This window comes from Octopus bimaculoides, chromosome 16 (assembly GCF_046866305.1).
Source record: "Octopus bimaculoides isolate indiv1 chromosome 16, ASM4686630v1, whole genome shotgun sequence".
Taxonomy (NCBI): domain Eukaryota; kingdom Metazoa; phylum Mollusca; class Cephalopoda; order Octopoda; family Octopodidae; genus Octopus; species Octopus bimaculoides.
In genome coordinates this window covers 21,551,402-21,606,401 of record NC_142943.1, presented here as the reverse complement: position 1 = coordinate 21,606,401, position 55,000 = coordinate 21,551,402, and the positions used below count along the sequence as shown (strand labels likewise).

The 55,000-nt window shown below is 37.4% G+C and overlaps 1 protein-coding gene across 1 annotated transcript; it reads left to right on the top strand.

Moving 5' to 3' along the window:
- The first annotated feature begins 2,294 nt into the window (after positions 1–2,294).
- LOC106870719 (hypoxia-inducible factor 1-alpha inhibitor) lies at positions 2,295–43,971 on the top strand. Its single transcript, XM_014916887.3, has 8 exons — positions 2,295–3,951; positions 26,182–26,426; positions 30,799–30,950; positions 34,494–34,639; positions 36,798–36,904; positions 39,224–39,293; positions 41,988–42,095; positions 43,446–43,971. Exons 1-8 carry the CDS (start codon positions 3,844–3,846, stop codon positions 43,488–43,490), a joined length of 981 nt encoding a protein of 326 aa, XP_014772373.1. The 5' UTR covers positions 2,295–3,843; the 3' UTR covers positions 43,491–43,971.
- The last annotated feature ends 11,029 nt before the right edge of the window (positions 43,972–55,000 follow it).

The window sequence follows — 55,000 nt, the reverse complement described above, 5'->3', positions numbered from 1 at the left end:
GTTATATTGTCAAAGGAGGGGAAAATGTCTTCAAAATTTTTTTCCATTATAGCTTTATTATTAGTCATCTGGAGTGGAGGCGCAATGGCCTAGTGGTTAGGGCAGTGGACTCATGGTCATAGGATCGCGGTTTCAATTCCCAGACCGGGCGTTGTGAGTGTTTATTGAGCGAAAACACTTAAAGCTCCACAAGGCTCCGGCAGGGGATGGTGGCAAACCCTGCTGTACTCTTCCACCACAACTTTCTCTCACTCTTACTTCCTGTTTCTGTTGTGCCTGTAATTCAAAGGGTCAGCCTTGTCACACTGTGTCACGCTGAATATCCCCGAGAACTACGTTAAGGGTACACGTGTCTGTGGAGTGCTCAGCCACTTACACGTTAATTTCACGAGCAGGCTGTTCCATTGATCGGATCAACTGGAACCCTCGACGTCATAAGCGACGGAGTGCCAACAACAACAATAGTCATCTGGAAATAGGCAGCACCATTTGCAAAGCTAAAAGGAATATGGCAAAACTACTGCAAATGCAGTGTAGTCTTACCTGATTCCAATAGAAGTATTTTATGATGTGCACCCTTTCAGTTGAAGGTAGAGAAAAAATTGCATGCAGAATAACTTAATGATTATACCATCAATATGTGGAAGTGTGTATCTAAATCATCGAACATAAACTTCTTTACCAATAAATTCTCAACTGAAAGAGTGAACATCACAAAATACTTCTGTTGGAATCAGGTGAGACTACACTGCATTTGTGGCAGTTTTGCCATCTCTTGGTAGTCGTACATGACTAACAAAATCTTATATGGGCATCTTCTGAAGATTTCAACTGTCATTAGAAAGTGTTGTCTACTTCTTGCTGGACATGTAAATGAAACACCGTGAAGCTGCTGCAAGAATTCTGTTATGGTCCCCCAATGTCACTCGTAGATGTGGCCACCTGAACCTGACCCCCAAGAAAATCATTGACGAAGATGTTGGACTACATGATGAATGTGGTGCAAGAATGCAATACATGGAGGAAACTCATAGCGTCACCAGTTGGTGTTGGATGATTTAAAAAGAAAAAAAATTATTAAGCCATCATTGTTTGCTTTGGTGGCAGTGGCATTAACTCAAATCTGAGTAGTTAATCTGTAGTGAGTGATTGAGCCTCTTCATCCTAATGGGTGCAAAGGGTACTGGTGTCTGAGCTGACTGTTTAGGTCAAGGGCAGCATAGAAGATCCAGGGAAACATTTATCACAGGTGTTGGTGGGAGATGAGGAAGTGTGAGTCACTCTTTCTGTCTTTGACGGCTGATCTCTGCTTCTTGACATCTATTATTTTCCATCTGCTGTGTTCTTTTGACATTGACATACCATCACTTTGGGTGGTCCTTGGCAATTGTCTCCCAGGTATTTGGGTCAATGGAGCAGCTGAGGAGAGTGGCCTTGAGCTGGTCTTGGAAACAGAATTTGGGGGCTACACATGGCCTAGTTGCATTAGCAACCAATGATTTAGGGTTTTGCTATAAGATCTGGTGAGCAATTGCTATATTCAGTAATGATATGAAAATTTTAATTAAGAATAGTACCACTGCATAGGTTTTAAAAAAACTCTAAAATTAACATAAGATTAATAACAGGAAATGCATGCATTTCAGTTCTGTATGAACAGTACAAGAATAATTTTAGCATTAAAATTAGCTAGTCCCATTTGTGTTAATAAAGCTAATTGTGGAGTAATGGAAAGTATGCTGTGTCTGGGCTTATAAAACTGAACTAGCAGAGTCAATGAGTGCAGTAAGAACATGATTGTTGATAATTACCTCCTTCTTAGCAAAAGATAAATTTTGGAGCACGTTTGGTACGATAATCTGGATAATCTGGATAATCTGGATAATCTGGATAATCTGGATTAATTTTAAGCCATGCCAAGTAAAGCAATTTCTCCATGATAAAAATATCAAAGAAAAAAAAGATGTAAATACCAATTGACAACATTTTAGCGATAGAGTAACTACAATTAATAATAAGAACGAAGTGCACAATACACGACAGATAACAATTACAAACACTTATGCATTATCTTGTTTGTCTAACGCCCCTCTGATTGTATTACCTGGTGTTGTCTGCAACTCCACATCTTACACTCCTTGTGACAACTGTGACCACGCCCCACAATCACTGATTTCATATCTTCAACCGTAACCTCCTCAAAAAGATTGACCTTCCCTTACAGACCCGGAAAATACTTTTACCAACCCCTCAACTACTTACACTATAAGTTTAATTGAGACCCACAAAGGAACGACGCGGCTGTTACACATAGAGACACTCTACTACATTGCATTTAAAAAAATTAAATACCTCCCCCACCCCATCTCCCCAAAGCACCAGGCGATTCGATTGGCATCAAGTCATTCACCAACACACTCCAGCCCGAGCCATGAATATGCTGTCTCCCAGCTGTCGTTTCTACTTTCCCTGTTCATCGGGCCTGGGATGGTTTCGCACCACCTCTACTTTGGCAAACTCATTAGTCTCCCCTCCTCTCATTATCTTTATTGTCCCATACTCATCGCTTTTCAGTCCTTACTTCGCAGAAGATGCCCATGTTTATCATGCTGCCGTTAACTTTTAACGTGTACACAATGAACATTAACCCCAATGTCATCGGACTCAGTGGGTCTATATCGCAAACATAGCCCTTCCACCACAACTAAATAATGAAATAAAAAATACAAAGCATACTTATAATTACATTATTTACATTTGACGGATATTTCTCCTCATCTTGTTTGTTGTTAACACAACGTTTCGGCTGATATACCCTCCAGCCTTCGTCAGGTGTCTTGGGGAAATTTCGAACCTGGGTTCTCATTCCTAACATTAGGAATGAGAACCCAGGTTCGAAATTTCCCCACGACACCTGACGAAGGCTGGAGGGTATATCAGCCGAAACGTTGTGTTAACAACAAACAAGATGAGGAGAAATATCCGTCAAATGTAAATAATGTAAATAATGTAAATAATTCCTCATCTCTTAAATATAGAACTGTAATACTTATAATTATATCTACACACATGCGCGCGCGTGCACACACACACACATTGCAGGATTTACTCTATTTTCCTTTAACTAGGAACAGCGCCTGAAATTTATAGTAGAATGAAAAATGGGATGTCGTTGTGACTGTGCCGCATCCATGAGTGTTAAAAAGCTGATTGCGAAGAAAAGGTACTTTATATCGGGTATCAAAACCTGATCTCGAAATCGAATCATTTGGGAGTTGACTTCTACAATGTACCCAGACTGTCACAATAATTCCTGGCTCTACCCCTGTCAAACGATACCTCATTGCATAGCAGAGGCATGATATACCTACAACTGATCTGTGGGTTGTGTCTAGCCGTACGGTCGACAACCAGCATGGCATATGTCTGTCTGCTCGATTTAGAGCGACCTAAGTTTACACAATATAGTAGAAACACGAGAGAAAAAGACCTTGTACCTTGATAGTACTAACTAAACAAGTGTAAGGATGAGAGGCTAATCGGGGGAGAGATACGTGAAGGGCACGTTCATTCATGAATCTGTGTAGAACCCCAGATTTTTTTTGTCATTTAGAAGTTGTGTTTACACTTAGAGTGCTGTGACGGAATAACAATGAAACCGAGGCTGGTTCTTTTCCCATCCGCTCCTGCTGCTACTTCAAGTCTGATTTACCCCCTCTTACTGCTTCTCCTTCTTTCTCTTGTTTTTGTTGTTGTTTTCAAGTGTCTTTCTATGTGGAAATCGTGCTGTGGTCGGCTGAGTGAGAAAGCAGTTACGGCTTTATTCTAATTATATTCGAAACGATGGCAGCCGAAGCAGGAGACCCACCGCATCGCTACAAGTTTCCTTTATCCAAAGTTCCACGACTTCCATACGATGATCCACAAGCGCAGAGACTGATATCCGCTGAGGTAAATATTAAAACAACGTAAAAAAATTGGCAGTTTAATTTATTTTCTCTTATTTCGTCATCTAGTTTGCAATTGCTGTAGAACAATATAGTTCCGGTTAGTAGGTTTAACATGCTGACTGTTCACTGCCACTAAAATGACTATTTCTAGAATCAGACAACGATTACAGAAAAGCTCGTGTGATGTTTTTTCTTTCACATATATACACACTGACGAGCGAGAAAGACCTGTCGCCGGTTTTAAACTCAGTTAATATTTAAACATTTCATAGACGCAACAACCAACACCTACTCGACTAAATTAGTTTCCTTAATAGAAGCTATATAATGTTGGCTGTGCATTGAATTATTTTTAAAACGCAAATTAAATTATCTTTTTCTCACTCATTCATTTGTTTTGGAGTATTTCCAGAAAAAACAACTAAATAACACAATTGTTTAGTCTTAAATGCTAGTGAGTGGCTGTTTGTTGTGATTTCACTTGACTATTTTTCTCTCTTTCTTCTGTGTATCAAATTAATCGGTATTCGTAATTCATCTTCTGTCAATTTCTTTAAATATTTGTGAATTAGAAATTCCATATTGATTCCATGTTATTCACCAATAATCCTTTCTGAATCTCGTGTCAATTCTTTTAGTACAATTTCTTCCTTGTTTTCTTACGCAATAGTAAACTTTATCGTTAAATTCGGTTTTTGTTTTCATTAAAAGATTCGGCGGCTAATTATGTTCGTGTATTTATTTATGAAATAGTTTTGAACTGTTTTGATGGCACATTTATATGAATGAAATGATGTCTTCATCGATTAAGATCAAACACCTTGTTTAGTAATTGACTCGATATATGCAGTAGTTGGATGCTAACTCTTGTGTCCAAACCACTTGACCACCCCCACTAGCTTAATTTCCCACGTTCTTAAGTCGTTTGTAAACATTTATGCACATAGCCTCTTTTTCCTGCAATGACAGCTCCGTTTTTGAATTTCACTGTTATTGTGTTGTTAATTTTTTTAGCACCCGCTTCAAACTCACACTGCATGTAACTCCCAAAATATTCGTTTCATAAAATACACATGAATTTGGCTCTCCCACTACTTTCTAAATTCTCCTTCAGTTTACTATTACAGACCACCAACATTGCAGTTAACTCCTACACACTAACTATATCTTTTAGAACATGAAAATGTCAAGATAATTTCGAACTGCGACATGTTTATTTATATATGTACGTTTACTTTAAACAGCAGCCCTCCTCTACGAATAACCTCAAAATAGGAGTCAAATGCGAGTAGTATATCACGCCTTAGATGACCATAAAGTCCGTGTTTAATTTGGGGAATATCGATTTTACAGGGTATTTTCTTTTACAAGGTATTTAGAGTGGTAGTGTTATGATGATGTTTTCGGCCATACCAGCATGATACAGCTGTTAGTGCTCGGCTGTAATAGTACACTTCCTTGACTTGCATCACATATTTATGTAAACAAGAGCAAAAGGATGCGACATGCTGCTGCTCTTCCTCTCCACGTATTCCAAGGTACTACAGCAGTCTCTGCTTTGTGGTCCCCACATAGCAACTCCCTCTCAAATTAGATCTTCGATCCGCCAACTTTTTCACCCTTCTCCCTGACATCCTTACTGTGTATCATCACTTACAGACCCACCATTAAACCCTCTGCCCACTCCACGTAGCTTGTCTCTGCCCACAAGCTCCTTACAAACATCGATCTACAATTCGAACTGTACATCAGCCCTGACGTCGATTATCTGGAATGGGCAATCTTTGAGTTTAGAATTCACTTTCACTTTTGTCAATTAGAATAGCGTAGATGTAACATAAAACTAACATAAAACTGAAAGATTAGATTTATCGGTAGGTTTATTTATTTATTTATTTATTTATTTTAGCAGAGTAGTACATGTTTATTAAACTTTTACAAGGAAAAGGTTGACAGTGACTTCGAAGTTTTGGCTTACTCGGCTTCGTCAGACCGTGTGTTTGTGTGCATGTGTATAAACATTTTTCTTTCCTCGGCTGGTGTTTTTTTGTTTGTTTGTTTATGCACTCTAGCACAGGGGTTTTCAAACTGTGGTCCGCAAGGACAAGACAAGGGGTCCGTGAACAGCAAATACTTTTTATGGGCAATTTGATTTTATATATGGTTTTTAATCGAAATCTTTTAATTGACAATAAACCTATTTGTTAAATACTGTTAAATGGATAAATGTAAAAATATGTTATTTTAAGCAAATATTTATGTATAAATTTCATAAGCGTTTAGCCTGAAATATAAAGGGGTCCGCAAGTCAAAAAGTTTGAAAACCCCTGCTCTAGCAATATCTATAGATTTTGCATATATTTCTTTCGTTCATTGTGATGTTGCTTTTGATTATATTCAGCTTTTATTTTATACCTTCGACATAAGTGGGAAATGTTTGTTTGTTTGTGTGTGTGTGTGTGTGTGTGTGATGTTACTGTGGAATTTTTTTCTCCTTCCAAAACATTACGGATGTTAGGACTGAGTTACATCTAACTTTGAATAATTTTAACTTGTTTGATTCGGGCCTTTATCTCTTGAGAGATTCATCTTGATTGACAGCAGTGAAAACTGGAACGTACAATAAAAAAAAAAACTATGGACACATTCTCTCATTTTCTTCGGATATTTGATTTTAAAAACTAAAATCAAAGTAGATCGAAATGTCTGTGTTTTTTATGAGTTTATAATTTTTCGAATTTCATTTTTAAAGAAAATTATTTTATACGTTTCGATCAGTTTGATCGCCAGTTGTCATCAGGAGTTTTATTCCTGGATGCATGCTGATCGTACAATAACTATCATACCAATGGAAACGGTATTTAAAGCTATGTACCTTGTAAAATAATTTCGGTAATATCCTATTTGACGTTCGAAAAATCGAATTTAGTTTAGTTTTTAGTAAATCGCACGAACAACCAGGAATGGAAACTGAGTCGCATGTACACATTACCGAAAAATTTCTAATTTTACATGGGTAGTGGTGATGGATCAACTTCCCGGTCGATAATATATAAGTATCATTCAAGTACTGTTGTCTACAATCCTTCCCAAAATTTGTGTGAAATTGAACTTATATCAGAGATCTATGTTATCGAAAAGTCTATATTTAATCATGGAATATTTCTTTTATTCAAACGAGAATTTTGATTAGGAAAAAGAAAAAGTCTAGTATCTAGAATAAGGTGTCATGTTGATAATTTTAAACATACTCATTCTTATACGGCCCTGAAAACTGTCCTTTCCGTTTTAATTAAGAAGTTAATGTTGGTTTAGACGTCAGTTTTTACCCCTGTCTTCACTAACTTCTATAGTATTTTTTAATGCGGTCCTCGGGCATTCATGTTTTGAAAACCAGATATCCAGAGTCGGTAACAACAGAACATAACTTATTCTAATTTGAGCACAAAACCAGCAGTTTTGAGGAGGGGATGTTAGTCGATTCTATCGGTTCTCAGCACTTGTACTTTATTTTATCAACTCCAGGCAGATCGAAAGGTAAACTTGACCTCTGCGCGATTTGAACTCAAAACGTTAAAGAGTCGGAAGAAATAACTGCCAGAACACTAAAGATTCTGTCAATCCGCCGTCACAACCAACATAACTAATAAAGGTTTGCGGTTTAGTCACGAGATTAGTGAGTTGAGGCTAAGCAATAGGTAGAATTACGTCGACTGCAGCACTTGACAGGTATTTTATTTGTATCGACCTCGAAGGGTTGAGAGACAAAATATACCTTGGTGCTATTTGAACTATAGACGTAAATTGCTGGAATAAATACAAGGTATTTTTTTCCGACGCTTTGACGATTCTGTTAGTTCACCACTATATCAATCGTAATAGTAATTCTACTATAAGCACAAGGGCTGAAATTAATTTTTTTTTTTGGTGTGGAGGTGGTGGGGGCTTGTCGATTGCATCGACCCCAGTACTCAACTGATACTTATTTTACCAACCGCGAAAGGATGAGAGGAAAAGTCGACTTCGGCGGAATTTGAACTTAGAACGTAAAGACAGAGTAGGTAGCGTTCAGCATTTTGTCCGGTGTGTTGACGATTCTGCCGTTTGTAACCTTTGTAGTCGAAATAGGGTTTCAAAATTTTGCACAAGGTCAGCTACTTTGGGGAAGGGGATAAGTCGATTACATCGATCCCAGTGCTCAACTGGTACTTATTTTATCGACCCGGAAAGGATGAAAGCCAAAGTCGACCTCGGCAGAATTTGAACCCAGAACGTGAAAACAGACGAAATGCTGCTAAACAGTTTGCCAGGTCGCTAAGCAGCAATATAAAATGTACTGTTAAAAAACAATAAGAATTCTCAGTCTAGTTGCTGTATAAATGTAATTATATCTTAATTATATGGATAAAAAAACACGAATATCATGTAATAAGCTCTATTGGCTTTCAAACTAATGAAAGCATTACTATTGCCCTGACGTACCCTTGAACATTTAAATACTACTGCAAACAAATGTGTTTATACGATTGAAGTGCACACTTTAAAAAAAAAATATTTATAAATGCAAACACACAGCTTTAACAGCGTTTCGACATTTTAATAATCCTATTATTGGAGTGTCATATATCTGACATTATAATTTCGTTTTAGGTAAAGGCATACAGATAAGCTTTGGTTATATCTTATTTTAAGATGCGAAAGAAATGACACTAAAATATTGATTTCAAATTTTGGCACAAGGCCAGCAATTCCCTCGATTCCAGTGTTCAACTGGTACTTGTTTTATTGACCCGAAAAGGATGAAAGGCAAAGTAGACCCCGACGGAATTTGAACTCGGGTGAAGACAGAAGAAATGCCGCTAAGCATTTTACCTTGCGTGCTAACGATCTTGCCAGCTCGCTGTCTTAAAATGGAACTTAAAATATTAACCTAAGCTCTTTTTCTTCTGTTATTGCTGAAGAATTTTTTTCAACTCCTTTGCTCCCTCTCACATCCTGCAGTTAATGGGAAGGTCACTGCTTCCGTAGCCGAACGGAAGAAAACCCTGAAGTACTGTGACATGACAGAATTCTCTCTTCCATTCTATGGTGTTTGTGACATTCGGAGGAACTGGGCCACTAACAGCAAAGTTCTTGTCAACGTTGGCAGCTTGCCTCACCGACGTGTCAGGTGATGCCCGTGGGGGTACTTGGCTTTTCCAACGCCTTAGGCTCGCCATCGTCCGTGGTAATGCTGCGATTATACTGGCTTCCTTCAGTAGGTTCCGTTAAACCTAGAGGTGTGCGACCAGTTGCTTTGATAAAAAAATCAAAAAATCCACTAATGGTTTCAATACAGTTTTAACGAAGATTTGGAAGAGTCAGATGAAAGTTCTCCGTTAATTTTCTTTCATGTAAATTAATGTTTATGTTAATTCAAAAATTTGCCAGTAAAATCTTATAAATGACAATGTTCTAAAAGATGTACATGTTTATGTTTTATATGAAAATAAAAACTTCATAAATTCACATTGGTCAGCCCAGGTCTAATAGGAGATACCCTTGGTGCCGACAGTGGGTTTGAACTCGCAGCCACGCGGTTGCAAAGCAAATTTCTTCACTCCACACCCATGCCTGCATCGCTTGACTTAAAAAAAAAACGGTTTTTGAATTTTTCATACTGAAAACATATAAAGCCGAAAAGTTGCTTTTTGTTTTTTTAACAGAAAAACATAGGGAGTTCGCAGTGGGTGGTTAAAAATTCTACGCTTAAATAAATTAGCACCAACGATTGAAACAAACACATAATTTAACAGCAGAGAACCAAAGCATATAAACGTATCGTTTACGCATTTCTAGTTTGCATGTGACTTAACATGTATGGCGTTAGCTCACAATATTAGCTAAATGACTATTAGTAACACTAATAGACATGTAGCAGTAAAAGATAATAAATGCCTATAGTATATAAGTTTGGCAATCCTTTTTAAAATTTGTCCAATTGACTTTAATTAACTTCTGGGATGCTATATAGAAATATGAATTTTTGAAACAAAGTGATTCAAACGACCATTATAATGATACAGTTTAATGAAATGATCTACATTGAATGTAGCCATGAACATTGTTTTCTTTTTTTTCTTTTTGTTAAGGAGACATTATCGTGTGTCGCCGTTCCCCTTTTTAAAAGAGGGTTGCAGTATGATTTGTGAAAGATTTAACTGCTATCTGTCGCGGCTCGAACGACACGTAGGGGTTCTTTCGATTGTTAATGTTTGGAGGCTGTAAACGAATTTTAAAAAAAATACGATTGATAGAATCACAAGATTGATTTATATATAATGTCTGATTGAATAATTCCATTTCCTTCCTCCACTCTAACTTGGTGAAATTCTTGGCGATCCTTCATTGCAGGGATTCACTTCTATTTTGTCAAGTTGCAACTCGTATCATTTCGGCTAGCAACAGCTTTCTTTTTCTTTTTGTCTAACTCGAAGATAAACAAATATCAAAATTTATGCACATACCCCTCCCCGCAAAAAAAAAAAAAAGAAATCTACAGCGATAAGAAAAACGAATTGTTTATGCGTACATTTTGTTCGAATTAGCAAATAAATAAATAAATGCCAGTGTGTGTAATTGAAATTCATAGAAAAACAAAAGACGAAGACAGGTGTTATAGTTTGACGCTCGGGAAAGTGAAAAAGTCTTTTACATTTCGAGCATATATATATATATATATATATATATATATATAATGACTTTTCAGATGATGTAAAACTTGCCACTGTTGTATACTAAGAAGATATTTTAACTATTTGGCTTTCCCAACGCCTTAGGCTCGCCATCGTCCGTGGTAATGCTGCGATCATACTAGCTTGCTTCAGTAGGTTCCGTTAAACCTGGTGGTGTGCGACCAGTTGCTTTGATAACAAAAAAAAAAAAAAATCCACCAATGGTTTCAATACAGTTTTAACGAAGATTTGGAAGAGTCAGATGAAAGGTCTCCGTGCTATGTAAGTGCAAATCCCAGCGCTTTATGGGCTAACCTTCTGCCTGTGCTGTGCATTTTTCTGGCATCACGGCAACACAAACTAAAACCATTGTGCTCATTACAATACCATATTGTTTCAGTTCGTTGTGACTCCTTATAGCAACAGCGTACTACCACCACACGATGTTTCATTGCAGACATTCTTATCCCCTTAAAAATGAATCTCTATGAATTTACTCGGCCTGAGTCAACAGCTTTTGGTTTGCGTGGTGTTGATAAGGATATATTCACCTGGATGTGATGCTAGCAAGGTAACTTTACTCGCTGAAAGAATTGAATTTAGCACTATATTGCCGCTGGTATTAATGGTGAAATTTACAGATCTGTTGATATCCAGGTTGATACGTATGTGTCGGCCACACAATGCAGTCTCACTGATAAAATACAAACTGATGTCCTTTGTCCTGTATGCCGATACCTTCATGGTCTTCACTGTTTTTACCATCTTGGTTGCACGACAGATCAGATTTTAAAAGCAAAAACTGCCGATGCATTTCGCATGGACGTTTATAAAATGTATTAAAACCAATGGTTTAGAAAACAAAGTGGAAAACTCTTTATCAGTAATATTTTTTGTGCATGGCAAAAATTTTGAAGAAAGCATTTTTTTCAACATGATCATGCATTATCTTTTCCTTTTAATTGTTTCGGTGATTGGTCTGGGGGCATTGCCGACCAAATTCACCGCAGTACTTGGTATTATCTGATTCTTTCACCCGTACGATTTTCACTAAGAAATAATCCCCCCCAAAACTCGGATTTCCAATGATTCCGGGATATGGGGGTCCCCTTTTTTTTCCGAACAAAAATAAGGAGTTTGCAGCAGGATACTTGATTCCACGCAAAAAATCCGAGTTTTTTTTTTTCTTTAGTGAAAATCGTGCGGGTGAATGGATCAAAATTTACCCTTATTTTTTTTAAAACTTTGGTACTTGTTCTATCGGTCTCTTTCGCCGAAACCTGTAAGTTACGAGGACGTAAACAACCAACACTGGTTGTCTAACAGTAGGCGTGAGGCAAAGACACACACACACACATATGTACATATATATGACGGCTTCCACACAGTTTCTGTGTACTTCATTCACCCACAAGGAATTGGTCAGGCCGGGGATACAATAGAAGACACTTGCCCAAGTTGCCGTGCAATGGGATTGAAACCGAAACCACCTGGATGTAAATCGAACTTCTTAACCGTTCAACCAGATAGAGTTCATTTCTTTAATGCAAATTATATTTTAAAAAATCGCGGCAAAACAAATACATGAATAGTTTTATAAATAAATTCTTATTTTCTCGTTGTCCAATTGTAGAAAAGTGTGGGAAATATAATTCGAACAAACTGGTTTGACTCCCATTTAATTGTGAATATAAATAATGTGGTTTTCACCGCTCGGTGCGAAGTGAAGTATTGTGTGTTGGCTGTCGAGAAATGTTGGCAATCCTATATCATCGTTGGTTCTCATATTACTCTGGATACAGGTAGAAGGAAAATAATGGTTTCAAATTTTGCCACAAGGGCAGCAATTTGGGGGAGGGGATGAGTCGATTACATCGACCACAGTGCGAAACTGGTACTTAATTTATCGACCCCGAAGGATGAAAGGCAAAGTCGATCTCGGCGGAATTTGAACTTGGAACATAAGAACGGACGAAATACCGTTAAGCATTTTGTCCGGTGTACTAACGATTCTGCCAGCTTGCCGCCTTAAGTAGCAGAAAAAACAAGTTTATAGCAAGGTTTACCATGACACAGGCACAAATGCAGTATGTAAAATCTAGTGTGTCGATAGCGGCCATTGGGAGCGGGTTTCAGCAGTGCCGTCTTCAAGGTTTGGGCACACACAATATTTGTCCGGATGTTTTACTGGCCTAGGGTCCCATTTCTGACTAATACATGCTGTGGTTTGCTGTTAGTAAAATAATATTTGTGTGTGTGTGTGTGTATATATATATATATATATATATATATATAAATTTAGTAAATGGAGTAAAACGCATATGTTAACTGAATACTTTTATTTCCAACATATGTTTCGAAGATTACAATTTATACTTTCCATAAGAATAGGTGATGTTGATAAGAATGTAATCTTTTCTTCAGGGAAATGCATGGGAACCAGCTTAATTATTAACTAAGACAAAAAAATACGTTTATTTATCTGCAGGCGTGGCCGTGTGGTAAGAAGTTTCCTTCCCAACCACACCTTTCCGGGTTCAGTCCCACTGCCTGGTACCTTGGGCAAGTGTCTTTTACTATAACTTCAGGCCGACCAAAGTCTTGTGAGTGGATTTGATAGAAGGAAACTGAAAAAGCCCGTTGTGTGTGTATGTCCCCGTAATTTAGCGGTTCAGCAAAAGAGACCACTAGAATAAGTCCTCAGGTTAATTAGTTCGACTAAAATTCTTCAAAGCGGTGCTCCAGCATGACCGAACAAGATAGTATAGTTTAAGGGTGTTACAGGGATTAGAAACAACTAAAGGACCGCTGCAATAAGTGTGAATCTGAGAGGGGAATATGTTGAACAAAATCATAATTAACTGATCCTCCTGTATTTTCTTTTGCCCAAAGCCAGGAACTTTACAGCACCCCCTCGTATATATATATATATATATATATATAAAATCTGTGTGTGTGCGTGTCAGATATCACGGGCTTAAATCGAGTTACCTGTAACTTCTATTACAGGAGGCGCTCAAAGCCATTAGATTCTAGATACTTATTAGTTCAGCGAACTCATGCTTGGGCAGCATTGGTCAAAGTGTCCAGTAAGATTACTGCACATGCAGCTTCAATTTCTTCCCGAAGGGTCCTCAGTGTAGCCAGTTACCTGCGATACATGACATCCTTTAGGGCGCCCCATAAGTGATAGTCTGTAAGTCAGGAGAATATGTGAGAAAATCAACTGCTTCATCTCTTCATCTTATCCACTGTATTTGCAAATGCTTATCCAGGTAAGCTCGCACGTCTCAACAGTAGTGTGGCGTTGCACCGTCATGTTGTAAAGAAAAAAGTTCTTCATTTCCACGAAGTGCATGTATGGCAGGTAAAATGGACGTGTGTAGCATGTCTCGGTATACTTGGCAAGTAAAAGTACTTTCAAAGAAAATCGATTCTATTAAATCTCTTGATGGCACTCCACACCAAACACTGATCTCCAGTAAATTTACTGGACTGCTTTGCCCACATATCAAAATAGAAAAAAAGGCAAAAAAATGTTAAAGGTAACTTGTAATCACATGATGTCTGAAGAAATTTAGTATTAAAATATTTCTACACGTTTTTCTTTCTCTGAAGTATGTATATATTCCTTTTTGTCGGCCTTCCCCCACACACGTATGCATGTATATACACGTGTGTGTGTGTGTTATTTAGTTTTATTTCAAGATCTCTTGCCAATAAAGAGCCGGATTCTAACATAGATCCAAAGCTCCTTCATTGAAATTTCAACATCAACAGGGTATTTTTAATTTGTCATGAATGATTTATCGCAAATGTGTGTGTGTGTGTACATGAATGCAATTGTATGTGAACAAACGAACAAAACTGAGATAATTGAATGGAAATTAAACTTTCACCCGACAGTTAAAACCCAGTTATAATTAATACTACAAATAATTTAGAAGACGAAGGGTATGGATTTGGATTGCAAGAATCGAAATGCGATTGAGAAAATGCCGACATTCTGAGTTCAAATCTCAACTGATACCAACTTTATATTCTTTCTTCCCGGGGGTCGATAAAATGAAGTGTCAATCAAGTACTGGGGGATGTTGAGTTAATCGATTTCCAATCTATATCAACATGCATTGGATTAATGTGGTTGGTACGGTAGAATCCCAACGCCCACGCCCAACCTGTTGGATTCTGACGACATTTGAAGTGACATCTATTGACGTACACTACCATCTGTTATATCAATATTATCTATTTTAACATTTTTATATTACTACCAACACGGTACCTTCGAACGACAGGTGGGCGACCTGAATCACCCTTTGGAATACACTGCCGTTTTACATTACAGTTATCCTCTCCCTCCATCCCTCTGTCCTTGAAAACTGACTTAGTAAAAGAGATGAGTCAATACGAAAAACAAAAATGTGTTCTGTATGGGATACTTTTCCTTATTTTAGCCTTTCGTTCCCTATGAGGTATAGGCCCCCAACGATTTTCCTCCACTGGGTTGATTTTTCTGCTTCTCTCCAGTTGGATCCCTGTTTTTTCAACTCTTCATCTGTGTCCCATCTCCCTGAAGTCAAACCTTTCCCTCTCAGGTCTTGTTCGTTTTGAATTATCATCTATGCCCTTTGACTTTGCTTTTTTCGTTTTCTATGTAGAGGCGTTCGCTTTACACAAATTCATTTTTACGTTTGAAAAGAGGTTGTCCATATTAGTTTAGCACCTATCTTTTGATCTGTTCAGTGTTGAATGCCCTACTAAGGGATCGGTTGCCCTCAAATGACATAAACTCTCGGGAGTCATTTAAGGCACAAAAGCTACCACACCGCAACAAGGACTGGACCTGGTGGTGAACTGTATGTTAGACTTTTATTTTTCCCCAAATCAATTTATTCCACCTTTGAACAAAAACCAATATACCACGTAAAAAAACCCATTGGTGTTGTTGCTTGTACCTGTAAAAAGCTCCCAGTACATTCTGTAAAGTGGTTGGCATTAACAAGGACAACCAAGCCAAAACAACTATGGCACCTGGCCTTGTCAGTTCCTGTTAGGTCGTCTAACCTATGCCAGCATGGAAAACGGACGTTAAATGTTGTTGATGATGATGAATTGTTTAAACTCAGTAATTACCATCTATACTCACTATAATCAGTATTTCTATATAGTCTGCTACCAACTAGTCATCAATTCCTAGTCTCCTTTGTTGTGTCCATTGGTGCTGAAAGGATTTGTGGGACCGCACTGTCACCATTCCTTTCTTGAGTCCATTTACATAGCCAGTTCCTTGAAGAAATCGGCTCCACTACTTTCGTATGTGAATAACAAAGTCGACCTCGATAGGATTTGAACTCAGGACGCAAGAAATAAGTCATATTGTTAACATTGTATTAATCACATTTAATTGGAAATATTCGTTGTTTAGCCATAGGCCAGCAGACAGACCTATGACTAAATGACATTTGAATGCTTTATGAGTTCCATCTTGTTACGTTCTGAACTCAAATTCTTTCAAGTGACGAAAGAAGCACTGTTGTTGTTGCTCTTTAGTCCTTGATTGGCCAGTACTCCAACCATGACAGTCCCATCTTTTATTTCAGAAACTCATTGGGTATCTAAATTATCCGAATGTATCCGTTCCTCATTTTTAAGATAGCAGTGTGTGATTTGAGGGAGAATTAGCTAATACTTCTAGCAGATGGAGTGGTTGATTGGCAGAATCGTTATTTAGTTACAGCACAGTTCAAATCTGATTATAATTAACTTTGATTTTCATTCTTTGTGGGGTGATGGAAGGGTCGATAAATACAGAACTAGTGACGATTTGAACTGTTACACCGTCCCTCTCACCTCACGAGTAGTAGCTATTTTCGACGACAGAGTCTCGCTTCTTCAAGAGACAGACGTCGCAGGGTAACGTCCGCTTCAACCCAGACAGCAGACTCGTTGTGACACCTGAGAGCGCTTGTGTACTTTTCCAGCTTTGGACAGCGGAGTCACATGCGCTCTCATCGCTGAGAACACAGGCTTTGTCATCGTTGGACACCGATGGACTACCGACACACCTTCCCTCTAAAATCTGTGGCCTTGAACAAATATTATATAAGATATCGCGACCGGAGAAAATAGAAGGTTGCGTTATGATGGTTAAGACGCATACTTTTATATATACAAACGGGCGAGAGTCTTTCGATGATCTCAGTTGGCAAAGACAAACATGTTAACAAAGTTACTATTAGATATGTGGCATAACGCGATGGGGTCGTGATATTCGATTCCTGACAGATGTGCACCTTTACCAGCAGTGTTTTCCCTTAACTGGTTGGGATAGTGGAGGGCTTCGACGGCAGAATTTAGCGCTTAAGTCTCCTTTGACAGAGACTGTAGAATTTTGAAATAGCTCAGGTACAGTTGGCGGTAATTGATTATGCGAGGGATAAATCGTCTGGTTTAGGAGGCCTGCTGTGCGACCTTGCCAAACTTGTTCTCTCTTATCTTGGCAGACGTCCATCACAACTTGCAGCAAACTTTGGAACATTCCTAGCTATGATTGCTGGAGAGTGATGACGCTGCTGATAACGGATGCGAACAAGCAGAGCATCATCGACAAATTTCGCGACAACCTGTTTCCAAGCACTGCAGTCAAATGTACTGAACGCAGATTTGTGTGAGGCGATCACGAACAGGGTGATGCTTATAGTCGGGTGTCTCCGTGTTTTTCTCCTTGTTTTCTCCGTATTCTTTCTGTTGAAGAGCGTAGTTCGAAACGTTAAAGACTTTCTGTATTCCCGAGCGTTAAACTAATACATCCATTTGTTGTTTACACCACATGTCCTCGTCTGTTGTTTATTTCGTAAATTCTCTCATATATGTAGACCTGCGCTATTCTTGGCAGATCTATCCACAACAACCAACACCTCGTGCTTAGAAAGGAAAAGGATGAGTTATAAATCTGATTTCGTTGGGGCTCCGATACACTGGGATTAATCCTAAGTTTTAGATTGGATCGGGCACAGGTACTGGGCGGCTGTTCTCAGTGCAGGCAGTTTAGATCCTATTTTCAGATGCTGGATCGCTTTGAAGTTTGCTGCAAGATATAACAGATGCCATCTGTTCGCTGGTCAGACTAAACTGTCATCTATTATAACCGTTTCAATCACGCATTCGGTCTGTCAAGGCTGTCCGGTGTTCTCGTCTCCCCCGCCCCCCCAACCATATCCCTGCTCTCCGTTATCAGGGCGGAGGTGGCTGTTCGCAAGTGCGAGCTCCGTGAGTCAGAGTAACTTCCAGCGCCCAGCGCATCTCCCTCCGGGGATGCACCTTTTCCATTTTGTCTGCTGGGATCATGAGGTGGTCTGATTTACACGAAATTGTACGTTTCGCTCCTTAATGTAAAGTTACTCCATATATACACATATGCCTGGGTAATTATAGCAGAACAAACATACCAAAGGATACTTGGTTTGGGCCACACCCTTATTTGGATAGAAACTAGAATGAGATTACGACCAGAGTGGCCAATCTAATCCATAATTGGTCTGAGAGGAACCAATCCATGAAAGGTCGAACAGAAATACCGAACCCATTCATTTTATTTATTTTGTATTCCATCACTGTTTATTGCTAGTTTTTTTTCTTGTAACATAACCCTCTCTTTCACACACTATCCCCTCCTTCCAAATATTTATTTTGATAAGACCTTGCAAGTGAAAAGATGTCAACTGCACGACATTAATACCGTATTATCTTCCCTCCATTTTGTACAAGCCAGGCATTTTAATTTCATAAAAACAAAACACCGTCTCGTCGTGTGTCGGAGGTCAGTGTGAGTCAATTTAATCTTTTCTCTTTCTGTGACTAGCCGGAATTTCAATGAGAAACATCTCTCTAACAACAGCAACAACAAACAATAACAATGATTTGCTTTCCTTGTCATACAGGATGACATGACAGGAACAAATTAAAAAAAAAAAAGAAAAGAAATCCGGGTGAGACTAGTTTAAAAAAAAATTGAGCATAAAAGAACAATAGTTAACAAAAAGAATTAAGAACCGCCATGAGATTGAATAATACCTTTACTATTTAAAGCATGGGTACATTGAGTTGCTACCCGAGTATCGCACGTGTCTAGAAATCCAATGCTATTTTGCGTTTGCTTTGGTTTACTGTCAATAAATACTGCAGGCAGGCTTCAGTATATTGCCTTGCCAGAAGGCCTTATAATGCATTCAAGACGGTGCTACTGCCAAGGACATTCTCTCTCCCATCTGTATTCTACGGTCTACATGTACATATGATTATAATTATAATTATTTACATAAAAGACCAGCAAAACTGGAGACGGGAGGTACAAGTCAATTTAGTCAACTCTAGTACTTGTTTGACTGGTATGTAGTTTACTTTATCGAAATTCCTCCCTTTCTGTCCTCCCCCCCGCTCACTCAATGTGCACGGGGTATCTCCTCTGTTTTCCGTCTTGTTCTATCGATAACACCTGAAAAAATGTGTCGGCTGCGTCGGCAGCGAAGAAAACGGCGGAGAATTGCCAAAGAAAATGACTTAAAGACGTTTGAATGAAAGAATGTTGTGGAGAAAAAGGCTTGGATTGGAAATGTAAAGAGCCGGAACAATATCTTAATATTGTGTCTGATTCTCGACTAATTTCTGGCATATATTCTTGCGTCTACACAAGGTCAGAAATTATGGGGTGGGGACTCGATAATATCGAATCACTCCAAGAGTAGTACCTGTTTTATCAACTAGCGCGGAATTTGAACTCAAGGCAAATGGTGTAGCTAAAATGTGTGGCAAAGGGGGTTGCCCCTCCCACCACTGAGCCCCAAACCTTTGCAGTATTTTACAGCAGACCCAAAAGTGCTGTCCTCTTAAAAGCGTCGCCCGGAGCAGCCTGCCTCTTCCCGCCCCGGCTACTGCTCAAAACCACATATTTTGGATGTTAGTATAGAGCAGTGTTTCTTAACCATTTTATCTTTTAATTCGTGAACCCCTTTCATTACTCTTTTATTCTGGTGGACTCCCACAACCATTTGATGCTTAAAAACTTGTTTCATACTGTGTGGTAAGTAACTTGCTTACTAACCACATGGTTCCGGGTTCAGTCCCACTGCGTGGCACTTTGGGCAAGTGTCTTCTACTATAGGCTCAGGTCGACCAAAGCCTTGTGAGTGGATTTGGTAGACGGAAACTGAAAGAAGCCCGTCGTATGTATGTATATATATATATATATATATATATATATATATATATATATATATGTTTGTGTGTCTGTGTTTGTCCCCCTAACATCGCTTGACAACCGATGCTGGTGTGTTTACGTCCCCGTAACATAGCGATTCGGCAAAAAAGACCGATAGAATAAGTACTAGGCTTACAAAGAATAAGTCCTGGGGTCGATTTGCTCGACTAAAGGCGGTGCTCCAGCATGGCCACAGTTAAATGATTGAAACAACTAAAAGAGATATGTCTTTCAAAATTCCTATTTTGTTTCACTAGTGTCGGTTGAACAATGTAAAACGTGAGAGAAAGAAACCTAACTGTTTCTTGCAATACATACATCTAAAGCAAAATTTGTTCATGGGCCCTTAAAAGATTACAGTGGTCCCAGTTTACTATTTTGCTTGCGTAGATCCTTCAAAATTTTATATGGACCCCAGTTGAGAATCACAGGTATAGGCGATTCGATCAAGTGATACTTACTTTTAACGTTCCCCGATGCATGAAAGGTAAAATCTTCCCTGCTGTAAATTTGAACTTGGTAACAGATGTAACTAAATTAAAGATTGAACCGCAAGTTATTTTGTCCGTTCGTTATTACCAATTCTATTAACCACTGCCCTTCCGTGCGGACCACTGGAGTTGGCTACTACGCGGTTGTTCGACTTACTGGAAAGATCGCCTTTAAATTACATCCTGCTATCTTTAAAATAGGTCATATTGGATAATTTAGTGGTAGATAGACACTGTCTGATGAAATAGACTGTGGGGTGAGGGAGAATCACGATAAGAGCAGATAAAAGCTAATCGATAACATCCCATTAATCAACGAGGGAGTCTCCATGTAGCCAGTACTCCTGCTAGATGTAGCAGTCAAATACCCTTCAGTTTTTACTTTTATTGTTAAAAAAAAAATAATAAAGGCAAATTTGATTTCAGCGGGGTTTTAACTCAGGAATTCAGTCCAATAATAATAACCCTTTCTGCTATAGGTACAAAGCCTGAAATTTTGGGAAGGGGCTTTGTCGATTACACCGACCCCAGTGCTCAAATGGTACTTATTTTATCGACTCTTAAGGGATGAAAGGCAGAGTTCGACCTCGGCGAAATTTGAACTCAGAACTTTAAAACGAACGAAATACCCCTAAGTACCGCGTGCTAACGACACTGCCAGTTCGCCACCTAATAATAATAATAATAATAATAATAATGATAATGATAATGATAATGATAATGATGATGATAATAATCGGCCATTTCAGTTAGGGAATAAGTCGACCCTGTACTCAACTGATGCTTGTTTTATCGACCCCCCGACTCGAAGAAAAATAAAAACAAAATGGGGCACGTAGAATAGCAATCAGATTGGAAATTAAAGTAGAATTACGATATATATATATATATATATAGCGGGAGGTAAAGAATATGCACACCACCCGTTTTTTGGCGAACCCTAACCCTAAATACCGGGTGTGCATATTCTTTACGGATTTGGTAGATGGCGACTGAAAGAATCCCGTTGTATGTATGTGTGTCTGTGTTTATCTCCGTCGCCGTCGCTTGACAACCGATGCTACTGTGCCTATATCCCCGTATCTTAGTGGTTCAGCACAGGGATCCAATACAAGTATTAGGTTTACAAAGAATAAGTTCTGGGGTCGATTTCTTCGACTAAAAAAACCCTTTAAGGCGATGCCGTAGCATGGCCTCAGTAAAATATATATATAAACGCACCCACATATATGTATGTTAACACACACACACACACACATACACATATATCCATACCGTTAATTTTGGGTATTATTTTACCGAATAACAATAGAATATTTATTGAATTCTAAAAGTAGATTCGAAATCATATACACACACACTTATTTATAAACGTGGTAGATATTGTGTCGTTTAAGCCAAGCAGAAATGTTAAACAAAAAGGGAAATCCTGTTTAGACGTTTTTTTTTACAAACAGCTGTAAATGAAATGTCTACGTGACTAAAGACACACATCTTGTTGGCAACGGTGAGCTGAACTTTTCTCTCGTAAAGCGCAGTTTCTTGGCTTTTATTTATTTATACTTTGCTTTCTCTCCCTTCCCTCGCTCCTTCTGTTTCTTCCCCCTCCACCAGACGACCCTCCCCTCTTTTTCTTTCTGTTTTCTTCTTTCTAGTCTCACTTTCTCTTATATTACCCATCCTCTCTTTCTCTGTACCTACTCCCCTCTCTCCCTCTCTTTCCCTAGCAGTGTTCGTGTTGTCTTCTCCCCCCTCTCTCCCTCTCTTTCCCTCGCAGTGTTCGTGTTGTCTTCTCCCCCCTCCCTCCCTTTATCTTGTACTGTGAAGAACACCTGAGATAGGTGTCGGCGAGGAAGAAGGTGTTGAAGTTAGTCACGTGCTGGTTTCAGTAAAGAATTGCCACAGATATATAAGCTTATGGAAGTTTGAGTAGGGAAAGAAAGTAATGGGCGGGGAGTGGGGTTGCGGGCAAAGAGGGTAGAATAGCAATATGATCTATAAATAAACAGAAAACGTTCCTTTAATCATGTTTTTCTTTCTATATTTTATCGTCTGTCAATATCATGTCATTCCTAATCTCACTTCAGAATTCTATATAAGTAACAGGCTTCCACCTCCTAAAACATTTCCAGTCGAAAACACAATTCATTTCTATAACCTGTCTCTCTTTCTTCGCCTCTGTGTGTGTGTGTGTGTGTGTGTGTGTATTATATGTATATTTTCTCTTTATTCTTTTTATTATTCTAATTTTTATATATTTCTTTTTATTTATTTATGTTTTTCAATGTGATTTCCTTCACACTTCATCAACAGTTGTAAATCAATTGTATGTATGTATATATATATATATTTATATATTTACTTGTTTCAGTCATTTGACTGCGGCTTTGCTGGGGCAATGCTTTGAAGGGCTTTAGTTGGACAAATCGACCACAGGACTTATTTTTTAAGCCTGGTACTTATTCTATTGGGCTCTTTTGCTGAACCGCTACGTTATGGGGATGTAAACACAGCAACATTGGTTGTCAAATGGTGGTGACACACACACACACACACATACACACACACACACACACACACACAGATATACATACATACATACATACAGACAGACAGACAGATACAATGGGCTTCAAATTCACTCAGAAGGCTTTGATCAGTTTGAGACTTTAGTAGAAGTCACTTGCCCAAAGTGTCATGCAGTAGGACTGAACCTGGAACCATGTGATTGGGAAGTATGCTATGTTAACTCTGTGTGTGTGTGTGTGTGTGTGTTCAGCCTGGTCGTTTGAAAATGTCAGAACCTTATTTATACACACAAACACATTGGCACTTCAGTTGTTTTATGAAAGTTCACTATTAAATTACAGACTCCTTGGTTCATTATAAATCTTTATCTCATTCATTATGAGTTGCCAACCTAATATTTTTGACCTACTTAGTTCCAGTTCTTCATTTTTCTCCACATTTATTTTAGTTATACAAACTCCAACCAAGGAAACACAAACCTTTTAATGCATATAGTTGTTTTGTTTTTTCCTTTTCTCTATACCGAACTTCTGTTTGGGGTAAACTCAGCAACTAATCTACTTTTCAGAACTATTTTTTTCTTATGTTCTATTTTGTTTATGCTGTTTCTTGAAGAATTTCACTGCCCACATGGGTGAGTAATGGAAGAGACTTGTAGAAATGACTTCATCTTGAAACTTGCTAACAACTTGTTTACAAGATCAGTCTTTGAAATTCTTCACTCATTTATCTAAATTACTCCCACCCTTTTGTTTTTGATCTTGTTCCTATTATTCCTATCAAACTTTTTTTTTGTCTTTGAGATTTAGATTATTATTAACCTCCATCCAGATGTTAGCACTCCGTCAGTATATATATAGCAGATCTTCATCAGCAGAAATCTGCAGTTGATTGACCTGCTAGAAAGAAAGAGGAGCCAAATCTCTCTCAAATTACATTCTTCTTTATTCTTCATTCCTAGCCAGTTCTGTTGTGTTACACATTGATCTAGCCATTGGTGAAATGGTTTTTGTAGCATATTAATTTTTCAATGTGAAGAGGTTGCTAGCTTTACACTCAAACCATCTCCATTTCTGGAGAAAAGAAACAATAGTCCTCTACTCCACAGTGCAACATTATCATTATTATCAACAGCATTGTTTTAACATTTATTTTTCCATGCTTGTATGGCCTGGGCATAGTTTATTGAAGCAACCTGTTGCCAGCTCTTACTTGTCTCTAAGTACAATAATACATCGCTGTGGTAGATATATTGTTGCAGGCTCCATTGTCCATTTTGGCATGGTTTCTATGGCTGGATGCCCTTCCTAACACCAACCACTCCACAGAGTGTACTGGGTGCTTTCTATGTGGCACCAGCATCAGTGCTGCTTTTTCTTACAGGTCTGCTGATAGCATAAGTGGCTCACTTGTTAGCTGGTTTATTACCACAATGGCTACCACCAAAAACGCCACCATCACCAAACACCAAGTGCTTGGCGATTACACCATCATCATAAGCACACTATCCATCACACCTGTCCCAGGTAAACTCCAAAATAGAACATACAAATAAGTATAACTGCAGCATCAAATACCTTAATAGGCCATCACACACTTGAATAGGATGTACACAATCCACTAGATTCAGAGGGAAGACTGATACAATGCAACTGAGTTCCATTTGCTCTAATCACTGTGGTCCCTATCAGAACATACTGATACACAATCAGAATAACTGTAAGGTTGCAAGTGCTGTTAGAAATAGCAGTAAAGTTTCCCTCAAGTCATACCCTATGGTTTTAGGAAAAAAGTATGTCAGAGAATTTGGCCATCATAAAAGGCACCCAGTACACTGAGAGTACAGCTGTGGAAACCAAACCAAAACAGACTGGAACCTGGTGCAGCTCTCTGGCTTACAAGCTCCAGTCAAGTCATCTAACCCATGCAGGTGTGGAAAACGGACGTTAAATGATGATGATGTAAAAAGGATAGAAGATAGTCATGGCTGGAACACATTCATAGGTCTGCTTGACTAGGACATATAAAAAAAAAAGTTCCAAAGTGGTTGAGTATTCCACAGATATGTGTACCTTTATCATAACCCTCAAGTAGAGTCAGCATAAAGAGTGTATGACAGTGGTTTTCCTTTGAATTCTTTTATCTTTTATTTGTTTCAGTCATTAGACTGTGGCCATGCTGGGGCACTACCTTGAAGAACTTTTAGTCGAATGAATCAACTCTAGTACTGACTATTTTTTCATAAAGCCTGGTACTTAATTCTATCAGTCTCTTTTTGCCAAACCAATAAGTTACAGGGACATAAACATACCGACACTGGTTGTCAAGTAGTGGTGGGGAGGACAAACGCATACACAAAGATACACACACACACACACAATGGCTTTCTTTCAGTTTTCGTCTACCAAATCCACTCACAAGGCTTTGACCAGCCCAAAGCTGTAGTAGATGACACTTGCCCAAGGTACCATGCAGTGGGACTGAACCCAGAACCATGTGGTTGGGAAGCAAACTTCTTACCACACAACCCATCCAACTGACTTCTGAACAGTTTCTATCTAATTTCAGTCATAAGGCTTTGTTTGATCTGAGGCTGCTGGTAGATAACACTTGGGCCAAGGCAATACACACTGGAATTGAACCTAGTTATGTTGTGATTGGCAAGTGAATTTCTTAAGCATTCCTTCAGCTGTGCAGTACTGAACACTGGTTGTAGGTTCTAGTGAGCTGACTAATGCAACTTAAATTGGTTAGATATTTATTGCACTTTGTATGTGTGTGTTTGACCTTAGGCAAGTTGTACTTGGAGAAAGAGAAAGAGTTAGGGGAAGAGAGAGAGAGAGCGAGATTGACTAACTTCCCCTTGACACACTTCCAATACAAGATTATGTTTTTGAAAATGTTTCAGGTAATCAGTGTGTCCTAATTTTGGAAGCACACACATCAATATTTATGAGCTGATTATTTTAGAGGCAAATGTTGCAAACCAAGAAGTCAGTCTCTTGAAAGTAAAACCCACAATGCAGGTTCAATTCTTTGTCAAAGCAATTTCGTCTCACTTACCCTATGATATCCATGTGAAAGGCATAAATGTCACAATTTCAAATTTCTTGTCTACTACAAAATTAAAGTTGTGCTCAGTCACAAAAAAATTAAAATTGTTTTAAATATTTAAAAAAAAACTGCGATAGACCAACTGAATTAATGTCTACTTTTGTCTTTTCTTTTTTTTTATTCAGCAACCAGTTGTCTTAACAGGATCTGATCTTGTAGACTCTGCTCTTCATTGGAACTTAGACTATTTGTCAGACAACATGGCTAATACACAATTCACAGTCTATCAATCAGACAATAATTATTTCAAATATTATGAATCTAGAAAAATTCCACAACAGAAAGATTTTGTCCCACCTACAATTCAGATGCAAATGTCATTCTCAGAGTTTGTAGAGAAATTAAAAGAGGCACAATGTTCAAAAAAACAGTAAGTATTTGACTTCATTGGTGACGTTCAAAATATTTTGTAAATGCTCTATATTTTCTTTAAAAAGCATTTTTCACTGTTTTACTCCAGTTTTCCATGCTTGATGCAGTGGGTTTGTTTGTTGTTTTTATATCTTTATGTCCTGAATTCTTTCTAATGTAAGTACAAGGTCAGCACTTTTGAAAGGAGAGGAGATTGCAGTACTGAACTAGTACTTATTTTTGACCCTGGAAAGATGAAAGGCAAAGAAAACCATGGTGGAATTTGAACTTAAAGATGTAAAGAGCTGGAAGAAATGCCACTAAGCATTTTGTCTGGCATGCTAATGATTCTACTAGTTGCTGCCCTTCTTAATTAAAAATAAATGGATCTCTGTTGGGTTTTACAATGAATATTCAGACCAACTGAACCACCTGTTCATTAAATTAGCTAGTAAGTGACTGAGAATTCACTCACAAAGCTTACCCAAGAATACCACACAGTGAGATTGAAACCACAACCTTGTGATTGCGAAACAAACTGCTTAACCCTTTGGCCATACTGCATGCCCCCCCCCCCCCTGCTAACCACTCAACCAGAAAATAAGATTGAAATCTGTTTTTGTTTGTATTAGTCAGGTAAATTGGAGCAGTCATAGTTGTGTGCCTTGTTCAGGGGTTACCATGTGATGAATATAAGATCTGAACCTGTGACCATATATAGTCAGGAGTGGAGCACATTAACTTCACAGAATTGTTCCTCTTGGGATGGGGTGATGGAATTTAGAAAAACTCTATTGCACTGAAGAAATGTTTCCTTTTATATGATGCATATCTAGATAGGATTGATGAGTTTCATAACCTGAAATGGTATAGTCCATGTCAGTGTATTATGGTAGAGTCCATTCTTTCCACGCTGTACATATGTCTTGTAGGATTTCAACTCAATACTGTAAAATATGTCAATGATAATATCTTTGTGCTGCTTCCAAAATTGTGCTGTACCATCAAATAGTACAAGGGAGTCTTAACATGGACCTTTGATTTATAACTAGAAACCAGCCAATCTACTTCCAAGAAGTTTTGCATCTACCAAAATTTCACTCTCAAGACTTGTCCATGATATATAGTGGGATCAAACACGAGACCTTGAACCTATTAGAAACAGCAGCCATCTCTCCCTGACATTCTTACAAAAAGAAGTAATGTTAAAAAGGAAATACTGTGATTCTAGATACACTATATAACTAAAACTAAGATGAAGTAGTCATTGCTGAATTGCACTTGATCATATATCTGCTCAGTTGGGGCTGACCTGGTGCTAAATAGCAACAATAGCACAAATAACAAACCTAAGTATCAAGGACATAATGCTTTAGCAGTGACACAAGCTATAGACATTTCCACAAGTCAAGAACCTCTTTACAAACTTTGGGCCAAGGATCAGCAACTTCTCCAGCAACATTGCACTGTAAAAGATTATTTGTTCCACACACGATATTGAGATTATATGGATTTTATCACATTTCTAGGTAATTTGACATCAGGAAGATGTCACTGATCCACAACACCACTCTCTTTTGAAAACACAAGGATTGCATATAGGGTTCAAGCTCGCTCACTTTCCATGAACATGGTAATGCTCGCAAACACATCTTTATGGAAAGCATGATACATGTGCAAAATGTTGACTCATTGGGTATGAAAAGCACCCAAATTTACCAGCCTGTCTGTCATTCGTTTCCTGAACACAGCAAGCATGCTAAGACTGACTCGAAATCAGAGGGAGCAAGCCATTGGACGTTTCCATGCTGGTCAACATCCATGGGTCATTGCTAATGACCAAAAACTGCAGTATTTGGACAATTGAGTGGCTGAGGAAATGACACAGTGCCACAAACAGCTCGGATGATCGTCCATGCAGTGGCTGACTGAGGGTTACAACAGCACTTCAAGATCACCACCTGCAGTGACAGCACTTATAGGACAAATTCTGGAGGGCAATGGAATCAGCTAGGCAGATCATAGGGACTCACCACAGACCCATTTGTGCAGAGACAGTTTGCCGCCGGCTGAGACCTTTCAATCTGTCTTGTTGACGTCTGGCTAGGGGCCCCATCCTCACAGATCATCATTGACAGGCACATCTGCAGTGGGCTCAGAAACGTCAGAACTGGCAATATCAGCCTTGGAGGACTGTAGTCTTCTCTGACGAAAGTTGATATAGCATTTATATGGCAGGTGGCAGAGCTAGGGCTTGGAGAAGAAGGGGTGAACGTCATGCCGATGGCTGTGTGATGAAGAGAAACTCATGGAGAGGACAGAGCATCATGGTATGGGGCAAAATTGCACTCAACCAGAAACTTGGGTGGGTGGTCTTCCAAAACATTGGCCAAGGCTAGGGCAATGGAGTAATTGCTGCTCGCTATATTGACCAAGTGTTGAGACCTCATATTGTGCCATACTTTGTCCGTCATTGGAATCACATGTTCCAACATGAGAACACACATGCCTATACTGCCAGGTTGACAACAGACTTCCTCCAATGGCACAACATCCAGACACTGTCACAGCCTTCCCTAAGTCCAGACTTGAACCCCTTAGGGCACTTGTGGAACGAAATCCAAAGACAGCTAAATGACATCCGTCCAAGACAAGACTGACAACTGTGGCACAACTCATTGCAAGTTTTAACAGAGTGTGGGCTGCTGTCCTCATGGCCTTCATCAATCATTTGGTGCATTCAATGTACAGAAGGTGCCTGGTGGTAATCAATGCTAATGGTGGTCACACAAGATATTGAGTTCATCCCTTTGGATCCAGGACACTCCATCATCGCGTGACACCATGTGACGTCAATCGTGTTTCAGGAAATGACATTTTATCATTAGGAAAGAACAGTTTCTTAATTAGCAATCTTCAATCAATACTATGACTGTCTGTTAATAAACTGGTTTCTATCTAGTATGTGTACGGCGTTTCTTTTGTGGCTCAGTATATACTATTCATGGTCTATGTGAATATTATATCTTACATATAAAAATAACCACCATCACCACCTACCACATATCCATCACTGGCAATGTTTGTGTAAGCAAAAATTACATCATGATATAATGGACTATCGCAAAAACCATCAATTTCTCAATGGCCTGCTAATGTTTCAAATTTAAAACATTTTTTAGAAAAGGCCAAAGATCACGGACAATAACCAAATAACATTTTAGGCCACTGGTTCTCAACTGTTTTTTTTTGCCTGTGGACCTGTTTGATTCTTATTTTACTATGCTGAACTCCTACAGACATTTGAAGTTTAAAAAGATCCCATTATATGTTTATTATTAAATATTATTAGCAATTGTATGAAAGAAATTATTAAAATATTTTGTATATTGTAGAAGTATAATTGATTTATTGCATATGAATTTTAACAACAAAATCTTATATGGACCCCAAAGGGCCATGTGGACCCTAGTTGAGAGCCCCTGATTTAGACACTTTTGCTGAGTGGCAACCTGCTTACAAACTGTTTTCAGCATTGATTTGGCCTGAGATACAGCTTTTTGGCAGTGACACACTTTATACAAGCACACATTGGTTACATGGCATCCTTGTAATTCAATCTGTTGTAATTCTTTATTTGATGTGTAATGTATAATGGAATTCTGAAGTATGGTGTGAGTTCAATGTATCTTTGCTCTGCAACTCACAACCAAGAATAGAAGATATGCTGATAGAATCATCATCACCATCATCATTTTAATGTCCACTTTTCCATGCTTGCGCGAATCAGACAGTTTATTGAGACAGATTTTCTATAGCCATTTACTCTTTCCATTGCCAGCCCTCACCTGTTTCTGAACCAGATAATATTTTCCCCATGACCATTACATGTTTATGCAAAATATTGGAAATGAATGACACTGGTTGTACGGCAATGACACACATTCATAATTATCATGTGATGTCAAAAAAGGAGACACACACACACACACACACACTAAATGTCTTTCAATTTCAATCTACGAAATTCACCCACAAGGCTTTGGATGAACCAGAGCTATAGTAGAAGACACTTGCAGCAGGGTTGGACCCCAAACCATGTAGCTGAGAAGTAGACACCATGCAACCATACTTGCACTATATGTTGAAAGAATGGATTAGGAAAACTGGATATAAGCTGAGATATTTTAGAGGTTGCTGCCAGAGAAGAAAGAGAAAGAGAAACGAGAAAAAAAATGGTGTTAAATAGTTTGTTTACCAAAGAAATAATCCAAGAGAAGCATGCCAGCTTTCAAAATATAATTTCTATTTTATTAATATTATATTTTTGTTAATGTAATTGTGTGGTTATTAATAGAAGATTGTTGTGTCTGTTTATTGAATTATTCCAGCTGGTTATATCTGCAGCAACCTCTAACAGAAGGGGTTGGAGATAAAATTGTTCAAGACTTTGTCTCTTTCAACTGGCGGTGGATTTCTATGCAACAGAAAGAAAATAACTGGGGCCCATTATCTTCAAATTTGCTTTTGGTTGGAATGGCAGGTAAGTTGATGTTGAGAGGTTGAGCCTTTAAGTAGCTTGTACTTGAGAATTTACTGTGGAAATATATCAATATTAACAGGGCAGGTATCTAAATGCTTTCGCAAATAAACGTACTTCATTTTAGAAGCTTCAGGAAAGCAATAAGGTGATGTGCAAGCACTCTGTTCTGACTGCACTGTGTCCAATAGCAGAAATAGCTGTAAGCAATAAAGTTCATTCATAATTCTTGTTCCCTTGTCATTTATTTAATTACAATAATAAGAAAGTTAGTTTATTAAGAAAACTATTTTTACAGTAGAATTGAACACTTCATAATCACAGACTGCAATCTAGTTTCAGTTTTTGGTTGCAGCTATTTCATTTACATGTTAGGTAATGGATGAAAGACACAAAATCACATTTCTCTTCCCCTCTAACTCTGAAGCATTGTGTCAGTATCTTTATCTTTCGTTTGCTTGCATCATTGGAATGTGGCCATGCTGGGGCAACACCTAGAAGTGTTCAGTCAAACAAATTGACACCAGTACTTATTTTTTAAAACCTGGTACTTGTCCTATCTGTACTTGGCCATACTGCCAAGTTACAGAGATGTAAACAAACCAACACCTGAAATAGCAACACACATGCAGTTATATATACATATATATATATATCAGACGGGACCTTGATGAATGCCATGAGGCAGGAAAGTATACTAGTCCTTATATATTTAATACTCTATATTTCATATATTCAATAGGACATTCAATACTTCATTTCATTTTACTATCTATATTATATATTCCATATTCTATATCCCACATTAATTTTATAAGAATATAAATAAAACATAAAAAACAGACAAAGTTGGAACTCTTTTAAATAATATATTCCTCTATACACGATCATACAGAACCCTTTTTTTATATTTTTTTATTTTTATTCACACACACACACACACACACACACACACACACACACACACACACACACACACACACACACACACACACACACACATATACACACACATACATACATTGGGCTTCCACACAGTTTCCACGTACCAAATTCACTCACAAAGCATTGGTTAGCCCAGGGCTGTAGTAAAAAACACTTGCCCAAGGTGTTATGCAGTGGGACTGAACCTAAAATCATGTAATTGTGAAGTGAGCTTCTTAACCACACAGCCATGCCTGTGCCTAGAAACAGTTAATAAAGGTTTCAAATTTTGGCACAAGGCCAGCAGTTTTGGGGGAGAGGGCAAGTTGATTACATCAGCCCAGTGCTCAACTGGTACTTATTTTATCAACCCTCAAAGAATGAAAGGCAAAATCAACCGTGTCAGAATTTGAACTCAGGGTGCAAAGATAGGTGAAATGCCACTGAGCATTTAGCCCTGCATGCTAACGGTTCTACCAGTTCACCGCCTGACTATAAACAATATTAAGGATAAGAATAAAGCAGCAAGCTCGCAGAATCATTAGCACGCCGAGTGAAATGCTTACTGGTATTTTGTCTGTCTCCACGTTTTGAGTTCAAATTCCACCAAAGTCAACTTCGCCTTTCATCCTTTTGGGTTCAATAAAATAAGTACCAGTTGAGCATTGGGGTTGATGTAGTCAATTTACCCCCCCCCCCCCCGGGAAATTTCTGGCCTTGTACCAAAATTTGAAATCGGTATTAAGGATAAGAATCCGTAGAGCATCAAATCTTTATATTGTTTAGTTTCATCCTTTTATTTTCTGAGTTCCATTTCTAATATTACCATCTTTGCATTTCGTCTCTTCAAAGTCCATAAAATAAATAAGTAGCAGTAAAATACTGGAATCAATTTAGTAAATTCTTTCGGCTGCTTAGAAGGCTCCTAGTAGTTCTGTAGTTTCTGTTACGTTGGTGACATAATAATCAGTGGAGTTGATTGTCCTAAAAGCATAGTAGCAAGTGCAAAGACAAGATGTAAAAACTTCAAGGAACTACTATTACCTTGGCTGACACACAAGAATTCTGTCTCAATGAAGAGCAGATTGCATGATGTTTGTAGATAAAGTGTGGTGGTGTTTGATCGCAAAACATAAGCCCTGAATGTGAAGAATGTGTGACTGAGTGCTGGCAGGAAAATAATGAGATTTGACTTATTTATGGATGTGTAATGGGTGGAATTCTGTTTTAAGCAAACCTCTCATAACTTTTTTATTTTTTGGAATTTTCAAAATTTTTTTTCGAATTTGTGTTCTAAACATGAGAATTCATACAATTATGCAAAAACCAAATTAAAATTTTTGATGTATGATTTAAGGGATATTTAGCTGTTATTTTTAGCACATCTCATGACCACCTCATACCTTCCTCATTTGTTTGTCAGTCTGACATACTCTTTTACTCTTTTACTTGTTTCAGTCATTTGACTGTAGCCATGCTGGAGCACCGCCTTTAGTCGAGCAAATCAACCCCAGGACTTATACTTTGTAAGCCTAGTACTTATTCTATCGGCCTCTTTTGCCAAACCGCTAAGTTACGGGGACGTAAACACCGGCATCGGTTGTCAAGCGATGTTGGGAGGGACAAACACAGACACGCAAACATATACACACACATACATACATATATATATATATATATATATACATATATACGACGGGCTTCTTTCAGTTTCCATCTACCAAATCCACTCACAAGGCTTTGGTTGGCCCGAGACTATAGTAGAGGACACTTGCCCAAGGTGCCACGCAGTGGGACTGAACTCGGAACCATGTGGTTGGTAAGCAAGCTACTTACCACACAGCCACTCCTATGCCTATATTGAAGTTTTACAATATCTTTCTCCCCATAAACACATTTAATGGTCTATTACTGGGATTTGAGCCAAAATTTGGACTGTCCATATTTTTAAACTGTGATTTAAAAAATTCTAAAAATTAAAAAATTTTTTTTTCATAATCATGTGTGTGTAAAACACAAATTTGCAAATATTTTCTGAAAATTCCAAAAATATGAAAAGAAGAGGGGATTATATGAGGTGCTTAAAGCAGAATTCTGCTCTGTAGTGTTAGTGTGCATGAATCATAGAGCACAAATGAACTGACTGAAAACTGGGTCAGCTGCTATGTACAAAAGAGAGAAAACTGTATTGGCAAGGGTATGGACATGTGATGCATATGGAGGATGACTGATGAAGAAGTACCAAGGAATCCAGTTGGAAGGAGTTTGCTGAAGGAGAATGATACCAAGGAAGACAAAGGAAGAAATAGTGATGACTGACCTTAAGATTCTGAACGTTACAAAGGAAATGAGACGGAACCACAACAAGGGGCAACATGCTGTGTTGGAGAAATCCATTCTAATCCATGCAAGCATGGAAAAATAGACGTAAAATGATGATTATGTTAAATTGTTCTTATCAACTGAAATCATGACCAGGAAGGATATCCAATCTGTAAAATGTCTCCTAAAAGAATCTGCAAATCATCAAATTTATGTAGCCTATATTTATGGATGTAAAAATATCGATAAATGTTAGAATGCAATCATATGAAATATTTTTGTGTTGTTTTACTTTGCCAGGTAACATAACACCAGTTCATTATGATGAACAACAAAATTTCTTCGCTCAACTCAGAGGTGTCAAACGATGTCTTCTCTTCGCTCCTGACCAGTTCAAAAGTTTGTACCCATTCCCAGTTTACCATCCACATGACCGACAGAGTCAGGTTAGTTGTCTCATTGTTTTGTTGTTACTAAGTTCTGATGGGAAATCAGTGAATCCTGTAATGTGGTGTTACTTTTTGGCAAACTACAATTAGAAATGAATGAAATATGTTTGATTTGTGTAATATTAGTTAATCTTACTCATAAACTTAGGGCAGTGAGCTGGCAGAATTGTTAACAAAATGCTTAGTGGCATTTTGTTCGTCTTCATGTGTTAAGTTCAAATTCTGCTGAGGTCAACTTTGCTTTCATCCTTTTGAAGTCAATAACATAAGTACCAGTTAGACTCTGGGGTCAATGTAATTGACTTCTCCCCTCCTTCAGAATTGCTGGCTTGTGCCAAAATTTGAAACCAATCTTACACATTTAATATCATATTGCTGATGTGAATTGAATGGTGTAACTTCAAAGTGTCACTTTTGAGAAAAGCACAATTTCAAGTTAGGTGTGGAAATTATTTTAACTAAGAAAAATTACCTGTACATCTGCTTTCACTCGACATCTTCAGGCATTTTTGAAGACATAATAAATGAATACTAAGATCTTTTCAAACCAGCTCCAAATGATAACCTTTCACAAGGCACAAGCACACAGTATGTTGTACAGCTGAAACATCTAGGCTGGTTTACTAACCACGTCCACCTACATGTTTGACTAAAGTTCTGCCCATTGGCCCTCTATTTGTGCTATGTCTTCACTCATTATATTCTACCACTTCTGCAATAAATCAGTTTTAGACCACTCCCTTTACCTCACTCCCCACTGTTGTATCTCCATATCTTTGTTCTTCAGACACAGACCTTGAGAATGCCAAGAGTTTGTGTGTTCCCTCCAGCTACTGACTGGCAACAATTTATATTCTTTTTTTCTTGCCAGGTTTGCATCACTATCATATTTCTGACATCCGTTTTCTTATGTTGCCATAGATAAGACAACCCTGTACTACCACCACTCCTCTCAATCCAATGTCATCTTGTCTCTGAGGCTAAACCTCCTGAGATACAATCTTCTTCAGTCGTTCTTCAAAGTTGGTAAATACATATGTACTTCCACTGTCTGCATTCAGTATGTTCCATCCAGTGAAAGTTATCCATTTTGTTATCCAGTATAGCCATATCTCTTGCATACATTAGTATCTCTTGCATACATTCGTATCTCTTGCATACATTAGTATCTCTTGCATACATTAGCTGATGTCCTTAAATCTGCTACACACTTCTTCACTTCATCTGTTTTCTGTCTTTCATTATCACCATTATCATGTAGCATCCAGTTTCCATGCTCATATGGGTAAGACATCTTGACAGGGGTTGGTAAGCTGGAAAATTGCACCATCATCATCATCATCATCATCGTTTAACGTCCGCTTTCCATGCTAGCATGGGTTGGGCGATTTGACTGAGGACTGGTGAAACCCGATGGCTACACCAGGCTCCAATCTGATTTGGCAGAGTTTCTACAGCTGGATGCCCTTCCTAACGCCAACCACCCCGAGAGTGTAGTGGGTGCTTTTACGTGCCACCAGCACGAAGGCCAGTCAGGCGGTACTGGCAACAGCCACACTCAAAATGGTGTATTTTACGTGCCACCCACACAAGAGCCAGTCCAGGAGCACTGGCAACGATCTTGCTAAATGTTATATATCTCACAACCCCTTTCTTTTCAGCTTTTATAGATCTGCATTAAATACAGAGGATCTACAAAACCCATTTCTCTTCAGCTTCTGTAGATATTTTACATTAAACACCAATATCTCTCTACCAACTAATATCCTACTTCTTCCATATTCTTCACACAATATGCCATTTCTACAAAAATTGAAACCTTAACGTTCTTAGTTTTGATATGTCATATACAAGCTAGATAATAGTAATGGTGGTGATGGGAAAATATTTTATGAAATAATCTACACTCTCAGAGTGGTTGGCGTTAGGAAGGGCATCCAGCTGTAGAAACTCTGCCAAATCAGATTGGAGCCTGGTGTAGCCATCTGGTTCACCAGTCCTCAGTCAAATCGTCCAACCCATGCTAGCATGGAAAGCGGACGTTAAACGATGATGATGATGATGATGATGAATTGAGTTTTCAGTCCTTGTTAATTTATTTCATCTTTAAATTTGAAGATAATTCTAATGTGATTATTTATTTATTTGTACATAGGTGAACTTGGAGAATCCAAATTTAGAAAAATTTCCCAAAGTTCTAGAATTAAAAGGATTTGAAGCTACACTACATCCTGGTGATGTGTTATATATTCCTATATATTGGTATGTGTTTCACTTCCCATTTTATTTTGCCATTTCCTTCATAATAAAACAATATTTATCACCATTGCAGAACTTTTACAACTTCACTGTTTCTTTTCTTTTTAATTTATTTTTATTAATTTTTTTTTACTATTGGATATATATCTTGCTAGAGTTAATAACATTGTGTAACAAAATTTTAATTCATTTGTTTTCACTTTGGTCAATAAGTGTTATTTCCTATTTGTTTCTATCTAGAAATGAAAGGAAATGACCACTATTCCCTTCAAACTTTGCTTTTGTGACTTGGACATCAATGTTTTGAAACTAACCTATTTCCTGAAAGTTATAAAGAAAGGTATATATATGATCGGAATGTTAAAAAGAAAAAAAATAGGGGTGATATTGCAAGTGAACATAAAATAAAATTGTAAAAAGCAGAAGTGATCCGAAACTGTTTTATGTGGCTGATGAGCTGAAAGTGTAATGGGCAGATTTGTTTTGGTGAAAAACAAAACAAACTCAAATACAAATTGTTTACATATTCATCAAAGCTGAACTTAAGTTACAAATCCCTATCTTTCCCTAGTTTTCAGAATTTAACCCTTTCATTACCAACCTGACTGAAACTGCTTCTGGCTCTGTAGTACAAATGTCTTGTTTTCATAAGTTTTGAATTAAAATCTTCCACCAAACCTTAGTCATAATTTATGTTCCTAACACTAGATTAATGATAACTAAGTTATTTTACTAAATTCTTTGTTATATTTAAAATAATTGAAAGAAACACAGAGCATCTCAAAATAAATAGAGTAACGAAAGGGTTAATGAAAAAAATAAACCCACAAACATTTTTAGCTTTTACTGTATACTTTGGTGAAAATGCATGGCATAGTGATTCGGATGTTGGGTTTATGATTGTGAGATAGTGGTTTTGGTTCTTGGATCAGGCTATGCATTGTGTTCTTGACTGAAACACTTAATTTCATGGTGCTCCACTCAGCTGGTAAATGAGTGATCCTGTGACAGGCCAGCATCCCACCCACAGTCTACATCAGAGAAACCAGGAAACCAACCTTATGCTCCTTATGAAGTAATGTGGGCTCGCCATAACTGTCCACTTTTGGCCCTCATACCTTACATTTGAATGTCATGTGGTGAATAAATCCAAACAATGTTAGCTGACATTATTTACATTATTTACATTTGATGGATATTTGTCCTCATCTTGTTTGTTGTTAACACAACGTTTCAGCTGATATACCCTCCAGCCTTCATCAGGTGTCTTGAGGAAATTTCGAGCCTGTGTTCTCATTCCTTAGGTATTTTTCGATGTTGTTGTTGTTGTTGCTGTTGCTGCTGCTGCTGCTGCTGTCGTTGTTGTTGTTGTTCAGGTCACTGCCTGGAATCGAACTCAAAATCTTGGGGTTAAGACTGCGGGTTACTAACCCCAAGATTCCAAGTTCGATTCCAGGCAGTGACCTGAATAATAATAATAATAATAATAATAACAACAACATCATTGAAAAATACCTTAGGAATGAGAACCCAGGTTTGAAATTTCCCCAAGACACCTGATGAAGGCTGGAGGGTAAATCAGCCGAAACAGTGTGTTAACAACAAACAAGATGAGGACAAATATCCGTCAAATGTAAATAATGTACATAATTCCTCATCTCTTAAATATAGAAATGTTAGCTGAGTTGTTACATACCACTTGTCATCGCTAGAAACAACAGCCAAATCTCTTAAATCACACCCTACCATCTTGGAAAAAGGGAAGGACACATTAGATGAGGTAATTCTAGATAAAACTATACCTGATGAAAAGATGGGATGCTTCAGACTGGAATGCCTTTGTTCTTGTGTATGCACTTGTTCAGGAACACACGCAAGAAGCTTAATGCAGCCAACTTCAACTGAATATTATATCCCCCCACACACATTCTGTGCTTTGTTTTTAACATGTTGTATTGTGCGAAATGAACATGAAAGGGAGCTGTATAAAAATGCAGTACTTTGCTGAAAAGAAAAATTATATAAAATAAAGTTAAGGCAATATTTTTGTTGTTTTGGCAATCATAAATTTAAGACCTATGAACTTTCTGTATATATTTCTGGTTTTGAGATCTCTGACCGTTAAACGCTGAGTGGTTTAAAATAAAATGATGAGATTGGTGCAAATACACATTTCTTGGACTTCTTCCTTCTCAAGATTGTACCCAAAATATAAAGGCTTTCTGTAAAGCTTTCTGCATTGTTAGAAGTTTCCTTTATTTTCCTTTTCTTTCATTTTCTCATTCTTTGTAATGTTTTTTTGTTTCCTTTATTTTGGCTCAGGTGGCACCAGATTGAATCATTACCCCAAAAGGGTGTAACCATATCAATCAATTTTTGGTATAAAGTAAGAGTAAGTATAGCGTTTTATATATTTATTATCACTTTTATATTAACTTTCTTTTATTCTTTTATTTGTTTCAGTCATTTGGCTGCGGCCATGCTGGAGCAATGCCTTGAAGGGTTTTTAGTCAAACAAGTATTAAATTTTTTTTTTATTACTGCTTTCACAGATTCCTGTGACTCACTGTCTCCATCCAATTCCATTATTCACTGTCTCCATCCAATTCCATTATTCACTGTCTCCATCCAATTCCATTATTCATTCTCTCCATCCAATTCCATTATTCACTGTCTCCATCCAGTTCCAGCGGCGAGCTGGCAAAAACGCTAGCACGCCGGGCGAAATGCTTAGCGGTATTTCGTCTGTCTTTATGTTCTGAGTTCAAATTCCACTAAGGTTAACTTTGCCTTTCATCTTTTCATGGTCAATAAATTAAGTACCAGTTGCGTACTGGGGTTGATCTAATCAACTGGCCCCCTCCCCAAAAATTACAGGCCTTGTGCCTAGAGTAGAAAAGATTATTATGAATTTGAATTGGGAGATTGAGTCATAGTGATTACACAACCATGGATGCCACCCTAATGAATGTGTTGCAGTTACTCTCTTGGTAGAGCTTGATGATCTCGACCATTGATCTTCGAGGATTCCTCTGCTTTGCACCAAAGTAAGAAGCACCTTTCGTTTAGTTGAGTTCTTCCACTATCTCTTCACAATCTGCCATGCTGCAGTCCCATGACCTCACTGTATTACTGGCAGGGTGGCTGAACAGATGTTGTGCCTTGCCAAAGGGCAGCCCATAATTGTGCAGGGCACAGTCGTCACTCCGTGTAGTATTTTCAAAATGTCCGTATAGGTGCAGGCATGGCTGTGTGGTAAGAAGCTTACTTCTCAATCACATGGTTCTGAGTTCAGTTCCACTGTGTGGCACTTTGGGCAAGTGTTTTCTACTATAACCTCAGGCCAACCAAAGCCTTGTGAGTGGATTTGGTAGACTGAAACTGAAAGAAGCCCGTCTTATATATATATATATATATATATATATATATACTATTGGACGGATTGGGGCTATAGTAGAAGACATTTGCCCAAGGGGTTACAAAGTGGGACTGAACCCAAAGCCATGTGGATGCAAAACGATCTTCTTAACTACACAGCGATGCCTTTCACCTATCTGTCCCTTCATAAATACTTTACAGTCAGTATTTTTGAGGACCTTTTACCTATGGACCTCTTTGATTACTTTTCTGTTTTGGTGGAATCCCATAACCATTTGATGTTTAAAATCTGATTTTATAAGTATTTCTTTCAAAATTCCTATTTTGCTTTTCACACATCAACTTCTGTAGGTTGAACTACGTAAAATGTTAGAGAAAGAAATCTCACTGTTTCTTACAATAAATACATCTAAAGCAAAATTTTTCCCTTTAGTATTTACCCCAGCCATATCCAGCCCAGATATTATTCTACCTGTTTTATGTTCAAACCAGCCAGATCCAGCCTCTCAAACCTATCCGATGATGTCATTCTAAAAATAAGCAATCGCATCATCAAAATCTCAAAGCTATAAGATAATGCATGATTAATTAAAAATAGTGTGATTAAATGAGCATTACATTTGATATAGTAATCTGAATACTAAATGGTTAAAATATTATTGTGGGTCCCCGACCTACTATTATGCTTGCATGGACCTCTAAAAATCTAATATGGACCCTGTTTAAAATGAGTCATTTAAGGAAAAAAGTAGTGTGGATCAGGTGTGCTGTTGGCAAATTTCAGGAAGCATGGATGTATTGAATGATGTAGTATCCCTACAGGTAGTTAATCCCATGCTTCAGCAAGTGTGAAAAAATGGGCATCAGCCAGCCCAAAGGTTGGGGTGGGCTGCACCTGCCTGCCTCAGTTGCTATGGCATTGAGGTAGATCTGGCCACCCCCTGTTAACAAGGACAAAACCCGGATTTAAAACACTGGATGATGATGATGATGATGATGGATGCTGTGCAGTCCTTATGAGAAGGGAAGACTGTTTTTGTTAGTTTAATAATTATCATTTACACAAGAAGGTAAAAATTAGTTAAGATGTTGTTCTGCTTTGATAAATTCTTTCTGTGGAAAAGTTACCATTTCTTGTTACCTGATTATTTCTTAAGACACAGTAATGATTAATACTTTCATTGACATAGTCTGTTTCTGGAACTTCACACTATATACACGGAAATATAATTTTTTTGCATTTTTACAATATTTTATAATTAAACTTTAATATTTAGCACTCATTAAGGTGGCGGACTGGCAAAATTGTTAGAACAATGGGCAAAATGCTTAGCAGCATTTTGTCTGTCTTCACGTTATGAGTTCAAATTCCACCAAGGTTATCCTTTCAGGGTTAATAAAATAAGTACCAGTTCGACACTGGTGGTCAGTGCAATCAATTTATCCCCCAGCTTCCTGAATTTGCTGGCCCTATGCCAAAATTTGAAATCAGTATTTAGCACTCATGTTATCTAAATATCCTCAAGACCATATTGAACAGACAGGATAAAAAATATTTCCTCAAATTTTGAAAATGTACCATCACCGGTGGTGCATATGGTGGTTGTGTGGAATTTGTGTAGAATCACCAGTGGTACATGTGGCAGTGAACGTGTTAAGTATATTTTTTTAAATGTATTTTTATAAAATTCTTTGAATTGTTTTGTAGAATTCATGTCAGCAAACAGTCACATATCCATTGGCAGCTTCTCAGAAGATTGCCATCATGAGAAACATAGAGAAAATGGTAACAGATGCTCTTGGAGATATAAATGAGGTAAGTTCTTCTTGATACACTATTATACAAATATTGTCAAAAGTAAAAATCATCATCATCATTATCACCATCGTCATTGCCACCACCACCACCACCACCACCACCACCATCAATATCATCAATGTTTTAATATTTATTTTCTCATGCAAAGCAGCTAGCTATCAGAATCATAGCATGCTGGGCAAAATGCTTTGTTCCGAGTTCTAATTCCACTGAGGTTGATTTTGTCTTTCATCATTTTAGAGTTGATAAAATAAGTACCAGTTGAGCATGGGGGTTGATGTAATTGACTAAACCCCAACTCCCAGAAATTGCTGGCCTTGTGCCAAAATTTGAAATCAGTATTTACTTTCTCATGCTGTCTTGTGTTAAAGGGGTCTCCATTTACCTTGATATTGTGTCATTCTGTTATGAAAAGTAGGTTATGGACAAAAATTCCCTTCCAAGGACATCTGGTCCTGAATTAGAACACTCTCAAGACACTGAACCTTTTTGAGGAGATGACAGTTCTCAGTCAAATCGTCCAACCCATGCTAGCATGGAAAGCGGACGTTAAACGACGATGATGATATATATATATATATATATATATATATATATATATATATTATTAATTTGCCTGTATGGCTGGTATGCACTTGCCGCTAGTGATGGTATTATATTTACTTATACATATATATTATATATATATATATATATATTATTCTGTTGTGTCTGGGGAGAGTCATTTTCTTTTTTGTGCCTTACGAAATATATATATATATATATAATATCAGGGATAAAAATCCAAATTTACAGGTAAAAACTCAATTAAATTCAATTTATCAAAGATTAAAATTAAATTAAGTTTCACAGTATATAATATATAAATATATAATTTAGAGAAAAGAACCAAAGTTCATGAACTCATCCATGAAAATCCACACTCACATATAGAAAAATTTAATAAGTAAATACACTAAAAAGAACTATAATAAAATGATTATTACTTTGTATTTTATTATAGTTCTTTTTAGTGTATTTACTTATTAAATTTTTCTATATGTGACTGGATTTTCATGGATGAATTCAGGAACTTTGGTTCTTTTCTCTAAATTATATATATATATATATGTGCGTGTGTGTACATATGTGTATGTGTAACCAACATATTAGTCTGGCCTCTATCCTTTGACCTGTCCAGCATGTGAAGCCTTACCAGGAACTTGATCTCCTCTGGCATAGCTCTCAGGGTCATTGAGACACACAATGCCACCAAATTGCAACACGGCTATCTTTAATATCTTTACCATGATACAACTGCAGTTTTGTCTCGCCAATGTAACTTGTGAAACATTATCTTTTTTGCAGGTTGCTCCATTTATGAGAACAATGGTCCTTGGAAGGTATACTTAGCCTGACTAACCAAGAAGAAATGAAACCCAAGAATCATTCAAAACAGGAGGACTGGAATTTTGAATGAATGCTATTTAATATGCAAATATCTTGTCTGACTGTTAACTTCAGAACTGGTTTGCACTCCAATATCAACATTTTGGATTCATCATACTGTATTGTTTAAAATATATATGTATATGAGTATAAATGTGTCATATATATGTGTATATAAGTATGTACATATGTTTTATATATATATATGTATGTGTGTGTGTGTATATACATATAAATATTTGTATTTATCTGTGTACATATATGTGTGTATGTAACCAATATTGGCTCTGACCTTGGTTAATGCAATAGCACAAACTGGTATATAATAATATACATGTTAAGATGTACATACACTCACACACACACACACAAAGATTTTATCTTATGCCTGAAATCAGAGACATATTTCTAACTTGTTCTTTCAGCAATAAAATCTGTATTTCAAGTTGTCTGTGTTTAATATCCTTCTTTACTGTACTTCTATATAAAACTGGCCAAAGAAAATAATAAAAAGAAAATATAAAGAAAAAACTTCTATTTTGCAAGTTAAACCTGTTCTTAGGGATATTCGGGATGGTGATTCCAAATATACTAGCAGCTGATTAATGAGTTCACTAACAATTACCTAAAACAATGTAGTAAGTTATAAATATATTTCTTAAACATTCAATCTGCATATTTGTTACAGAAGAAAATTACATGAGACTTTTGTGCACAATTGCAAGCATGACTCTGTGGTTAAGAAGCTTGCTTTCCAACTGCATGGTTCCAGGTTCAGTCTTACTGTGTGACACCTTGGGCAAGTGTCTTCTATTATAGCCCTGAGCTGACCAAAGCTTTGTGAGTAGATTTGGTCAGTGGAAACTGAAAGAAGCCTGTCATATGGAACAAAGTATTGATGGCTAATCTCAAAACAATGAGCCTTAGAAAGATGACAGAGATATGTGGCACATTGCTGTACCCAAGAAGACCCACTCACAACAGAATTGAGATCCTAAAATCAAGGTGTCACGTCAAAAGCATTGGCGTGGGTGCTGGTGCCATGTAGAAAAGCATCCAGCACACTCTGTAAAGTGGTAGGTGTTAGGAAGGGCATCTAGTTGTAGAAACCAAACCAAAACAGACTATGGAATCTGGTGTGGCCCCTGGCCTTGCCAGTTCCTGTCAATCTGTCCACTCCTTGCCAGCATGGAAAATGGATGTTGATGATGATATATTGCCTTAATTGGAAACAGGTAAAGGTTGGTAACAGGAAAGGTATCTGGTTGTAGAAAATCTTTCTCAATAAAATCTGATTCAGGCATGTATGGAAAACTAGATGTTAAAATGATGATTGACTTCTAAAATTTAGAGGCCACTTTGACCATTTCTTTAGTATCAGAATATATGGAAAAAAAGTGTGTTTAGTCAGGTTTATTACATTTACTCATATAAAATACATTGAGAAAATTAAAGTATCCTAAATCAGGGGTTTTCAAACTTTTTGACTTGCGGACCCCTTTATATTTTAGGCTTTATAAACGCTTATGAAATTTATACATAAATATTTGCTTAAAATAACATATTTTTACATTTATTTATTTAACTATTTAACAAATAGGTTTATTGTCAATTAAAAGATTTCGATTAAAAAACATATATAAAATCAAATTGCCCATAAAAAGTATTTGCTGTCCACTGTCTTGTCCTTGCGGACCCCCTGTGGTCCACGGACCACAGTTTGTAAACCCCTGTCCTAAATGAAACAAAGCAAATTTGACTGTGACTTGTGAATTTTACCAATGTCTAATCTTATTGAGTTATTAAATAACAAGCCAGTCAGTCAGTTCAATCCTCATTGGAAACTACCACAGAGGTCTTTGCGGTGGTCTTAATTTCACAGTAAAACTATATATGAATGTAAGTAAATGAGGGAACCGCTATCTACGTCAGTGTTTCTCAACCGTTTTTTGCCTATGAACCCCTTTGATTCCTATTTTACTTGAATGGACTCTCATAACCATTCCATGTTTTAAAAAGCCTCATTATATTTTATTAAATATTATTAAGAATTGTATCAAAAAATTGTTGAAATATTTTGTGTATTGAAGTATAACCAATTTATTGCACATAAATTTTAACAAAATCTTATAAGGACTCTTGTTGAGAACCTCTGCTCTACATCATCACTCAACCTAACAAAAATAGTGGCCAAATCTCACTCAAATCACACTGTGCCATCTTCAAAAAATAATACACATTACACAATGTAGATGCTGCAACAAAAAGGTGAGATGGTTGCAATGAGACTTGTTGATCATAGATCTGGTTGAGCAGGACTGTCCTGGGGTTAAGCAACACATGACTATGAGAATTCATTCTGATTCTGTTTACTCTGAGTCCTTTCTCAAAGAAAGGAGCCCATGCGGATTCTGTACATTCTTACCATGCAGTTATGAGTACAAATCATTGTATTTCTGCTCCTGAATCCAGCACACAGCTCTGTTTAATATTTGATAAAACAGATGCTACTTCTTTACAGTTGAGAATATTTGACTACAAAAGTATTCCAACAAAAAATTTTCTATGTAGACTAGCATAGAAAATGGGGGTAAAAACAAACAAGAATGAGAAAATTAATTCTTGTCACTGTTAAGTGTTGGTTTTAAGAAGGATATCTAACTTAAGAACCACGCCACAATGGAATGTGAGTGAAACGACCGTTTTTTTTTATTTGATTTGGAGGGGAATAACTCTGCTTAAGTGCTCACTTGAACTGCAATCACTTGTTCAAGCTATACCAGGAAGTAAATTGATGATGACTTTACTATTTTTGATTTTATTACCTTGAAATACATTTAAAATAAAGAGTGATAGTGTGTGTATATGTTTGTGTGTCTGTGTTTGTCCCCCAACATCACTTGACAACCGATGCTGGTACCTTGGCAAAAGAGACTGATAGAATAAGTACTAGGTTTACAAAGAATAAATCCTGCTCGACTAAAGGTGGTACCCCAGCATGGCCTGCAATCAAATGACTGAAACAAGTAAAAGAATATATATGTGTTTTTGTGCTTGCACCCTATGCCACCCCCAGTACCACCACTGCTTGACAACTGGTGTTGATGTGTATATGTCCCTAGCAAATGAAACCAATGAAATAAGTATTAGGCTTAAAAAAAAAGGTCCTGGGCTTGAATTGTTTGTCTAAACTCCTTTGAGTTGGTGCTGCAGCATGGCTCAAGTCAAATGGCTGAAACAAGTAAAAAAATAAAAGATAAAAAAATGGTCAGAAAAACTGGTACCATTTAGTTGTGTATAGTACCAAACCCTGAATTCTAAAGTTATAAATCTAAAATAAGAAACATGTATTATACACAAATAAATATAGTAACCTTTGTTAACTCAAATTAGTGTTGCTTTTCTTTTAAACAGTCAAGTTAGTTGCAAAGTCAGCAGATAACTGGAAATGCCATTACACAGTCTAGTTGTGTAACAACTCTTTGAAGAAAGTCAAATATTAGAGTATGTTGAATTCATCTCATGAACAATAAACAACTAATGAATATTACTAGCTAGGCAGTTGCTATGTAAGGAGTGGCTGTGTGGTAAGTAGCTTGCTTACCGACCACATGGTTCTGGGTTCATTCCCACTGCGTGGCACCTTGGGCAAGTGTCTTCTACTATAGCCTCGGGCCGACCAAAGCCTTGTGAGTGGATTTGGTAGACGGAAAACTGAAAGAAGCCCGTCGTATATATGTATATATATATATATATATATATGTGTGTGTGTGTGTGTATATGTTTGTGTGTCTGTGTTTGTCCCCACAACATCGCTTGACAACCGATGCTGGTGTGTTTACATCCCCGTAACTTAGCGGTTCAGCAAAAGAGTCTGATAGAATAAGTACTAGGCTTACAAAGAATAAGTCCTGGGGTCGATTTGCTCGACTAAAGGCGGTGCTCCAGCATGGCCGCAGTCAAATGACTGAAACAAGTAAAAGAGTAAATGAGTATTTCTTTCTTTCACTTGTTTCAATCATAGGACAATGGCCATGTTGGGGGCCACTGCCTTGAAGAGTTTTGTTGAACAAATCAACCCCAGTACTTATTTTTAAGTTTGGTACTTATTCTATCAGTCTTTTTGGCTGAACTACTAAGTTACAGGGATGTAACCAAACTAACACTGGGAAGGGGTACACAGAAACACGTATACACATGCTTATATATATATATATATATATACACTTTATTTAAAAGCAGCAGAAATAGAACAAAAAACTTTTACTCAGAGTTTCAGGTTCCCGTTCATCAGACAGTTTTGTTAACAAAACTGTCAGATGAACGGGAACGTGAAACTCTGAGTAACAGCTTTTGTTATATTTCTGCTGCTTTCAATAAAGCATATTACTCAACCTCTGGTATTTTGAGTACTCTTTTTTTTCCACCTTGTTTCACATTTATGTGCTTACTCCAATATATATATATATATATATATATATATATATATATATATATATATGATGGACTTCTACACAAGTAGAAGATTCTTATCTAAGGTGCCATGCAGTAGGACTGAACTCAAGACCACACGGTTGCAAAGTGAGCTTCTTAACCAAACAGTTGTGCCAGTGCTGATGTATGTGAAGCAAATGTATTTTGAAAAATAACAGTTCTTAATTTTAGCTCAAGGCAAGCAATTTTGAAAGGAGGGGAGCAAGACATCTACATTGACCCTAGTCCTTGACTGATACATTATTTTATTGACCTTGAAAGGATGAAAGGCAAAACTGACCTAGGTGGAATTTGGGCGCAGTGTGTAAGGAGAAAGAGCTGGAAGAAATGCCATTAAGCATTTTGTCTGCTGCACTAACAATCCTGCCAGCTCACTGCTTTTGTGTTTTAAAAATAACGCCTATGACAGCCCATCAATGGTGATGACAGTTTTGATTCAAGACATTCATCCTCCTCCTCCTCCTCCTCTAGTACATTGCTTCTCATGGGCGACAATGTGGCTGACAAACCAATATAAGATATACAGATCCTGAACAACTGCTGCAGTGGGTTTTTGATGAGGTCACCTCCTCTCTTCATGCAGTCTCCTGCATTTGGCTTCAAACCACTCTATTCCAGCATCACACCTCCTCCCAGTTGACAAAAAAAAATTTTTTTTAATGAATCACTGATATTAATTACTTAGATGACATCTGTAAAAAAAAATAACAATAATAAAAATACTTAATGTGGCGGCATTAAAAACAATAGCAATATTTAATACTGTGAGTATTAGAATGCTATTTAAAAATAATTATGCAGTGATGCATTTTTATATAATAGTTTTTTAGTGTTAACTACATTAAATTAACTTGAATATATAAAGTAGTTTATAGCTTGGTATTTGGGCAAAATCTTTTGTGGTTACCAAATATTGACCATAAATGGTTACAACACAATCTGTTAGCCTTACATCCTGGAAAAGTCCTCTGAAAATTAAAATAAATAAATGTTAGTTTTGGAAAACTGTGCTGCTAATAAGAGACATGTTTTTAATTTCAAAGTATTTATGTTATTATAGATATATATTGATTGAGAATGAAAGAAGTTCATACTCTCATGTGACCTTATCTGAAGGCCACGATTGGACGTAATGCACCCTTAGCAAGCAGAACATGGGGACAATTGCCGCGCAAATAAAAACCAATCAGGATGGTGGACAGAAAGGTCCAAGGCAGCCGAAGGCTAGATGTTAGCCGCTTCGTTATCATTTGTGATTGAATGCCCGAGAGAGAGGTTTCACTACATATCTCTTATGATATCTTGGTTTGTCTCTTCATAATTTGAATTAAAATCCAACTGAATTCAGTGAAATATGCATCAATTATTGTGAAGCTCCATGTCAGTTGTGATTGAGCTGAATCTTTCATCAAAGACATTCTAGCAATGCCCATCCAATCTTCAATTAAGATATTGTATAACTGTATTTTAGACATTGTGTCTTTACTTTATTTAAGATGGTAGTTTGAGTTGAGAATTTGGTTGCTATTTCTAGCAGGTCGAACGACCACAAAAAGGCTCATATATGTACCAGTAATATACTGTGGATGAATCAGATGGCTGCACATCTTCCCTGTGAAAATTAGTTTTGTCTCTAGCAAAAACAACAACATTATTATATGCAAATTACAAGAGTTACAATTTTCTGTCTTTAGAATGTATATTTACAACATTTACTTCTGTATTATGTTTCAAATGATTGGATTTGTGGTTTTCTTTCTGGATATGTATATGGTCCTGGATTGGAACTTGTTGAAATCCAGTCTGGAATCTTCTGTTTATTCATAAATAAAACACCTGAAGATAACCAAAGATGAAACTGATAGAAATGTAGAGTAAATTTAAATATTGCACGTATACATTCTCAAGATTATGGTAAAGCTAAAAAACATTAATTAATTTGAATATTAAGCTTACTTCAGATATTTTAACATTTAACATAGACAGGTAAAAGATTTAAAAGCTAAAAAGATAAGCCTAGAAAAAAACTTGGAAGTAAGATGTGGAGCAAAGAATGATATCAAGTAACTTGATAGACATGAAGTATACTGAGCAAAGATAGAAGCTAAAAGTCAAAGATTTGCACATGTTCTGTAATGTAAGGATCACGGGTATATGAAGCAAAACAACATTCCAAAGAAGAGAATCAAGATATTGTTGGTGTATTTATATGTGTATGGAATGATAGAGGTGCACTCGCTCCTCTCACTGATGCTAAAAGTAAAGATGCATATAAATACTACTATGAGAGGTTACTGACTGAGGAGAGTGCATTGGAGAGAGAGAGAGAAAGAGAGACAGACAGACAGAAAGAGAGAGAGGGATTATTTTATGTAGATTCAACAGAGGGACCAGCTGTTGAAGTTGACAACTTCCTTATCAAAATAGCTATCAAAGACATGAAAGCAAAGAAAGAATTGGACCAAAAATATTTGGGAAGAAGGACATATGCTAGTCATTCACTCACAAAGTCAATTTGGTAGAACAAGGAGTTGTCATTCCCCAAAACTAGTAAGCAGTACCATTGTTAACTGCTACAAGAGTTTAAAGGGTTGCTTTACAAAGGAACAACTACAGGGGTATCAAATTGACCAAGTTAGTAAAGCAGCAGAAAGTACTATGTAAGAAGGACAAGATTTGGTTTGATAAGAAACAGTTTAGTTTTGTAGTTGGATGAGGTATCATAGATGCCCTTTTCTTAGTATATACATTTTAGAAATAACAATGAGTTCATGTTCTGCCTCAGGTATTCTGCGTCCCTGGGTAATATACTTTCTTTTAAGCACTGGCCAACAAAATTTATCTCACCTTAATACTTTTATTGTTTTGATTAATTAATATCAACATTCTTTTCTTATTTTGGCACAAGGCCAGCAATGTTCTGGAGTAGGGAAGTCGTTTATATCACCCCCAATGTTCAACTCGTACTTTATCAATCCCAAAAGAATGAAAGGCAAAGTCGACCTCAGTGGAATTTGAACTTAGAATGTAAAGATGGACGAAATATCACTAAGAACTTTGTCTGGTGTGCTAACAATTCTGCCAGCTAAATGCTCGTTATATTAGGTATGTTAACATTTTCTTCATTAATTTATTTGCCATGCAGATGATATCCCTCAGTTATTTCTCAGAAGCTTTATGCTGTTTTGTTGTACCAACCTATGTATAATCTCTATCATCATCATCATCATCATCATCATTTAACGTCTGCTTTCCATGCTAGCATGGGTTGGACGATTTGACTGGGGACTGGCGAACCAGATGGCTACACCAGACTCCAATCTGATCTGGCAGAGTTTCTACAGCTGGATGCCCTTCCTAATGCCAACCACTCCGAGAGTGTAGTGGGTGCTTTTTACATGCCGCTGGCACGAGGTTGCAGTCCGGCAGTACTGGCAACGGCCACGTTCAAATGGTGTTTTTTATGTGCAACCTGTACAGGAGTCAGTCCAATCTTTTGTTCACATGCCACCAGCACAAGTGCCAGAATGTTTATTTCTCTATATATTTTAGCAACAAAGGCAGTTTTAGTACTGAAAGCTAATATGTATCACCACTTAAATTTGGATGTTCTCTTAGAACAGACTATACTGTGGTAGTTACCATGAAAAAAACTCTCACATTGGCTTTTCGGTACAAAATGCTCTCTTGTTTATATCACTTATATCACCGGTGGAGAGATAAATCCCCACTACTTCCAGTGCTTCTGTTGACAGTGCCAGAACAGGCACAGATAAATTCCCACTGGAGGTTATAGGGATCTACCTCACTGCTAGCAATATAAACAAGAGTGCATTTTGCACCAAAAACCAATATGAGAGTTTCTCCCATGGTATCTATGGCTTGTTCTGATAGAACGTCCATGTTTAAGTGAGAATATATATTATTTCCCAAATATTTCTCTGTCTCTGTTGAGGAGTCTAATATGAGTGAAACAAGTCAGGATTTGTCACCATGTCAGTCAAATATCAGACTGTCTCCTCCCCATATCGCATTACTTAAATCTAATTTTCGTCAATTGGAACTCTGGTCAGTCAACTCATTCAAGAAGAAAATTTTGTTTTAAATGTTACAAGCATTATAAGCATTTTAAAATCTTTCAAGAGAATTCTTTTATTCTTCTACTTGTTTCAGTCATTTGACAGAGGCCATGCTGGAGCACTGCCTTTAGTTGAACAAATCGACCCCTGGACTTATTCTTTGTAAACCTAGTACTTATTCTATTGGTCTCTTTTGCCAAACTGCTAAGTTATATCATATATTATGTTCATGTGTGTGTGTGTGTGTGTTTTGTTTTTGTGAGACTTCACATTGTCATCATTTGAAAAAATTCATGATGCTTATTTAAATAATTGTCCTGTAGTTTGGTGACTTTGTTGGTTTAGATGTGTGAAGACCAGTGGAATAAAAAATACTTTACTTGGAAAACAAAGAAGTGTTGCCAACAGGAAGAGCATCCAACCATAATAAATCTAAATGAACCATTACCAATATATAATACTTTAAGCTAAATGGGATTGTTCTAATGCAACAGGATTTTATCTCCATTAAAAGGTAAGATAGCACCAGATTTTAAATCGTCCAGCTAATGCTTCTTAAACGATTCAAAAAAATGTGGAAATACCATTTTTGTTCAGCGTTTTTTTTTTTTCTGAACTAACTGCACTTAGCTAGCAAGCTGTTTCCTAGTCTCTGTGGCTAATAATGAAATCCAACTCAAAAAAATTATTCTTCAATCTTTGGTTCAGTGATAAAGAGAGTTGTTTCCCTTATATATCAGCTTTTCATGGTATCATGCACTGTAATACGTAACGTGATGGCATTGACGTTACGCTATGTTGGTGGAGGACAAGGTTGATTTTGTTGATCCATTCTCTCCTGTCGTTTGATTTCTTCCTTTTCTCTTCTGGCAGCTTTGAAGATTTTGCTTCAGTGTTGCTTTGAGTTGGTCTTTGTATCTTTGAAGAGGGAAACCCCTTGGTCTTCATCCTGAAATGAGCTCACTGAATAAGACTTGGCATGGAAACCTTGACTCTTCCATTCTTGTTACATGTCCTGACCAGGGAAGATGGTGTTTCATGATCAGCGATTCAATACTTTGACTGTTGACTCTTTCCAGAACTTTGTTGTTGGTCACATAGTGTCCCCATTTGATGCTCAAGATTGAATGAAGCTTAAGTGTTCTAATTTTTCAATGTCACAATATAGATGCCAGATTTTGCAGCCATATAGCAAGGCTGAAATGACAAGAGTATTATAAACCATACTTTACATTGTTAAGATCTTTGTTGTTGAGGATGCATTTGGCTAACTTTCCAAATGCCCCATGTGCAGCTCCAATTCTATATTCCACATCTTGTCATCAAATTCGTCTTGAACTAACAGCATTATTGCAGTGTGAGGGAATATTGGTTTCAAATTTTGGTACAGGATCAAAAATTTCAGGGTGGGGTTAAGATGATTACATCTACCCCAGTGTTCAACTGGTTCTTATTTTATTGACCACAGAAGGATGAAAGCAAAGTTGATCATGGCAGAATTTGAACTTAGAACACAATGATGGACGAAATGCCACAAAGCATTTTGTCTGGTGTGCTAACAATTCTGCCAGCTTGTAGCCCTGGTGTGAGGGAATATTAACAAATAGAACTAATAATACTGATGTTCAATGGAGATCAACTTTCGATAAAAGGTTTATATATATATATATATATATATATATATATATACACACACACACACACACACACAATGGAATTCTTTCAGCTTCAATCTATCAAATCCACTCACAAGGCTTTGGTCAGCCTGAGGCTATAGTAGATGACACTTGGCCCAAGGTGCCCAGTGGGACTGAACCCAGAACCATGTGATTGGGAAGCAAGCTTCTTACCACACAACCATGCCTATATAGTATGTGCAAATGAATATGTATATATGTATGCATGTGTGTGTGTACCCTTGTTTTGACATAAAGGTTCTAAGCAATCATCATCATCATACAAGCAGTGTTGTTAATTTCCAATCTTTTGTGTAAAAACATGTTTGACTGGGGAAATATTACTGTGTTTAGGAATAAGTGAAGAATGGCCACAAGAAGGGCATCAGGCTGTAGAAAATCTGCCTAAACAAATTCTGTCTTGCTGATGCAAGTGTGGAATGTGGATGTTAAACCGACAATGGTGACAATGAATGATGATGTATTTCTTGATGTTTACAGTTATTTCTCATTTCAAAGCACTTCATTTAATCCATCATCATCATTATCAACAGCTAAGGCCCATCTTCCATGCTGGCATGAGTTGGATGGCTTGACAGGAACTGGCAAGGCTAGGGGCCACACCAAGTTCCTTAGTCTATGTTGGCATCAGCTTGATTCCTTTCCTAATGTCAATCACTCTATAGAGTGTACTGGCTGATTTTTACATGGCACCATCATCAGTGCTTTTATATGTGACACCAACATCCACACCAATGCTTTTGACATGGCACCTTGGTTTTAGAATCTCAATTCTGTTGTTGTGGGTAGGTCTTCTTGAGTACAGCAATGTGCTGCATATCTCAGTCCTCTGTCATCTCCTTCATAAGGTTCAGCATTTTGAGATTGGTTTTTCAATACCTTGCCTCATGTCTCCTTCTTCTGCAACTTCCCGCCACTTTAAGTAATCAGTACATCTTTATGCAACGGTTTTCATCCATCCACATCACATGACCAAACCAGTACAATCTCCTCTCTTGCTAACTGCCTATAATTCCTCTTATGCCCAACTTCTCTCTCAATACATCAATGCTCTGTTGCACATGCATGTAAAAGTCAATTTATTCCAATCTTGCTGTATGGCGTAACACAGATGGATATTGTATGAGAACTCTGTTTGGATTCCCTTTGCTGTAGATAACAGATGAAGCTTCTGCAATTTCATGTTGAATAACCTGCACAGATG

Coding starts and splice junctions, on each gene's coding strand:
- LOC106870719 (XM_014916887.3), top strand. CDS start 3,844: ATGGCAGCCGAAGCAGGAGACCCACCGCATCGCTACAAGTTTCCTTTA. Junction 3,952..26,181: donor AGAGACTGATATCCGCTGAG/GTAAATATTAAA, acceptor TTTTTTATTCAG/CAACCAGTTGTCTTAACAGG. Junction 42,096..43,445: donor CTCTTGGAGATATAAATGAG/GTAAGTTCTTCT, acceptor TCTTTTTTGCAG/GTTGCTCCATTTATGAGAAC.